Source organism: Rhea pennata, chromosome 1 (assembly GCF_028389875.1).
Source record: "Rhea pennata isolate bPtePen1 chromosome 1, bPtePen1.pri, whole genome shotgun sequence".
Taxonomy (NCBI): Eukaryota; Metazoa; Chordata; class Aves; order Rheiformes; family Rheidae; genus Rhea; species Rhea pennata.
The window spans coordinates 206584283-206654823 of NC_084663.1; the positions used below are offsets into that span (position 1 = coordinate 206584283).

Genomic DNA, 70541 nt, shown 5'->3' on the forward strand with positions numbered 1-70541 from the left:
AGATGCATAATTTCACAAAATGTCTCACACTTTAAGCTACTTCTAATTTCAAACTACTTTCATATTTTGTAGTGTCATAAACAACCTGAATGCTAATGACTTGGATTTTAGTCATTCCAAACCTCACAAGAAAAAGGAGGAAAAAAATTGCCTGGGAGTGCTGGGGGATGACAAGTTGTCCGTGAGCCAGCAATGAGCCCTTGTGGCCAAGAAGGCCAATGGTCTCCTGGGGTGCGTTGGGAGGAGTGTTGCCAGCAGGTGGAGGGAGGTGATCCTGCCCCTCTCCTCAGCCCTGCGGAGGCCTCATCTTGAGTCCTGTGTCCAGTTCTGGGCTGCCCAGGACAAGACACACATGGAGCTACAGGAGAGAGTCCAGCATAGGGCTACAAAGACGATCAGAGGGCCGGAGCACCTGCCCTCTGAGGAACGGCTGTGAGAGCTGGACCTCTTCAGCCTGGGGAAGAGAAGACTGGGGCGGGGGATGGGGGGAATCTTATCAATGTGTACAAGTACCTGAAGGGAGGGTGTCAAGGGGATGGGGACAAACTCTTTTCAAATGTCCTGTGTGACAGGACAAGAAGCAATGGGCAGAAACTGAACCACAGGAAGTTCCACCTGAGCATGAGGGGGAATTTCTTCCCTGTGAGAGTGACGGAGCACTGGACCAGGCTGCCCAGAGAGGTTGTGGAGTCTCCTTCTCTGGAGATCTTCAAGGCCTGCCTGGATGCAGCCCTGTCTAACATGACCCTGCTGAGCAGGGGGGGTGGACTAGATGACCTCCAGAGGTCCCTTCCAACCTTACTGATTCTATGATTCTATGATTCTTCTTGGTACAAACTAGAAAAGGGTAGCCCACAGGCTTTACATAGTTTTGATTGTTCCCTTTATTTCACCTCTTTGAGAAGATAATTTCATCTCTGATTGATCCACAAATACCGTCAGTCCCATGGAATTACTCATATGTTAATAATTTATAGTAGTCAACATGTTTATTATTTATGCAAGAAAAACAGTCAGGATCTCTACTGAGAATAAGCATCTTAAATCCATGCAAAGAAATTGCATTTAGTCTTAGTCCTTTTTATACAGAGTAAATTCAATTTCTTTTCAGAATAGAAACAAAAGGCCTGCCTGCATCTTGACTTCATCTGGTTCCCAAATCACATTTTCTTGCTTTTATATGAACTATAAAGATTCTTTAGCTGAAGAAATAGGAGAAAATTTACCCAAGCAAAATTCATGCTCTGCATTATGCTCTACATTATTAATATTTCACTACTACATATGTAAATAAAAATTGTAGAAACAAATTATCATTTCCCACTTTTTTACTGTTTCACTGGGGGCATTCCACATCTTTGACTCAGAGTAAAATAAATGTACATGCCTCCTCTGCAAATAGCTTCACTTGAGCTGGTCACCCTCGGCTCCCTTTGTAATTGCAGAGAGACAGTGTCACTGCTTGGGCAATTCAATGCAGCTAAGGTAGATGTCTGCAATAGATCAGATGAATCATCCCCTAAAAAACTCGTTTCTCCTTGTTGATGACATGGAAAGTTGGGAAGACTGATTCAGACACAGGTATCTACTGTGTAAAGTTAGGCCAGTCAAATCTAAGTCTAGAAACCTACTCAAAATGCTGCCAACATGAAACAGAGAAACTTGATTCTGGTGTATTCATCTTATGGTTAATACACTGGTTGAACTAAAGATACTTGGATTCCTGTCCTACATTTGGAAGAGTTTTCTAGTGTCAATGTGGGAAAAAATACTTTAGCTCAAAACCTTGCTAGTAGATAATCCTATTATTTGTTTTGTCTATTTAAATTATATTCTCTTTCAGTCAGTCTTGGTTGGGGCCAGTGCATTCTACCATATTATAAATATAGACAAGGGAACAGTGTATCGGTTTACATAATTAAACTTGGAGTATAAAATCAAGCACCTTAAGCTGTATTCAGCACTTCATGCTGCACTGACATAGTTTTTAGAACCCACAGATACATGCTATTCTTGCTCCTCAGTTTCATTTTAGAAGGCTTCCATAGCACACAAAGATACATTCTTGTACTCATTTATAGTTCCATTTAGTTATGTTGAAGTGTCAACCAACCACACTAGAAAATCCTTTTTCTTCTATTGACTCGTTAATTTAGATCCTTCTATTTTTTGTTGGTTTTTTACTTTTGTTTTTTTTTTTTTTTTTCCTGAATACTATTTCAAGTAATGATAATTCAACCCTGCTGAATAATCCGGATTTATGATGAAATTCTAACTTACACTTCACAAATAAAACCCTACCATGTAATCATTCCTGGTTTGGGTAACAGCAAAATTATTATGTCAGTGGAGATATTTGCTCATAAATTATTGGAATAAAAAATATTACAGCTTTCTGTTTATACATTATAAAAAAAATTATTTCTGTATCCAGAAGTATGTGTATATATTTTTTTCGTCTTTCTGTCAGGCTGGTAATCCCCTAGACATCGAGTCAGCAAGAAAATCATTTCAGTGATGTCCATAAATTTTCAGAAAGTTTTCTGAATTAAATTGATAATAACAGCATGTTATAGGTGGAATAAATTTTCTGTAAAGATATTTGCCTTTTAATCCGAGATTCAGAATGAAAATTGTTGGCTTTTTTTCCCCCTAGTTATCAGATTCCACATCATCACAAAGTTGTAGAAGGCTTATAGTTATAAATGTTCTTCTCTAAAGTATATGAAATTTAAGTCTTCACAAGTCTGTCCTGTCTTATGATTATGAACTAATTTCTGCAGCTCAGACAATATTACTGTGTGTTAAATAGACTTCCTGCCTAAGTTGCCTACCAGCCTTCACTTACAGTTTGCTGCCATATCTACAAAAAGCAGAGTTTTGTGCAGGGTAATAATACTCCATATTAAAATAACTGATGTAGCTGGAAAAAAGGCAAGTCTGTGGCAAGAAAACTGTTCTTCAAGGCTCAGTGTTCCTGAAAGCCTTTTTGTTTGTTTTTCCAACTTTATTAGTTGGCCCAATAAAATTATTTTCTCTTTTTGCAGACAATGCCTTGCTCATATCTCTTGAATACCAGAGCTGTGACCACATGGACTCTCTAGGTGCCAGGAGATACCTGAGCCAAGAGAGGCCACAGCTCAGCAGAACAATCTGCATCCTCACAAGGCTGGTCCTGGAGCACAGACGTTCACCCTGGCGAGTCCACTCGTAGGTGTCTCAATTGCTCACTGGCATGTCCAGCTGCACCCTGGATGCATATATTTGTGCGTGTGTGTGTGTGTGCACGTACACACCATATCTGGGTCCACAGAGAGCAGGATTGGTCCTGGAAGGAGCTGAGCGCATTCAATTTCCTCTGAAGCTGAACGGAGCTGAGGGTCTAGCTCTGCCCGTGGACTGAGATGTGAGCAATAAATTCCAGGTTCACAGGGTTTCTATCACCTTTTTCTATTAGCACTCCAATTATTCCCATAAGGAACAGTAACAGCAAATAAAAATGCCTTGCACTGGGTTTCCTTCCCAAGTGTAGAAGGGTTTGTTCTGTAAACCAGGTAAGGTTGCTGCGCAAATGAAGCATATATTTAAAGTCCTATTAATTGCACCAAAGTCCCATATCAAATGTTTTTTTGAACTGAGATCCTCCTCTGGATGACTAGATATTAATGACAAAGGAAACAAAGTAGCAAAAGTCAAAGTAGCTTCCAGACAGCTGAGCTTTAGACAAAGTATATCCCAGCTGAGCCCTCCTTCTTGTACTAGTGAGATGACAATAATTTCTTTCCATAAATTCATCGTCATGCATTTGCAAGCATACAGGGCTTCTTTAATTGCCACAGAAACCTTCTGTCTCCTTTAATTCATTTTGTTCTATTGTACTGTTTTTAATAATTTCAGTAATGGAGAATGTAGATGTGGCTCAAACCCAAAATCGACATGCAAACATGATCAATAGCAAACTGCCCATGATGCCTCTGGCTTAACTACCTGCACTGTTAGCCATCCACTTCACCGAGAGTTAGAGGGTCCTGTCTTGTTCAAATTGCTGTATTGAACAAGCAGAAAAAACCCTCTCTCACCTCAAAGAAACAAAAGATGGAAGCAGAGAAAGAAGGAAGGAGGGAAGGGAAAGAAAATGAAAAGAAAGAAAGAAAGAATTCTACTGTTAAAAACGCATTGTGTGAATGAGTGTCTTTTTAGATGTATCATTCTCAGAGAGTGTTACAGAAATACACTCCCACATCAGGATACTTTGTCCAATGATTCAGTGGAAATTATCTTTTATTATCGATTAATTATCTCTTCTGTCCACATTTTGTCCTTTGCACAGATAGCTATTAAAAAAATGTATTTTATGTATCTGGCTGTATTTAGATATTTAGATCAAGAAATTTTTCACAAATACACTTTCTAATTTTTAGAAAGGTGATAATATTTAGTGGAGGTTTTTTTGCAATTTCTTATTTATATATAAGAATGATGTTCATACTGTGTCTCTCAGTTCTGTGATTTTACTTCCCCATAAAAATTTTCAAGGAGCATAAAACTCCTAACTTTCATTGCATACCCTCAGGACACTTTTAAAGAGTTCTATGTACAATCGCTCATGTCTAGACATTACTTAGTTATGTCAAGTTTAATTCTTTATAAAGTGTTAGTGAGATCTGCCAGATCTTCCTCATAGCTCCAGAGCAAATATTGGAAGAGGAAGCATGACTTTCTCCATGTTTTTTTAAGACATGATCTTAATACAAACAACATAGGATACAAGGAAACACCTCCCTGTCCACAGTCAGTGTTAGCTCAGGCAGACTTCTGCGGTACCATGGCTTCTTCAGCTCCGGGTCAGACCTGGTTCCTACCTCCAAGCACAGAGAAAGCTCACAGATTTATCTGTATCCATCCATGTAGATGTGACATTAATTGTTAGCTTGTTAATGTGAGAGATACGTTGCAATAGCTGTTCCTAGTGTTGATTACTGGTACCTGTTTATATCTACATACTACATACAATGTGTTATCAAAATAAAAAGCCTCTCTTTGTGGGCTGGACCAACTAGGGTCAAAGGGATTGATCTCAATCCCTTGAGCCATCTAGACATCACAAATGCAATTCTGGTGCCTGCTCACTTCTCCACTGCTCTGGTTACCTCATCTGTTCTGGACTGTCATGTGGTCACATTTTAGTGCAATAAGTGTCTGCCATCTCTGCTAAATTTTTGGCATACCATGAGAGAAACTGGGTTCAAACTGCAGTGCTTAATGGGGCTGAGAAACCTAACTTCTCAGTACTTGGCAGCAGCAAAAGGGAGACATTGTTTCACAACCCTTTGAGATAAATATAAATATAGACCTCCTATTTAAACACTAATTAGTTCATCAGAGACCTGCTGGAATGAAAGAAATAAGAGTAAAATATATTTTTTGCGTGTCTACAAATATCATAGGAAGACAGAGATCATTTTATTATTGAGAAACCTTCTGAGGTTTTGAGCTTTGTACTTTCAAACTGTATTTAAATATATTCCTCTGTTATTTGCAAGGTTTTCTATGTCTTTTCTGTTTCTTGTCTAATAGAATCAAAGTCTCTTGTCAGATTTCTGATTCACTGAAAGGCCTTTCACACACTGCTGTATCATTAAGAACCTTCATTGTGCAACTTTGAGAGACGGTATTGTGTTAAGAATGTTCTGCTTATTAGATGGTCTTGTAGAAGTTTGGAGCTAATCATCTGGATGACTTGTTGACACTATAAATTTGTGATGAAATTTGAGGTTTATTGTGGCCAGTTGCTTTACCATGCCAACAGCACAGGCTGCCTTTCTTTACCTTGCTTGCCTTAAATTTGGGTATCCCAACAAAGCTAGAGGATCTGAACTATGTGTATTATTTAAAATGGAAATCAACACTGTTGTTGGTTTCAAAGCATGATCAAGAGGTAATTCATACAAGCATTTTTATATTGCTTATTTAATCATCCGTGCTTTCACTCTCTGGGTTCTGTACTGCAAATCTCCAGTATAACTCTCTAGGAATTTAACTAGCAGTCAGAGCAAAAGAAAGGGATTTAACTCTGAAGTTTCCCTCCAGACTTTTCTCACTAGCTTGCTGTTTAAGTTTGGAATAATTGCATAATTTTCAGTCCTAATAGCTGTCTTACTGTCTTTGGGACTACTTCTTTTAGTTTTCACTGTAAAACATTTTTAACTTGACTCCAGGAAGCATTAGTGCTTCCTACATCACTAAGAATTTTTTGCACTTCTTTAAAATATCATTTCCCCATTTCAGTTTCAATATTAGGAAAAATATATTTCATTAAGTACACATGACTCCTGTTTTGTTGAACTTCAAATAAATAAAATATATGAATTCATTTAATCATTACGATACTTTTTAAATTCAAACTCTTGTTCTAGATATTTCTGGTCTTATATACAATGCAGCATAATTCAAACACTTTTTTCACACTACCTTGAAGCTACAAACAGCAACAATGTGTGAGTCAAAGAAAATGAAGCAAATTTCAACTTTTTAATGATAGGTAAATCTCTCTTCTCATGTGTTTCACCCTTGAGAAGACAGAGGAAGCTACTTCTATTAGTGCATCTAGACTAATTTAATGCTCAGAGTCAATTTATCATTTTTTTTGCTCATAAACAAATAAAGGAATAATAAAGAATGAAGATTGATGAATTTAAATCTGTTAAGAGATTAAACTTAAACAGACTCTAATTCCAAAAAATGTTGCATGTCTTGTAGGTAGAACAGAAGCTTTCACTTCATTTTATTTCAAGGAGAGCTGAGACACAACAAACAATTTGCTTATCTTCTCCTTAGGGTAAGATTCGAACTAGCGAGGACTGTGCTTCTTAAAGAAGTTGTTTAGAAATGCTTGACTTCTCACTGGTAAGAAAAATGAAGGTAAAACTAATGAGGGAAAAATTAGATTTTCAACTAGCTAAAACATTTTTATAAGAAGAGTGTCTAATTTGTGTTGCAAGTGGTTTTGACTGTAAGATGTTGTTGTGATTCCTCCAGGGACAGATCCCCAATAACTTGACTTTTTATCTCATGGAAGGAGACCATCTAACCAATAAGCATATGCTCCAAAGAGAAGGTACCATTCTACCTAAAACACTTCCATCCTTTAAAATGGCAATATCCAGAGAAAAGTCTAAAGAATTCAGAAAGATCTGTGCAGTGTTACATCACCAAGTTATTTTTCTGTTAAAAGAGTTTATATAGATAATACTATAAACTTCAGCATGAAGACCTTTTGTGCTATAATGACACTTCCAACCCCCCATCTGTCCTTCACCGTTTATATGATACTGACTAAACACTGTATGGCTGCATGTCTTTTCTGAAATATCTCTTGTCTGTATCAAAATCACAGAATCATAGAATCACAGAATCGGTAAGGTTGGAAGGGACTTCTGGAGATCATCTAGTCCAACCTCCCCGCTCAGCAGGGTCACCTAGAGCATGGTAGACAGGGTTGCATGCAGGCAGGCCTTGAAGATCTCCAGAGAAGGAGACTCCACAACCTCTCTGGGCAGCCTGGTCCAGTGCTCCGTCACTCTCAGTGCTTCCCCTTTCCCTTCGTCACAGGGAAGAAATTCCCCATCACAGTCAGGCGGAACTTCCTGGGCTTCAATTTCTGCCTGTTGCCTCTTGTTCTGTCTCACGGGACAACTGAAAAGAGTTTGTCCCCGTCCCCTTGACACCCTCCCTTCAGGTACTTGTACACATTGATAAGATTCCCCCCACCCCCCACCCTTGGTCTTCTCTTCCCCAGGCTGAACAGGCCCAGCTCTCGCAGCCATTCCTCATAGGGCAGGTGCTCCAGCCCTCCGATCATCTTCGTAGCCCTGTGCTGGACTCTCTCCAGTAGCTCCATGTGTGTCTTGTCCTGGGGAGCCCAGAACTGGACACAGGACTCGAGATGAGGCCTCCGCAGGGCTGAGGAGAGGGGCAGGATCACCTCCCTCCACCTGCTGGCAACACTCTTCCCAATGCACCCCAGGAGACCATTGGCCTTCTTGGCCACAAGTACACATTGCTGGCTCATGGTCAACTTGTCATCCCCCAGCACTCCCAGGTCCTGCTCTGCAGAGCTGCTCTCCACAAGGTCAGCCCCCAGCCTGCACTGGTGCCTAGGGTTATTTCTCCCTAGCTGCAGGACTCTGCACTTGCCCTGAGGTTCCTCTCTGCCCAGCTCTCCAGCCTGTCCAGGTCTCTCAGAATGGCAGCACAGCCCACTGGTGTGTCAGCCACTCCTCCCAATGTGGGATCACCCGCAAACTTGCTGAGGAGTCACTCCATCCCCTCATCCAGGTCATTGATGAAGAAGTTGAACAGGATGGGACCCAGGACTAAGCCCTGTGGGATGCCACTAGCCACAGGCCTCCAACTAGACTCCACGCCACTGATGATGACCCTGTGAGCTCTGCCTTTCAGCCAGTTCTCAAGCCACCTCACTGTCCACTCGTCTAACCCACACTTCCTGAGCTTCTCTAGGAGCATGTTATGGAAGACAGTGTCAAACGTCCACTGCTCTCCCCTCATCTACCCAGCCAGTCATTCCATCAGAGAAGGCTATCAGATTGGTTAAGTAGGATTTCCCCTTGGTAGTAGCCATGCTGGCTACTCTTGATCACATTCTTCTCCTCCATATGTCTGGAGATGACATCCAGAATGAGCTGTTCCATCACCTTTCCAGGGATGGAGATGGGGCTGACCGGCCTAGAATTGACTGGGTGCTCCTCTTTGCCCTTTTTGAAGACTGGAGTGGCATTGGCTTTCTTCCAGTCCTCAGACACCTCTCTAGGACCTCTCAGTTCTCTAGGACCTGTCAAAGATGATGGAGCGTGACCTGGCAACAACATCCTCCAGGTCCCTCAGTACCCGTGGGTGCATCCCGTCCGGGCCCACGGATTTGTGAACATCAAGCTTGCCCAGAAGATTTCTAATCCTATCCTCTTCAACTAAAGGAAAGTCTTCCTTTCTCCAGATTTTCTCTGTTGTCTCCACACTCTGGGATTCTTTAAGGACAATCTTAACAGTAAAGACTGAAGCAAAGAAGGTATTCAGTAACTGTGCCTTCTCTGGATCCTTTGTCAGTAGGGCCCCTGCCCCATTCAATGCACATTCCATGTGGGCCATTGTGGGCTCACATTTTCCCGAGTCTTCCTCTTGCTACTGATGTATTTGAAGAAGCCCTTCCTGTTGTCTTGACATCCCTTGCCAGACTAAATTTCAAACGGGCCTCAGCCTTTCTCTAGCATCTCTAGCTACTCTGACAGCGTTCTTACAATCCTCCCAAGTAGCCTGTCCCGTCTTCCAACTTTTATGTATTTTCTTCTTCTGTTGGAGGTATCTCACAGAATTTCCTATTAGTTCTAACAATTGTGTTATTCACAAATATATTTGTTTGAAAATATGCATGATTTTTTTTTTCCTTGTAACAGAGCAATAATCACATTGCTTGCATGGCAAACATAATCTAACAAGTTCAAAACATAGTCGCCTCATATCTTATAATCTTTTATGATAAATATGCTCTAAGGATTTGGTAGGAGAACAAAGTTATTTTCCAGGATCCTCATTTGTGACATATTTTTTCAGCAACTCTTTTGTTTCTCTGTATATGAGATATGAAGCTCCCTATTCAGATTTCCATATCAATGAGTTTCACAGAAGTTTGCTGGGGTGTGTTCTGCATTACTGTGCATCTGCATTTTAGTATTTCATTGGACCTCCCAACTGATGTCATGGAAACTGCTAAAAGGCTTTGTGATATAACAACCACACACTTCTAAGACTTTTCTGATCACATTTTTATACAATAGGATTAACTGATCCAGAAATTACTGGATAAATTTTCACAGGAACTCAAGGCAAGATTCACTCTTAAGTTAGGTGGCCAAAGAGAAATAAAGCTGCTCCTGAAGGTAGCTAATTGCTTTTTATTGTATTGCCACTCTCCAGGCCAAATAGCCAATTCCCATCTATAGCCACTGCAATACTTTGGGATGATAGGCGTTCATCCTGAATGATGTATCTGGCTTTTAGCCTGACCTGTGCAGACGGCTGTTGCAGGCCAGAAAAACATTTTTGTGTCTGCTAATGTTTTTCTATCTCCCTTTTCTCTGCTACTCTGCAGTTACTCACTCATTTACCAAAATGTCATAAATTCTTTTTCTGAAGAGGCCTAGGATGTGGAAGCACTCTTTCTTATTTCAACACCCAAACTGGGAGCCATGTACTTATTAGGCCCATGAAACATTAGGGATAGTGCACCAAAATGAGAAGGAGTTGTCGATACCAAGCTTTACTGAAAACAGGAATGACTTACTGTGTTCTCCAGCGCTACCATAAGCAATTGTGCCAACAGTCAAAAGAGATTTGTAATAGTCTGTCACTAGATGACCAAACACTGCCCAAAGTAAATGAGTACAGCATTCTGGCACTATCAGTAGCATAATACAGATATCTCTAGATCCATAGGAGGACCAAGAAATCATGTAGCTAATTAAAATTAGAAGATCATCCACTATATACATATTCATGCAAGGGTTAGTAAAACTGTCCTAGGTATTTTAAGAGATCTTGTCAAATAATTTAACCCCAAAATATTACTTGCTGTAAGTGCAGCAAGTATTGTAAATCAGAACTTTAATTAAATGTTATGGTATGTTCTTAAAAAAGAAAGGAAATCAGTTTTAGTATCTACCTTTGCATACTGTGGAAACTGTGCCTGCAATGAAAACACGGCACTATTACACTAACATGTAAGGACAAAACAGATGAATCATAGAATCGATAAGGTTGGAAGGGACCTCTGGAGATCATCTAGTCTGGTCCCCCAAACTAAAAGGATAAGCTTCCATGTTGCCCAGAAAATGTGGCTGGAGATCTCAAAAATGGAGGTGGCATCAAGACAAGCTCTAGGTTTAACTAGACCCAAAAATGGTCATAGAGAAAGTGGATGGTCTCACAACTAGGTGGTAGTAATAAAGTCTTACATTCACTCTACATAAATGAATGCACTCATCTCTACATATGAAGCAACTAGAGTGTGTGAGAGGATTTTTAAGTCCTATGGACCTCTCAGCTTTCTTTCAGAATCCTTCAGCTGACTTTACTGAAGACAAGCATGGTGATTTGCTTTCTGAACACGTTTTCTCCATCTACTCATCTGCTGCACTACCCACTCCTTCATGTAGATGCCGACCTAATGAACTCAAATTTCCATTTAAGTTCTTTCCATCTAATCAAGGTGCCCCTACGATGGTCCCTCTCTTTCTTTGCAACAACCTTTTATGGTTTGCCACAGCCAGCATGTTCCTGTCAAATCTGCCCTTATATATATACTAAACTCTTTTTAAAAGGATCTAGTGGGGGAAAAACAAACAAACAAACAAACAAAAAAATCAAATAACCTCCCCCCACTTCTACTCTCTCACTCTCTCTTCTGTTTCTTTGCTTTTCAGTAGCTGTTAACTTTAAAATCAAGATGAGCTGGAGGAGGCCAGTCCTGCATGTCACAAAGTGAGTCTATCATTTTGAGATAATCCAATATTGCCTATTTATGGAGTCTGAGATTCAGCTTGAATTGAAAGTTGTCTAGTATTCAGAGAGTTTCAGGATTTTGACAGTTGCCCTAGGAGAGATTAATCACAATAGGAGTTTGTGAGGGCTAGATATCTAATTTAGAGATGGCTGGGAACGTTCTGCAGATGAACAAAAAAAAGACAGTTTAAACAACTAATGTCTTTCACATGCCTAAATCTAGATGAACAGCAGATGCTGATGTTGACTAAGGGCTGAGGATCAGTAAGATGGAGGGATTGATACTTAATCACTTATAAACTCCAGATGGCTAATTTACGGAAGATGAAATCAGGCTTTAGAGGGTAATCACACCACCTTACTTTAGATACATAATTTAGGAGTCAAAATTAGAAAGCTGGTCTTTCTATATTCCCTCTGTAGCCAACAGGGAGACACAGGTCTTTTAGAAGAGGAATCGAAGTTAGACTTCTGCTCTGCATGCTAGAGAAGTATGCTCCTGTCTGTTGACTTTAGAAGGTATGGATGATGATTGTTCTTCTAACTAAAGTGATTGGATGCCTAAATATAAACTGTACAAAATTAATCTTCCCCAAGTTACAAAGGCTTGCATATACATGGGCATAGCCTCAGAACCAAAATCCAGAAGACCATAAACAAAGCACTTTCTTGAGAGGCTGCCTGAACATGCAAGATTGCATTGTGTAATCCAACAGAAATCAGTATTCATTAACTCTAGGATGTTGTAAACACACAGAAATGTTTGTTTGGTGAGATCTGAAGAGGTTCCAAAGTCCATAAGAGGAATTAGATAATAAAAATCAAGGAAAATGCACCAGTTCATTTGTAAAATGCAAGGTTTTTTTGTTTGTTTGTTTTTGTTGTTTGTTTGTTTTTTCCTGTCAGGTGCACAGGCAAAAGCTAGCTTTAGGTAGTTTTAATTGACATGCACAGTATTCATGAAATAGATAATCCATACAAATGTTGACCTTAACAGTATGAAACAGTGCAATATTAACATAAGGATGTCCTTTATTCATTTTTTTATTATTTATATCAGAGGAATTGCTGATGAACAAATATCTTTTCTGCCCATGTTCCTATTTAATATATAGTTATTATAGGCCATGAAAGGAATATAAAAATCCTTAGAGTTTTAGTGTGTTAGAGTATCAAGGGAGTACAGGATTGTGTTACATAAAGCACAAGTCTTTAAGTAGTATTGTCACTTATACTGCCAAAAATATAAATGGTAATAATTATCGATTCACACCTTTGGTTTAAGCTTTTGAGAAATGAAACTGATTTCCTTCATCCTGTCCTGAAGAAGTCTGGTGTGTGACCCTTCTCCCCAAAGTGACTCCAGCAGCATAAAAATGCAAAGCAGATGCTAAAAGAAACACTTTGAATGTTTCTGAAATCAACATCAGGATGTTCATACTGGACCACTGCCTGTCCTCTGTCAAAGATTGAACTAGATATTATATAATTACTGCCATTGTGGTAGGTACATTTTGATAAGTAGTATATGTATTTTCAGGTGACATTAGAAGAAAGAAGAGGTAGAGCCCAGTTCTATAACTTCTGAGCACTCATTAAACTGAAGTGGAGCTTTAGATTGTGAGATTTTTTAATTTATTTGCTTAATCTGACTTTAGTTGTGTCCAAATCTTCTTGAAAATACAGCATAAGAGTAAGAAATCAGATATTGGAAGGGTGAATGAATGAAGGGTGAACTACTTCCTTGGTTAATTAACCAAATTTAATTTTTGTATGAAGGCACAGTGTGAACCTCATGTGAAATTATCACTTCATTTTATGACCATATACTTCAGGAGATGGTACAGCATGTGTGAAGCTGATCTGAAAACTTCACACGGTCAATGTGATAATGTTGTGAAGACACAGTTTTATAATTATCTGAGTGAACAAATATAGTCTTTCTGCATCATTCACAATGACAAGAACACAGTTCATCATAACAAGAATAATAGCAACAACAGTTCTGACATCTAATGCAGCTAATGGTTTATATTGCCATTTTTGATGTTAGATACAGCAACATGATTAGTTATATTACCAAGATAAATACTGTAGTCATTCTTTTATTGGATTTAGGTCCCAAAGCAAGGACACACATCTGTAAAACTCATTTTGGGGGAAGAAGACTAGTAGAAGAGGTGCAGTGATAAATGATGGTTCATTGCCATATGATGTTGAGTGATGCTACAAAGAATACGTGTATTTCTTAAGAAGAAAAAGTGTATAATAAGTGTTTATTTTGGGATGAAAGTAGCTTGTCATAGAAAAGACCACAAATCTTGAGGTCATTTCTCTCTCTCAAAAAAAAAATCCATAAGAAAATAATTAATTTGGAATACCAAGCCACGTTTTAGGCATCGATCTTTAAGCATTCACCTTCAAGTCACCATAATTCTGCAAGGATTGAAGTCACAATTCATTTTTCAACCTTCTGAGGTGCACTCATCAGAATTGTTGCAGTATGTATAATTGTTTTATTATAGCTGCCATCTCCATTGTGCCTTCTTCTAGCATCCAACACAGCTGGCAGCAGTCAGACCCTGACCCTTTGTTTTGTATACTATTTCAGATTCTAATTCCTCCTACTCTTTTTTTACATCTCACTAGATTTCACCACTTCTTCCCTGTGTGATATCACTTGCTCAGTCCTAACCACACGGCAAGAGTCATGTGTGTGCATCTCTCCTTTGACTCTGTTTTTTTTCTCGACCTTTACTTTGCAAGGGCTTTTGTCAAGCTACAGCATACATATCTTTACGTTCATACATGAGCTCGGTTATCTTCATCATTAAGAAGACTTGCATTACTGTTTAATATTCTATGAATAAATAATATGTTTTTATAGGCTGAAATGAGAAAGATCCAGGAATATTATTATATAGGCCTTATTTCCATATAACTAGTGTGTGACAGATAATGTATGGAATCCTCTCTCACCTTCCTTATTAAAGATACAAGAGTGTTTCCACTTTCTGCTTACTTTGTAAATCTTTCAGTATCAACAATTTCTTCTATTCTGAAACATCTTAATAAATAAAAAGAAAAAAAAAATCTTCTGTGAAAGAGATGATTATTTTAACACTCAGAAGGAGTAGTCCCCTAGGAACCATGAGTTCTCATCTTGAATCTGGGGAAAAATGCATACCACTAAGTTCTTCCGCACAGTTTCCTCAGCCACAGGTATCCACAAATGGTTATTTACACCTGTTTCTAGTGATTAAGCATCTATCTTCTTAGTGCTTTTTTTTTTTTTTTTTTTTTTTTTTTTTTAGATCTCCCTTCTGATTCTGAAACATCAAAACCTCAAAACCGGGGTCTATCACGTTTCATTTATGTGACCAATAAAGATGCTGAATGTGGGAGAGCAGTTGCCCTATGCTCTCTATGTAGTCAGCTGAGCTGAGCACTACCTGTGCAGTCAAAAAACAATTCCTAATACCTCAAGTAGGCATGATGAATCTAAGCCTTGGCTGAATCTAAATAGTCCTATAAACAGTATATACAGTATATACTGTTTTTAGTTTTATATATCCTTTATTGGATCTGATCCATTGCTGATTACAGAAATCATAATCTCATGAAAAGTCCCATTCAGGATGGTTGTCATACATTATTGTTGTAGCCGGACAGAAAGTGAACGGTGAGCAGAGCAGAACTGAATGAAAGTGATGGTATTATAGTAGAAAGCAAACTGATCTTTTTTCAAGTATTTGGGTAGGAGCTGTGGAATCGGATAGAGAGAAAAGCCTTCCAAAATAGACAAGTCTTCCTAAATAGTTTATCCAAATCTAGCAATACAAATCTAAGTGGAAACTTTTAGACCCTTCTAATAACATGGATACATTAGCATAGTAACACATACTGATGGCTGATATACTCCAAAAGCACCTGCTAACTGAACATCTTCTATGGAATCTCCCTCTCACATGGCACTTTGTTTTTTTAACTATTATGTCTTTTTCAATCTGTATATAAAATGGTCTAAGCTACAGAAGATGAGCTAAAATTATGATTTTTAAAATGTTTTTTTACAGCTGGAAATTGCTGTTATATTTTCATGGTCTTTTTCTGAAGAGAAGATAATGCATTCCCATCTCTTGCTATATGTTAGATATTTCTTTTTATTTTTGTTTTTAAGCAGAGAATATACTACAATCAAAAGAACTAAAATCATTTTCTGACCAAGAGATATACATTGGAGAGATCTTTTACAAAATCAAATCAGGTTTACGAAGTACTATTCAGATTATAGACTTGTACTCCTCTAGGAGAAAAAAATAGAAATTATTTTTCTTTACAATATTTATTTTTCTAAATAACAATTCTAAAGCAAAACGGTAATTTATGTGCAGAACTAAATAGTTCTTTTTCCCTCAAGTAGAAAAATTTTGTCAGACTCTGCTGTTAACATGCATGTCATGCTGTTAAATATTAGCTGATGAAATGTATGACATAACTAGACTAGGTCTTATTCTGAGTGGATTTTTTCCCTTGAAAAAATAAATTTTCTGGCTTTGGAGTGGGTTTAAACTGTCAAGAACAACAATAACCTGGCAGTGAGGCATCCTGTGAGGCAATCTGAGAGTTCTCGAAAGAGATTATCAAAGATCTAGGTATCAGAGAATCACAGAATGGTTGAGGTTGGAAGGGACCTCTGGAGATCATCTAGTCCAACCTCCCTGCTCAGCAGGGTCACCTAGAGCATGGTAGACAGGGTTGCATCCAGGCGCACCTTGAAGATCTCCAGAGAAGGAGACTCCACAACCTCTCTGGGCAACCTACTCCAGTGCTCTGTCACTCTCACAGCAAAGAAATTCCTTCTCATATTCACGAGGAACTTCCTGTGCTTCAGTTTCTGCCCATTGCCTCTTGTCCTGTCACACGGGGCAACTGAAAAGAGTTTGGCCTTGTTCCCTTGACACCCTCCCTCCAGGTACTTATACACATTGATAAGATCCCCCCTCAGTCTTCTCTTCCCCAGGCTAAACAGGCCCAGCTCTCACAGCCGTTCCTCATAGGGCAGGTGCTCCAGCCCTCTAAACGTCTTTCTAACCCTATATTAGACTCTCTGCAGTAGCTCCATGTGTGTCTTGTCCTGGGGAGCCCAGAACTGGACACAGGACTCAAGACGAGGCCTCCGCAGGGCTGAGGAGAGGGGCAGGATCACCTCCCTCCACCTGCTGGCAACACTCCTCCCAACGCACCCCAGGAGACCATTGGCCTTCTTGTCCACAAGGGCACATTGCTGGCTCATGGTCAACTTGTCATCCCCCAGCACTCCCAGGTCCTTCTCTGCAGAGCTGCTCTCCAGGAGGCCAGCCCCCAGCTTGTCCTGGTGCCTAGGGTTATTTCTTCCTAGCTGCAGAACCCTGCACTTGCCCTTGTTGAATCTCCTGAGGTTCCTCTCTGCCCAGCTCTCCAGCCTGTCCAGGTCTCTCTGAATGGCAGCACAGCCCTCTGGTGTGTCAGCCACTTGTCAGCAGACTTCCTGCAGATGCCCTCTGTCCCTTCATCCAGGTCACTGATGAAGAAGCTGAAAAAGACTGGACCCAGTACTGAGCCCTGGGGGACTCCATCAGTCACAGACCTCCAACTAGACTGAACTGTTCATCATGACCCTCTGAGCTCTGCCATTCAGCCAGTTCTGAATCCACCTCACTGGCCACTCGTCTAATCCACACTTCCCGAGCTTATCTAGAAGGATGTTATGGGAGACGGTGTCAAAAGCCTTGCTGAAGTCAAGGGACATGGCGTCCACTGCTCTCCCCTCATCTACCCAGACAGTCATTCCAGCACAGAAGGCTATCAGATGGTTAAGCAGGACTTCCCTTTGGTGAATCCATGCTGATTACTCCTGATCACCTTCTTTTCCTCCATATGTCTGGAGATGACATCCAGAATGAGCTGTTCAATCACCTTTCCAGGCATGGAGGTGAGGCTGACTGGCCAGTAGTTGCCTGGGTGTTCCTTCTTGCCCTTTTTTGAAGACTGGAGTGACATTAGCTTTCTTCCAGTCCTCAGGTACCTCTCCAGTTCTCCATGATCTTTCAAAGATGATGGAGAGGAGCCTAGAGATATCATCCACCAGCTCCCTCAGCACTCGTGTGCACATCCTACCAGGGCCCATGGATCTGTGGATGTTAAATTTGCCTAAATGATCTCAAACATTGATCCTCCTCAACTAAGGGATAGTCTTCCTTTCTCCAGATTTTCTCTCCCATCTTCAGACTCTGGCATTCTTGAGGGCCAATCCTAACAGTAAAGACTGAAGCAAAGAAGACATTCAGTAACTCTGCCTTCTCTGGATCCTGCGTCATCAGGGCACCCACTCCATTCAGCAGTAAGCCCCACTCCATTCAGCAGTAAGCCCACATTTTCCTTAGTCTTCCTTTTGCTACTGATATAGCTGAAGAAATCCTTCTTGTTGTCCTTGACATCCTTTGCCAGATTTAATTCCAAATGGGCCTTAGCCTCTCCTTGTTGACTTCTCTACTGCCTTTGCCAAAAAGTTATCACCAATGCTCTGCAAGAGCCTCCTGGATTGTTTGTGCCTAGCTGTGTTGTCCTTCCAGCAGATATCAGGATGGTTGAAGTCTCCCAGGAAAACCAGGGCCTGTGATCATGAGGCTACTTCCAGCTGTCTGTAGAAGGCTTCATTGACTTCCTCTTTCTGATCAGGTGGCCTGAAGTAGACACCCACAACAGTATAACCCATGTCATCCTGCCCTTTAATCCTTACCTGTAAGTTCTTGACTTGCTCTTCATCTACCCTTAGGCAGAGCTCAATACATTCTATTTGCTCTTTCACCTCGTTTTCCCGGTCTGACTTTCCTATAAAGCACATAGTCGTTCCTGACAACATTCCAGTCATGAGAGCTATCCCACCATGCCTCTATAATTGCAATGAGATCATGGCCCTGTGACTGCACACAGATCTCCTGTTCCTCCTGTTTATTCCCCAAGCTGTGTGCATTGACATACAGGCATTTCAGAGAGATAGTTGTGCATACAAGTTTCCCCAGAGCAGGGCAAGGGAAAATGTCATGTCTCATATGCATTTCCCCAGCTGCAGGCACCCACTGGAGGCATCCTGATGTGAGCCATGTTTTGCTGACTACCTTGTCTTTACAATTCTTCCCTGTCCCCATCCTTCCTAGCTTAAATCTCTTTACCAGGTTGACCAACCTGTTGTATCACTGTCTTGATAGCATCTTAATTCTTCCCATCAGGTTTGGGATATGGACATCTATATTAAGGGCCACTGAAACGTGTCAGGAGAGAGGGAGAAACTATAATTTACTGCCCAGACACAAAACTGCTCATTTCCAAAGTTTTTTTTCTGAAATGATGTGTATGTAGCATCACAGAACCAGCTCTAGAACATGAAGTAGAAATGCCTTATCATATTAAGCACTATACACAAACAGACAGCTGCAAACATACACACACACACATGCACTCACAGACTTACCATGGCTAAATGATAGCATCTGCAATGCTAACACATGAAAGCAATTGGAAACATCATTTCCATTGTTATTATAAGAGTAACAACTTCCTTGAGCACAGGGAAGGATGGCATAGATCCACTATTACCCCATGTAGCTTAGTTAAGTAGCAGAGACTAGGAGATCAACAAGGAATAGTCTCAATTCAGAGCCAGCAAAAAATCTTGTAATTTCTCAGCATTGCATGCAACTGGAATCATGAGCATTGATATTTTTAAGACCTTCACTTTCATGCTCTGGGGCAAGGTTAAGAACACCATGATCCTTTATCTGTCCCAAGTGCCTACAGTAATAACTCCTAAATTCCAGAGATGACCATTGATGAACATGATGTCACTAACACAGGTCACACAGCCATCTTGTTCAACAGAAGCAATGACTAGGGGCCTTGTCAAAGAAAGCTGATTCTAGACACAAATTTACCATAGATACTCCCTGTTGCACCCACATAATTCTGGGCACCTGTCTTCGGTCTATGTATGCTTGCAACTGCAATGTAGGACTTGGATACTCTACCAAAGGAATTCACTCAACTATAGTATGGGATCTGAAGGGAATGGCAAGGGGAGCTACTTTGATTTCACAGGTTTAAGGGATGGTACGGTCCCTGTCAGAAAGTAAAAAGATTTTTACTCTGAGTTGAAATCAGTCTCAATATTAATGAGGTAATGCTAGTTGTTTGCCTCACTAGTTATGACTCTGAAGACAAAGGATGGGTGGTAGCCTTGTAGGACAAATGTTTGTTTAGAAAAATGCCCCACCAAATTCCCAACCACAGCAAGAGAGAAGTGTTTGATTAAGGAAGGCAATAATAAAGATCAAGATCAGAGCAGCACCCCCATGACAGTCAGGTAAGAACATCTGTCTGAAACTGTCTTTTACAGGAGAATTTATGAAACATTGCTTAATACAGATGTTTCAGCAGAATAGCAGAGTAACTGTTTCAGGAAGAAATAGAGTCTAGTAATCCATTGGAAGAAGCTGAAGATTTGGGCAAAGCTGTCTTAAATTTAAGTTGGTACTAAACTCTGATGCATATCTAATAAAATAGATTCCAGGATGACCTATTCTTGTCTTTATGCAGCAAAAACTGAGTGAATTGTTTGAGTGAACAAACTGATGCCAAACTAAATCAGATGACCATAGGTCAGTTTGTATAAATGCTTGGACAGATGAGGAAAAAGCTGTGAAGCAGATCTGTCCTTCCCCTTTCTTTCCCTATCTGAAGGATTTTCTCCTGATTTGAGGGCTGTTGTTGTGGGAGCATAAAACTAGTGTGTGCATGGAGACACAAGGTGTGTGAACCACAGAACTTTTCCCAGCACTTGCTGAGGTGTTCTAGCACAATGATGAAAGGCCTCTAGTGTGTTGAAATTTATATAGCTACAGAAAATGCAAGACTTTACTAACAAGCCTTCATGTAAGTAATTCTAAAACTACTTGTAGTTTGCAAGTCAATATGATTGTAGGCTCATACTTAGACTATATAAAGAATTATAGTATACACCCCATTAAAAATATTTTTTACTGAAAAACTGTGTAATTAACTGCAATCACTTTTTCCGTGTATAACTCCTATGACTATGCCATCAAAGCTTTAATCTTCCTTCTTTTCCTCTCTTCTCTCTCATTTCTTTTCTTTTATGGATGGAGTAGCAGTTAAGTAACATTTAAATTCTATAGACATCATTATATTAATATTGAATTCACATTACTATAGAAAAAGAGCAAGACTCAAGTGTGATTCTTTTAGGAAGAAATGCAACATTTTTCTCTCCTTAGCCAAAATCTATCAGCCTTGTTGCAATCTCTAGAGACTCTCAGCAACAGATGTGATATGACTGATGGCGGGCAAAAATCTATGAAAGACAGAGTCCAAACTGTGGCTGGAGAATGAGAACAGATAAATCAGGGCACAGGTCTAGACAGGGCATGAGCTTGTCCTACGAGGCCCTATAAGTCTCAAGAGACTCTGGAAACAAGCGTGTAAACACCTGTTTCAAGCATCATTTAAGGAGATACTTGTCTATAAATGGGAAATCAATGTAATTGTATGAGAAGATCACCCTTATGCAGATTTGCTTTCAGGGAGATTAAAATAAGCAAATCTCATATTTCAACAGAAATGTACATGCCTGAACTGTCAAATGCTACTTAATAAGAGAATTATACTGGATTTTATTTTACTTAGGTTCTATTTTACAAAGAACAGTCTCTCCCTCTTCTTTTAAGGCAAACCACTTGCTTTGGGGATATCAGTTTGGATTCAGCATTAGTTCTAATTGACATAGTTTTAATTATTTCACTTGAGTCTTATCATAAGACCTCCACATATGATATAATTGGTTATATGTGGTAGACTCCATACATGCTATAATCCTTGTGCTGACATGGCAGACAAGGGAATAAAGAGAGAAGCTTGCTTTTTGACCTTAGACACATGACATATGTCAGCTGAATGGAAAGGTTATGCAGCAACACACTTACATGATTGAGGTGTCCTATTTGTTTTCTGTTTAATTCTCTTTCTATTAATTTTCAAAATTTGTCAATATTTTATCCACAAAAGAGACACTCGGAAAATCAGTCAGTTGCAAGAAGGTATGTGAGCTTAAGAAAAAAAAAGAAAAACAGAAGGAAAGAAGATTAAAAGCGTGAACATAGTAATGCAAAAAGAATGGAAAACAGTTGGGGGAAAAAATGACTTTGGTCATATAATTCATTTCATGAGGTGTGCCGTACATTATGGGGAGGAGCACAAATCCTCAGTTTGGAACACCAGTTGTGAGAGGACAACTTCACACTATGTTTATCACTAGGAATTGCATACTATCTCACCGCAGATATCACATCTGCAAAATAGGCAAAAAGAGAGACTTTGAACCTCTGCAAAATGGGCAGAAAGAGGAACTCTGAACTTCCACAAAATAGGCAGAGGAAGGAATTATGCAATGTCATCGAAACTGGGCTAAGTGCAGAGACTCGTACAGTTTGGCCAACTGACTAGACCTGCTCTTGTGCAATTCCCTGGTCAATTACCAGCTAAGCATTTTGACTCTGAGTACAAACACCAACACAAATGTAAAAAATAGGAGCCTGAGAGACAAACTCCTTGGAACTCTACTGCAAGGCAGCAGGCTACGTGACAGGATCTCCCCTTAGGGTGGGACGCCACTTAAGGTTACGCCTTACACTCAGTGAATAGACATAAATGTGATTTTTAATCTATACTAAGAGCTAGCTAGCTAATGATGCAGTAAGTACTTGTGTGAATACCTTGCTATCAATAAATTCTATAATAGTAACCATCCTGTGTGGTGAGTGTAATTCCACCTGTGATAGCTGTTATATCAATTAGTTGCAGAATCTGATTAGTGGCAGCAAGATCAATGGCTTATTGGCACCAAAGAAATGTGGGGAAAGCAGTATTGGGAATGTATATGGCAGTTATTACAAGAACGAGATGTTTGGGTGTTTCACGTGGATGCCCACACTACAGAGTCCACAGAAACAGCAAAATGGAGTGCACATGTAGACCAATTGGCTCACATCCATCGCCTCGCCATCACAGCCCCAGAGGAAGAGGCGTTAGCAAAGCGGGCTCATGCTAAAGCTGGCCACGCTGGGCGAAATGCTGCCATTGCAGGGGGAAAAGCATGGGGTCTGCTATTGAGCTAAGCATTAGTGCAGCAAGTCATTGATCAGTGCTCCGTTTGTCAGATGCTGAAGGAACGGAAAGTGTTATCTCAACCATTGGGGCAGATCAAGCGAGGAACCACGGTGGGGGGAAGTCTGACAACTTGATTATATGGGTCCATTGAAGGAACATCGACGACAGCGATATGCTTGTGTAGCAGTAGACACCTGTTCTGGGCTGGCTGTCATCATTCCTAGCCGCCATAGTAATGCTTTTACAACTATTCGGTGCTTGAACGCCATTGAGTTGTACTATGGCACCCCTATTGAAATACAATCGGATAATGGTTCACATTTCAAAAATAAAGCAATGCAGCAGTGGGCAGAAGAGCGGGGAATTACATGGATGTGGCACCTCCCTTATCATCCCCAGGGAGCTGGCCTGGTAGAACGGATAAACGGACTGCTACAGGAACAGCTCCAGAGATTGGGAGGAGGCTCCTTTCAGGGCTGGGTAGACCACCTTCCAGAGGCTGTTCGTATCTTAAACAACAGGCTTGTTGCCGGCAGCACCATGCCACTGTTATTGATGAAACAAGGCCAGATACGGGCTGTACGCACAGCAACAAATGTAGCATCTGTGAAGCAGGGCGCACAGTTCCGAGCCACCAGTGGGCAAGGTGGGTATATTGTCCACAACACATAGGACTGGAGTATCGGTAGTGGGGAGGTAACATGGTTACGCACCGACGTTCATCTGTATGTGAACAATACTCAACCAGCATGCCTGTGGGTGTTGCAACTAAGTTCAGCATTACTTAGTAAGAGTATCGTACTGTTGAATCTCATACAAACAAACCTGAAATCGCCTCTGTTGTTAGGTCTCAAAAATACTACATCGCGCCCAATCTTGGTACCACCTGCTCCATGGGTTAATGTGTATTATGTCCACAGCATAACACCAAGTCCGCCACCATCAACTTGGTTTGCAGGAGCTCGTGTCTGGTACTAACCCCCTTTAGAGCCGGTACCACTTCTGGTGGAAAAACTTGCAGCTGGTGATTCGCATGCGGTAATCATTGTCATTCAGGGTGAGCAACAGTGGAAGCGAGTATCAACTGAGCACCTTAGGTGAAGAGAGTAGTCAGGGACAGAAGAATGTTGTCTTCCCCTCCCCCTCTTATTTTCCCAGGTATGCCTGGACCGTACCTCAGCCACAACAATGTCTGGGTGACTCTAGCCAACGTCACAGGACAAGATCACCTGTGCTAAGTACTGTTACTCCACAGAACCTGTTCTCTACCTGCTTGGTTGGCGCACCATTGACGGCAGAAGAATTGGTAGTCCTATGTAACACCACGCTCAGCAGCGGCCAGTCTCTTTGTACGCGGTGGAACGGCTCCTGGGATAGCTGGCTATAGCGAGTAGGCGTATCACCTGCGTTACTACCGCAAGAACTGCAGTTGCTAGGATCTTTGTCTGCTACTTACTGCACTATGTTTAACTATACTGGGAAAAATCAGTCCGAAGTCTGGTGGGTGAATAGTACCAAGGCCATCTGCCAAAATGCCACTGCTTGGTGTAACATCACCAAGTGGACAATGTCCTTTAATTCCCATTTACAATTGTCCAGAGGCCTCTTCCTCCTTTGTGGGGACAGAGCTTGGGCTGGAATCCCCGAGGCCATAACAGGGGGGCCTTGTATGTTGGGTTGGTTAACCTTATTAAACTCCAATATTACAGTGTTGCATCAGAGATCATTAAACAGCATAACTGGGAGTGCCATGACATACATCAGTTTACATCCGGTTATAATTCGGATGTCACATTTTGGAATGCTGGACGGCGAATTGCTTCATCTTTGCTAGTACCAGGAGTTGCAAGTGCTCGAGCATTAGCTACGCTAAATAAACTTGGCTGCTGGTTAAGTAAATTTAGTAACGCCACCAGTAGTGCTTTAGCGGGCTTGCTGACTGATATGGACTCCATAAGACAAGCTACATTGCAGAATCGTGCTGCCATTGATTTTCTATTGGTAGTCCATGGTCATGGCTGTCAAGATGTTAAAGGCATGTGTTGTATGAATTTAAGTGATCATTCGCAATCCATTCATGCAAAGATTCAAGAACTACAACATTTAACAAAGCAACTGCAAGTTAGTGATGAGTGGAATCCTTTTGGGATGTGGACGTGGGGATGGCCTTGGCTACAGAAATTATTGCTTTTTTGCTGCTTACTATTTGTAATTTTCCTTTCTATTTCCTGATATATCCCTTGTATGCTATCGTTATTATGTTCTATTACGGACTCCCTTTTACAACACCATGTTGTTCGTGTGATGGAATATAGACGTGTTCCAACAACGGATCATGTGGTGGCATGCATCCGTACTGTGTGATACTTCATGGGAATGGTCCATGTTGCAACTTTTGTATCTGTACTACCTGATACTTGGTCAGAATAGTCTAGTGTTGTAACTTTTTAGTGCCTAGAACAATACCGCTGTGTTAAGCGGGATACAAATAAGTAACTAACAAGGTCTTGGAAATCTGTGAGAAAGAACAGCGGTTGGTCACATAGATTCTGTGGCTTCCAGCCACAGAATTACCATGAGAAGCAGTCAACATGAAGGTCAGAAGCTGAAGGGTAGTGAAATAGCGACCCTCAAAGTCAAATGTGGCCCCCGAAATAAGTCTGCACGCGTGCGCAGTGTCATAGCCCAGTTATGCAACCGGGGAGGAGTTGGGCTAGACTCCCTGCACTTCTTGGCCCCATGTGCCAGGGCTCCCGCCTCCCGCAAGTAATCATAAATGCCGGAGTTTTCTGAAGGAGAGAGAGGCTGCTACACAACAGAGGACCACGTTGCCTCCTCGGGGACGCCCAAAAAGATTGTGCCTGCCGACTCTCTCCCTCACCATGCAGACGATCGGGACAAGCATTGAGGTGGTCCTTCTCGAGATTACCATCGGGTCGGTCTGTTTGTAAGTATCTACTAATAAACTGCTTGCTACTGAAGAGTGTTTGTGTGTGTGTGTGTTTGTGCTGGCTTGCCAAACCGGATGTTTGGCCCCCGGGAATCTAACTAGAACATGATCTCAGGAAAAAATCAACATAGTGGAGTTTTTCTCAGGGTGTTTTAAGAGAAGACAACCATGAAGCTGTAATAAATTCATTTGCTTCTGGATCAATTAAATTTAAAGCTGTTGATGGATAGTAGTAGGTACAGAAGGAGAAGCAGTTAGAGAGTGAAATCGTCAAATAATGAAGTTGAATGGATTTGAAGTAAGAATTAATTCACTCATGGGAAAGTGCTTCTTAATTCTGATGAGAAAGCACCTAGAGATAAAGATTCTGGTCTTTACCACTTCTTTCCTTTGACCCCTACTGCCAGTACCTAGGCTTATTTTCCATTTTATAGGGTTAGAGATAATGCAAAATCTGAGCTTTAAGAGTTTTTATTCTCAAAGAAAAGAAGAAAGAATCTGCCTGCAAAATCTGTTTGCTTACCAAACAAGTCTGATGTACTTGCTCAACTAACCATGGAAGTAGTTAATGCTTATTTCCTAATAGCAGCTAAATAAAGCCAAGGACAACACTCAGCTGAACAGCAGTTGTAAGAAAGTTAACCAGAACAAAGAATTAAATCCAGATTAATTTTGGTTAATTCTATAGCACTTTGCTTGCCTTTTTCTTGCCTGAACTTCAAAGATTTCCAAGCAGTATTATAACACACGAATCTCTGTTACTCAGCAATTTCATCTCCCATACATGTTTTTGAAAATCCTTATTTTGGTTCCAAAGGGATAGATTTGATGCAAACAAAGAAAGTAACTCTTCAGGAGATGCCAGATATGTTCATCTAAACCATTGGGAGCTGCACAGAAACAGAAGGGAAAAACCTCTGAGTCCCTTGCTCCCAGGAGCATTACTCCATTTTATCTGAGTTAAGGAAGATCATGTTTAATGCTTGAAGGGCCAATGGCCCTTTCTGCTAGATTCCTTCTAGTAGAGAGCAGAGGTGGACAAACTGCAGTACTTTATACAAGCCTTCAGGCAGGAGGCTATGTGAGAGGTGGAAAAGAGCCATATGGCTGTGCTAGGTGCACTGGAGCCTGGTTGGAGTAACAAGAACAAGGCAGAGGTGAGGCAAGGCAAGCGGATATATTATTATATCTTTTTCTCTGACATATAAAGAATTCAGCTTAAATCTGTATCTCACTCCTAATTTTACTCAGGGTGTGAGCTGACCTGAGTGCACTGCAGATGATCAGAAAGTTAGGGGTGAAGAATGAGGTCCATTTACAAGCTAACTTGACATCAAAAAAAATTACAGCCTTTAGAAGAAATAGCATTTTTCTATTCAGATAGAGTCTATGTAACTCATACTAAAAAAAAGGTCAGTCTTTTTCATACTTATGTGATTGATTTTGATAATGCATGATTTCAGTGTTGAGACTCAAGCCTCAGTGAATAGTTTGAAATCTGAGAGCATCACTGGCATAAAGGATGCTGAAAAAATATTGAGTAAGCCCTTGTTCATAGCTGTGAAAGTCCAAGGCCCATTGCCTACAAGTAAACTGGTTTACGATGCATGAATGCCTGTCTACATGCAACGAGATACTTCCCAAATAAATGACAGGACTTGGGACATAGGGTGTAAAATAAGAAAAACAAGGCACTGAGGGATTACTGACATTTTGCTGTTACTTACTGTTATGCAAAGAAATTTGTTTACAGGAAAAGAGGAAAAATTAATTTACATAAAACTCAGAAATTTTTGGTACTATAAAACAAACTTTAAGTGTAGAGAAAGAATTATTACTAGTCCAGAACTAATTATTAGAGAAAGAAAAACAGATGATATGTAAATGGAAAAAATATTTTAATATATTAACAATATTACAAATAAAAAAAAACAATGATATATTTAAATATGATAAAACAAAATTCTTAGTTTCTACTTTTCCTGAAGAATAGAACACAGAAGGCCCGATGCACAGAGCTGCCAGCAAGCAGCCCCAGCGGGCTGGGGCAGCGCGGGCTCTTCAGCGCCGGCTGTACGGCTGTTTGGAGCGGCGCTGTAGCCGCCCGCGGCCCGGCCTTCGCTCTGGCCCCGTCTGGCCTGAGCGCCTGCTGCTCGCGGGAGCCTGGGAGCTGGCCGACGATGCTGCCTGTCTGCTGGTGCTGGCGCTGGCCGTCCCCGACTGCGTGCTGGAGGCTGCAGGAGAGGCAGGAAGGTCAGCAGCACGGCCCCTTGCGCCCAGGCCAGGAGAGGCCAGAGCGCGGGCTGCCCGGCGAGGAGAGAGCCTCTGCCAAGCGCAGCCTGAGCAGCCGCAGGCGGGCCTTGTCTGGCTCCTGCCTCTGGCCTGGGGGCGCCTGCATGCACCCGGGGTCTCCTCTTACCGGTGCCCAGCCCCGCACAGTCGTCACACTCCCAGGTGGCTGTGGAGGGCCTCAAGGCGGAGCAGCGGCGGTGCGTGCCCTTGGCAGCACAGGAGGAGCAGAGCAGCAGCTGCCACGGCCTGGGAAAGCAAAGGGGTGGGTGGCCAGAGGGGCAGCCAGGGCTGGCAGGGACACCAGGGAGGCAGCCAAGGGCAGAGGGAGGTGAGCAGGAGGCTACCCGGCAGAGCTCCCCCAGCTGGCACCACCTGAGCAACAAGAGGCCTTGCTCCCGCAGCCCTGCAGGGTGGCAAGAGCCTGGGCACAGCCCCAGGCCAACCCTCCGCTCCTTGGTGTGCCACTAGCCCAGAGCTAGCAGGAGATGATGCCTCCTGGCCTGGGAGCTCGGCACTGCCGTGGCAAAGCCCTCTCCCTCTCTCTCTCCTTCCTGCCCTGCAGGCCGTCCATCCCCCTTCCAAAGACCTTCCGAGATGGTGCCAGGCTGCCACAAAGGCACCTGCTGCCACGTGGGCAGGGGGGAAACTGCTGCTTGGCTGACTTACCCCTCTTCCGCTGCCTCCTCTCGGCCGCGCGCACAAAGACACCGGCTGGCATCGCATCGCCCGTGCCTCTCGTAGAGCTCCTCAAAAGCTCCCTCTGCCTCCCACGTGGGTTGTCTGCCGGGCAGAAGCCAAGCAAGGGCATGAGCCTCCCCGGCCCCTTCGGCCCGTGCCCTTCTTCTCTCTCGTGGCCACAGGGCAAGGGCAGAAGAGAACCAACCTGAGGGGCACTCGGATGCCCACGGAAGACATTTCCCACAGGAAAGCCTCCCTGTCTTGGCACTGCGGGCACTGGAAGCAGAAGAAGCCTGCCCCAAGAGCCTGTCGCTGCAAGAGAGCCCCAGGCAGCGTGAGTGGGCCACTGCCTGCTGCTGGCCACCTGCCGTGCCCAAGGGGCGCGGGAAGGGCCTCCTACCTGGACGCAGCCACGGTGGAACCACGCGTGCTTACACGCGGGGCACACCAGCGTGTGGTGGGAGAGCTTTCCCTCCACGGGCTCCAGACAGATGAGGCAGGAGGTCTCCCCATCCTGGTGCGCCTGCACTTGTTGCTCCGGGCGATGTGCCCGGCAGAAGGACCTGGGCGCAACACGGAAGCGCTGGGCAAGGTCGGGACGTGCGGAGTCGCCCCGCCTTTCTCGACAAGACTACCCCAAAGGCAGCAGAGGCTGGTTGCTCCCCGGGCAACACGCGCGAGTCTCTCTTCCCATCCCTTTCCCACTTCCCCTGCATCTGCCACTCGAGGGGCGCGGCAGGTTCTGCCAGAGGCCTGCACATCCTGCCTCTCACGGGGGCTCCGGCGCCCTCTCGCCCAGCTGGGCACCTTGCCTGTGCGGAGGAGGCCTGACCAAGACGCCGGCTTGGCAGCCCGCAGCCCGGCAGGCATCCCCAGCTCCCAGGGCACCCACAGCAAGGCACTGCCAGCGCATGGCTGGTGGCAGACCCTCCTGCTCTGCTCCGGCACCCAGGGCAGGGGAAACGGTGGCAGAAAGGAGCCCTCCACGCCCCGGCGCTGGCTCTGGCAGGGCTCTGGCAGGGGCACCTCCGGGCAGAGCACGCAGCTGCTTTGTCCGCTTGGCCGGCGCCGGCAGGAGGCCGACTGAGGCCAAGGCAGCCCAGCACGAGGCTCCCCAGCTCTTACCTGTACTGCCCAAAGAACTGCGAGACGCAGCCGTCTTCGCAGCCGCACGGGAAGTGGAAGCTGCGCTTGCAGCCCTTCTGATGGCAGCAAATGGTGGCCCCGCGCTCACCACAGACGTAGCACAGCTGGAAAGAGAACAGCAGACCCTCATCAGCCCCACGTGCTCGCGGCCCCCCAAGGCCTGCCCCACACCTTTGCCAAGGCTGCGGGCGTCGGGGCACCGCGGCCTCACGACCTGCACAGCCGCCTCCAGCACTGGGCTTCTGCCTTCTGCCGGAGCCTCTCTGGAGCTCCTGCGACTCACACAACTGCCCGCGATTTCCTTCCCGGGGTCCAGGCTGAGCTTGCACAAACCCCCACCCCTACGAGCTCCTCACCTTCCGACTTGCCCGCTTCACCACCCGCCTGATCTCTGCCGGAAGAAACTCGTCGGCTCCCGTCTCAGACGCGCGTCTCACGGGGAGCCCGCCGGCAAGATACTGAAAAACAGAAAGCTCCCAGCGCTCATTCAGTCCTGCAGGCATGGCGCATTGCTAGCGGATGGTGCTGAGACACCGGCGAGAGGTCCAGGGCAGGCCACGCTCCGGTGCCTGGGGCTGGGTGACCTGCAGTGCTGCTGGGCCTCGGAGCTGCTGCACAACAAGCAGCGCAAAGGCCTGGAGAACTGGGCTGTGCTGTGGGCAGGGAAGGCCCTGGCGGCGAGCGCCCGGGCGAGGGGCTGGGGAGCACTCCCGCAGGCAGCGCTGGGCTGCTGGGCCTTCCTGAGCTGAGCCCCTGCCATGCTGGGGCAGACCTGGAGAGCCCGAGCAGCACGCAGCAAAGGGTCCCCAGCAAGCGCAGGAGTTGTTGAGGAGGAGGTGACTCCCCCCAGAGCTCTTGGGATGGGATTTCCCACAGCCACAAACCCCGCCCCCTCCCCACGCCCCACGCTGCCCACGTGGCCATGGAGATTACAAGGTGCTGGGCAGGGGCACCAGGCGGGAGCTGGAGGCATCTCCCGGGAGACTCACCAGGCAATTCTCATGGGCACAGAGTCCACCATTCCGGCGTTTCTCGCCGTACTTATCCGCGTCGGAATCGGCCCGGCGACACAGCACGCAGGCTGCAGGGGCAGAGCAAAGGCCGCAAGCACTGAGCATCTCTCTGGGGCCTGCACAAGTGTCCTGGAGGGCTTCCCCTGGCAGGGCCCGCTCTTTCCCGGCTCTCCAAATGCCCTCCTGGTGCTGCCTGCATCCCCCACGGCTCCGCGACAGCCCCACGCTGACCCAGAGGAGGCTCCTGCACTGGCCCCAGGGGTTCCCACGCACGACCTGCCCCCTCGCCTTCCCCTTGCCTCTCCCGGCCCCTCTCGCCCCTTCCCAGCACAGACCGTTCCTCCCTGCATGCCTCTGCAGCCTAGCACGTCCCTCCCCGCGCCCCCGGCCTCGTGCGCAGCACAGGAGCTCGGGGTCCCTCTGCTCTCACCCTCCTCCCTGGCGTCGGGCGCCTTGCGCTTCATGGCGCACACGAGACGGCTCGACAGCGAGTGCTCCGGAAAAGATCTGTCCCGGCGGCGCCGGGGTCTCCACTCCAGGCACTCCTTCGCCGACCCTGGGGGAGCAGCGGGGCCAGGGTGACTCTGCAGCCCAGCCCAGTCCAGCCCAGCCCCAGCGGCCATGACGTGGGGCCCCGCTCCTGCCGCTGCGGCAGCCCCACGCGAGCCCCTTCCTGCCCGGTCCTGCAGAGCTCCCCCACCCGGGCCCCGGCGCTGCCTCTCGCCGCCTGCCGCAGGGGCCACGCCGGGGCAGGCCCCAGGGCAGCGGGGCCACGGCCCGGGAGCTCCACAGGGCTGGAGCAGCACCCTGGGCCTGGCCGTGCGCGCGGCGGCGCCACCTCCCCTGCCCGCACCTGTCCCCTGCTCAGAGGCGCCGCCTCCAGCCTGGGGCTGCCCGCGCCCCGCAGCCCTTTTTGTACCGCCGGGGCCACCCACGTCACCCACCGCTACTGTGACAGGGCACCACCACCGGCGTGACACTGACCCCCACTGTGACATGCTGCTGCCACTCCCAGGCGGGACAAAAGGCTGGAACCAAAAGCCTTGGCCAGCCCCCCAGGCGGGAGGTACCTGCCACTTCTGCCCTTGCCTCAGCCCTCTCCTCACACTGCTGAAATCCAGGTTGGACAAAGAAGCCGTTAGGGGCCTCTTCCTGAAAATCCAGCCACAACTAGTTCCTCCCGTGACCGGCCTCATGCCCACGTTTGGCCACTCAGGGAGTTCCTGGGGAGAAGCAGGCACACAAAACTGCCTGTTTCCCACAAGTTCTCGTTCTGCCCTGAGCGGCAACCCTTCAATGAGGAGGCGGCAAAGGAAACACCTCTGCCCAAACGACTCCACCGGTTTGGCCTGCACAGCTCTGATTCTGGCTTTCTCTTCAGGTGCATGTTTCCCAAAAAGGTCGTGCCTCGCTCTCTCACACGTTCCCTCTGCCCGTTGTTCTGGGTGCGCCGATTGCCTCTTGCAAATCCTCTCCGCGGTTACTTGGGTTTGCTCTTGTTGCCCTGGACATTTCAAGCTGAGGCTGGAACATTTGCTAGGAGGAAGACAAGCGGGACCAGCTCAAGGGGGCTCTCCCCACAACGCACGAGGAAGCTCTTCTGTAGCCCAGCATTGGTCCATCTAGGCCAAAGCGTCAAGAATGAGAGTAAAAGAAGAGGACGACAGTTCAACACGGGTTTCCACACAGGGCTCACTTTCGAACCCCTCTCTACCTCCTCCTTCCCCTGCTGCTCTGGCTCTGAAGGCTGCGAGGTTCAGTCTGGAGGTGGTGAAGTGGAGGGCATTACCGCGTCCTGGAGGCAGCACCTGGAGTCCTTGGACAGCATGCACTTCGATGTCCATGCTGATAGATTTCTTCCTCACGCGAGGACCCCTTGGCCTCCTCTTTCTATGTTTGCCAACACCCTCTTGCCCCTTGTGCACTCTTCCACATTGACTACGTGCGGTGCATTTTACGCATGCGAGATACTGCTTTGTTCTCTTGGTTCTCCCTGGAAATGTTCTCTTTTCTTTCTCTTTCTCTCTCTCTTTTTTTTTTTTTTTTTTTTCTTCCCCAGATTCAGGCCTCTGTATTTCTTTTGCTGCCGCCTGGGCATCTTCTGTATAGCAGTGGTGCCTCCCATAACAGCCCATGCCCCATCCCTTGTCACCCCATGCCTGCACTCCGCTGCAGCATCTGCTGTCTCCACCTCACAAGTAGTCTGCTATTGTACCAGGCCTAGACTAGGCCCAAGGGCTAGAGGGGTGAATGGGGCTGCACCCCTTAAAAATAGACAGAAAAAAGAAAAAAGAAAAAAGTCAGCCAAAGCCACAGGAAACCCAAACTAGAGGTAGTCCTGAGGAGGATCAGGAGGTTAGCTGGTAAGCCAGAGGACCTGGCAAGGCACCATCCCTACTTGTCATGGCACCAAGCCTGTGGCCTTTGGGAAGAACGTCCTAAAGGCTGCAGGAGTACTGCCGCACATCCCCAGTGGCAGTGGAGGGGAGTGGCGAGACAAAGAAGCTGGAACATGCCTGAGGGCTAAGGGCTCGGCACCCGACCGAGGAGGCCACCAAGTAGCCCCTGCGCAAAGGCTGCCACACGGGAAGAGGAGAGCCATCCTGTGAGCCCGGCAGTCCGGCCCCCGCATCTGAGCCCAGAATGATCCAAGAGGCCGTTTCGGCAATGGCCAGGGCCTCCACCCAAGGTGTTAATCAACACACCCAAGCACCCAGCTTGTGCCCAGGCTGAATGCAGGCACAGCAGGAGGTGCCAGGGGAATCTTCAGGAACGGAGAGTGGTTGTGACCATGAGTCCGATGCTTTCATAGAATCATAGAATCAATAATGTTGGAAGGGACCTCTGGAGATCATCTAGTAGAACCTAGTTCAGCAGGGGCTCAGCAGGGTCACCTAGAGCATGTTAGACAGGGTTGCGTCCAGGCGGGCCTTGAAGATCTCCAGAGAAGGAGACTCCACAACCTCTCTGGGCAGCCTGGTCCAGTGCTCTGCCACTCTCACAGTGAAGAAATTCCCCCTCACGGTCAGGCGGAACTTCCTGTGCTTCAGTTTCTGCCCATTGCCTCTTGTCCTGTCTCACGGGGCAACTGAAAAGAGTTTGTCCCCATCTCCTTGACACCCTCCCTCCAGGTACTTATACACATTGATAAGATTCCCCCCACCCCCCGCCCTTGGTCTTCTCTTCCCCAGGCTGAAGAGGACCAGCTCGTGCAGCCGTTCCTCATAGGGCAGGTGCTCCAGCCCTCTGATCATCTTCGTAGCCCTGTGCTGGACTCTCTGCAGTAGCTCCATGTGTGTCTTGTCCTGGGGAGCCCAGAACTGGACACAGGACTCGAGATGAGGCCTCCGCAGGGCTGAGGAGAGGGGCAGGATCACCTCCCTCCACCTGCTGGCAACACTCCTCCCAGCGCACCCCAGGAGACTCTCCATTGGCCTTCTTGGCCACAAGGGCACATTGCTGGCTCATGGTCAACTTGTCATCCCCCAGCACTCCCAGGTCCTTCTCTGCAGAGCTGCTCTCCAGGAGGTCAGCCCCCAGCTTGTCCTGGTGCCTAGGGTTATTTTTCCCTAAGTGCAGGACCCTGGGCTTGCCCTTGTTGAACCTCCTGAGATTCCTCTATACCCAACTCTCCAGCCTGTCCAGGTCTCTCTGAATGGCAGCACAGCCCACTGGTGTGTCAGCCACTCCTCCCAGCTTGGCATCATCTGCAAACTTGCTGAGGAGTCACTCCGTCCCCTCATCCAGGTTATTGATGAAAAAGTTGAACAGGATGGGACCCAGGACTGAGCCCTGGGGGACGCCACTAGCCACAGGCCTCCAACTAGACTCCACGCCACCGATGACGACCCTGTGAGCTCTGCCTTTCAGCCAGTTCTCAAGCCACCTCACTGTCCACTCGTCTAACCCACCCTTCCCGAGCTTCTCTGGGAGGACGTTATGGGAGACAGTGTCAAAAGCCTTGCTGAAGTCAAGGTTTATGCCAGCGATGAGGAGTTCCTAAAATCACAGAACACTTGGGCTTGGATGGCACGTCTGCAGGCCATGTGGTCCCAAGCAGCCTGCTCAGGCAGGCTCTGCTAGAGCAGCTTGCCTGGCACCAGGGCCAGTCGGCTTGTCAAGGTCTCCAAGGATGGAGACTCCACCACCTCTCGAGGAAGCCTGTTCCAACGTTCCAGCACCCTCACAAGCAGGAAGTGTTTTTCAAGCTTCAGTTGGAATTTCCTGCCTGCCACTTTGAGCCCTTTGCCTCTCGCCTGCTCACAGAGCACCTTGAGAGGAGGGCCTCCGTCTTCTTTACACCCTCCTATCAGATACTTTCAACATTGAGGGCAACTCCCCCTCCCCCCAGAGCCAGAGCAGGAGCCGGAGCCGGAGCCGGAGCCAGAGTCTTCCCTTCTCCAAGCAAAACAATCCCACCTCTCTCACAGGCTCTGCAGTCAGGGACCTGGTCTGCAGTTGGTGCACTGCCACCGGTCAGTCCAATTGTCTCATCAATGCAGAGACCAGTGGTGAGTTCTTGGGCCACCCCGGCAACTACGGAGCTCTGCGCCCTGGGCACCCACAGTGTGTACCGCAGCTCTAGGGCAATTTTCTCTCTCCCAAAGGGGGTTTTCATTCGTCGATCTCGCCTGCAGCTTCACAAATGCCACCGCTCTTGCCACAGGACTAGAACTCAATTCTCTTTATTGACAGGCAGGCAGGGGGTGGTTGGTTCCCACTGGCAGGAAGGCAGCATCCCCCTGCCCAGTGCATCCGGAGGGATGACCCAGGCTGGGCGCTCGCAGCAGGCCTCACGGGGCTCCCTCTGGCAGGGGCTGGGCAGCGCTGGCATCCCTTGGGCCCGATGCACAGAGCTGCCAGCAAGCAGCCCCAGCGGGCTGGGGCAGCGCGGGCTCTTCAGCGCCTGATACTTGATACCTGATACTTGGTCAGAATAGTCTAGTGTTGTAACTTTTTAGTGCCTAGAACAATACCGCTGTGTTAAGCGGGATACAAATAAGTAACTAACAAGGTCTTGGAAATCTGTGAGAAAGAACAGCGGTTGGTCACATAGATTCTGTGGCTTCCAGCCACAGAATTACCATGAGAAGCAGTCAACATGAAGGTCAGAAGCTGAAGGGTAGTGAAATAGCGACCCTCAAAGTCAAATGTGGCCCCCGAAATAAGTCTGCATGCGTGCGCAGTGTCATAGCCCAGTTATGCAACCGGGGAGGAGTTGGGCTAGACTCCCTGCACTTCTTGGCCCCATGTGCCAGGGCTCCCGCCTCCCGCAAGTAATCATAAATGCCGGAGTTTTCTGAAGGAGAGGGAGGCTGCTACACAACAGAGGACCACGTTGCCTCCTCGGGGACGCCCAAAAAGATTGTGCCTGCCGACTCTCTCCCTCACCATGCAGACGATCGGGACAAGCATTGAGGTGGTCCTTCTCGAGATTACCATCGGGTCGGTCTGTTTGTAAGTATCTACTAATAAACTGCTTGCTACTGAAGAGTGTTTGTGTGTGTGTGTGTTTGTGCTGGCTTGCCAAACCGGATGTTTGGCCCCCGGGAATCTAACTAGAACATGATCTCAGGAAAAAATCAACATAGTGGAGTTTTTCTCAGGGTGTTTTAAGAGAAGACAACCATGAAGCTGTAATAAATTCATTTGCTTCTGGATCAATTAAATTTAAAGCTGTTGATGGATAGTAGTAGGTACAGAAGGAGAAGCAGTTAGAGAGTGAAATCGTCAAATAATGAAGTTGAATGGATTTGAAGTAAGAATTAATTCACTCATGGGAAAGTGCTTCTTAATTCTGATGAGAAAGCACCTAGAGATAAAGATTCTGGTCTTTACCACTTCTTTCCTTTGACCCCTACTGCCAGTACCTAGGCTTATTTTCCATTTTATAGGGTTAGAGATAATGCAAAATCTGAGCTTTAAGAGTTTTTATTCTCAAAGAAAAGAAGAAAGAATCTGCCTGCAAAATCTGTTTGCTTACCAAACAAGTCTGATGTACTTGCTCAACTAACCATGGAAGTAGTTAATGCTTATTTCCTAATAGCAGCTAAATAAAGCCAAGGACAACACCCAGCTGAACAGCAGTTGTAAGAAAGTTAACCAGAACAAAGAATTAAATCCAGATTAATTTTGGTTAATTCTATAGCACTTTGCTTGCCTTTTTCTTGCCTGAACTTCAAAGATTTCCAAGCAGTATTATAACACACGCATCTCTGTTACTCAGCAATTTTATCTCCCATACATGTTTTTGAAAATCCTTATTTTGGTTCCAAAGGGATAGATTTGATGCAAACAAAGAAAGTAACTCTTCAGGAGATGCCAGATATGTTCATCTAAACCATTGGGAGCTGCACAGAAACAGAAGGGAAAAACCTCTGAGTCCCTTGCTCCCAGGAGCATTACTCCGTTTTATCTGAGTTAAGGAAGATCATGTTTAATGCTTGAAGGGCCAATGGCCCTTTCTGCTAGATTCCTTCTAGTAGAGAGCAGAGGTGGACAAACTGCAGTACCTTATACAAGCCTTCAGGCAGGAGGCTATGTGAGAGGTGGAAAAGAGCCATATGGCTGTGCTAGGTGCACTGGAGCCTGGTTGGAGTAACAAGAACAAGGCAGAGGTGAGGCAAGGCAAGCGGATATATTATTATATCTTTTTCTCTGACATATAAAGAATTCAGCTTAAATCTGTATCTCACTCCTAATTTTACTCAGGGTGTGAGCTGACCTGAGTGCACTGCAGATGATCAGAAAGTTAGGGGTGAAGAATGAGGTCCATTTACAAGCTAACTTGACATCAAAAAAAATTACAGCCTTTAGAAGAAATAGCATTTTTCTATTCAGATAGAGTCTATGTAACTCATACTAAAAAAAAGGTCAGTCTTTTTCATACTTATGTGATTGATTTTGATAATGCATGATTTCAGTGTTGAGACTCAAGCCTCAGTGAATAGTTTGAAATCTGAGAGCATCACTGGCATAAAGGATGCTGAAAAAATATTGAGTAAGCCCTTGTTCATAGCTGTGAAAGTCCAAGGCCCATTGCCTACAAGTAAACTGGTTTACGATGCATGAATGCCTGTCTACATGCAACGAGATACTTCCCAAATAAATGACAGGACTTGGGACATAGGGTGTAAAATAAGAAAAACAAGGCACTGAGGGATTACTGACATTTTGCTGTTACTGACTGTTATACAAAGAAATTTGTTTACAGGAAAAGAGGAAAAATTAATTTACATAAAACTCAGAAATCTTTGGTACTATAAAACAAACTTTAAGTGTAGAGAAAGAATTATTACTAGTCCAGAACTAATTATTAGAGAAAGAAAAACAGATGATATGTAAATGGAAAAAATATTTTAATATATTAACAATATTACAAATAAAAAAAAACAATGATATATTTAAATATGATAAAACAAAATTCTTAGTTTCTACTTTTCCTGAAGAATAGAACACAGAAGGCCCGATGCACAGAGCTGCCAGCAAGCAGCCCCAGCGGGCTGGGGCAGCGCGGGCTCTTCAGCGCCGGCTGTACGGCTGTTTGGAGCGGCGCTGTAGCCGCCCGCGGCCCGGCCTTCGCTCTGGCCCCGTCTGGCCTGAGCGCCTGCTGCTCGCGGGAGCCTGGGAGCTGGCCGACGATGCTGCCTGTCTGCTGGTGCTGGCGCTGGCCGTCCCCGACTGCGTGCTGGAGGCTGCAGGAGAGGCAGGAAGGTCAGCAGCACGGCCCCTTGCGCCCAGGCCAGGAGAGGCCAGAGCGCGGGCTGCCCGGCGAGGAGAGAGCCTCTGCCAAGCGCAGCCTGAGCATCCGCAGGCGGGCCTTGTCTGGCTCCTGCCTCTGGCCTGGGGGCGCCTGCATGCACCCGGGGTCTCCTCTTACTGGTGCCCAGCCCCGCACAGTCGTCACACTCCCAGGTGGCTGTGGAGGGCCTCAAGGCGGAGCAGCGGCGGTGCGTGCCCTTGGCAGCACAGGAGGAGCAGAGCAGCAGCTGCCACGGCCTGGGAAAGCAAAGGGGTGGGTGGCCAGAGGGGCAGCCAGGGCTGGCAGGGACACCAGGGAGGCAGCCAAGGGCAGAGGGAGGTGAGCAGGAGGCTACCCGGCAGAGCTCCCCCAGCTGGCACCACCTGAGCAACAAGAGGCCTTGCTCCCGCAGCCCTGCAGGGTGGCAAGAGCCTGGGCACAGCCCCAGGCCAACCCTCCGCTCCTTGGTGTGCCACTAGCCCAGAGCTAGCAGGAGATGATGCCTCCTGGCCTGGGAGCTCGGCACTGCCGTGGCAAAGCCCTCTCCCTCTCTCTCTCCTTCCTGCCCTGCAGGCCGTCCATCCCCCTTCCAAAGACCTTCCGAGATGGTGCCAGGCTGCCACAAAGGCACCTGCTGCCACGTGGGCAGGGGGGAAACTGCTGCTTGGCTGACTTACCCCTCTTCCGCTGCCTCCTCTCGGCCGCGCGCACAAAGACACCGGCTGGCATCGCATCGCCCGTGCCTCTCGTAGAGCTCCTCAAAAGCTCCCTCTGCCTCCCACGTGGGTTGTCTGCCGGGCAGAAGCCAAGCAAGGGCATGAGCCTCCCCGGCCCCTTCGGCCTGTGCCCTTCTTCTCTCTCGTGGCCACAGGGCAAGGGCAGAAGAGAACCAACCTGAGGGGCACTCGGATGCCCACGGAAGACATTTCCCACAGGAAAGCCTCCCTGTCTTGGCACTGCGGGCACTGGAAGCAGAAGAAGCCTGCCCCAAGAGCCTGTCGCTGCAAGAGAGCCCCAGGCAGCGTGAGTGGGCCACTGCCCGCTGCTGGCCACCTGCTGTGCCCAAGGGGCGCGGGAAGGGCCTCCTACCTGGACGCAGCCACGGTGGAACCACGCGTGCTTACATGCGGGGCACACCAGCGTGTGGTGGGAGAGCTTTCCCTCCACGGGCTCCAGACAGATGAGGCAGGAGGTCTCCCCATCCTGGTGCGCCTGCACTTGTTGCTCCGGGCGATGTGCCCGGCAGAAGGACCTGGGCGCAACACGGAAGCGCTGGGCAAGGTCGGGACGTGCGGAGTCGCCCCGCCTTTCTCGACAAGACTACCCCAAAGGCGGCAGAGGCTGGTTGCTCCCCGGGCAACACGCGCGAGTCTCTCTTCCCATCCCTTTCCCACTTCCCCTGCATCTGCCACTCGAGGGGCGCGGCAGGTTCTGCCAGAGGCCTGCACATCCTGCCTCTCACGGGGGCTCCGGCGCCCTCTCGCCCAGCTGGGCACCTTGCCTGTGCGGAGGAGGCCTGACCAAGACGCCGGCTTGGCAGCCCGCAGCCCGGCAGGCATCCCCAGCTCCCAGGGCACCCACAGCAAGGCACTGCCAGCGCATGGCTGGTGGCAGACCCTCCCGCTCTGCTCCGGCACCCAGGGCAGGGGAAACGGTGGCAGAAAGGAGCCCTCCACGCCCCGGCGCTGGCTCTGGCAGGGCTCTGGCAGGGGCACCGCCGGGCAGAGCACGCAGCTGCTTTGTCCGCTTGGCCGGCGCCGGCAGGAGGCCGACTGAGGCCAAGGCAGCCCAGCACGAGGCTCCCCAGCTCTTACCTGTACTGCCCAAAGAACTGCGAGACGCAGCCGTCTTCGCAGCCGCACGGGAAGTGGAAGCTGCGCTTGCAGCCCTTCTGATGGCAGCAAATGGTGGCCCCGCGCTCACCACAGACGTAGCACAGCTGGAAAGAGAACAGCAGACCCTCATCAGCCCCACGTGCTCGCGGCCCCCCAAGGCCTGCCCCACACCTTTGCCAAGGCTGCGGGCGTGGGGGCACCGCGGCCTCACGACCTGCACAGCCGCCTCCAGCACTGGGCTTCTGCCTTCTGCCGGAGCCTCTCTGGAGCTCCTGCGACTCACACAACTGCCCGCGATTTCCTTCCCGGGGTCCAGGCTGAGCTTGCACAAACCCCCACCCCTACGAGCTCCTCACCTTCCGACTTGCCCGCTTCACCACCCGCCTGATCTCTGCCGGAAGAAACTCGTCGGCTCCCGTCTCAGACGCGCGTCTCACGGGGAGCCCGCCGGCAAGATACTGAAAAACAGAAAGCTCCCAGCGCTCATTCAGTCCTGCAGGCATGGCGCATTGCTAGCGGATGGTGCTGAGACACCGGCGAGAGGTCCAGGGCAGGCCACGCTCCGGTGCCTGGGGCTGGGTGACCTGCAGTGCTGCTGGGCCTCGGAGCTGCTGCACAACAAGCAGCGCAAAGGCCTGGAGAACTGGGCTGTGCTGTGGGCAGGGAAGGCCCTGGCGGCGAGCGCCCGGGCGAGGGGCTGGGGAGCACTCCCGCAGGCAGCGCTGGGCTGCTGGGCCTTCCTGAGCTGAGCCCCTGCCATGCTGGGGCAGACCTGGAGAGCCCGAGCAGCACGCAGCAAAGGGTCCCCAGCAAGCGCAGGAGTTGTTGAGGAGGAGGTGACACCCCCCAGAGCTCTTGGGATGGGATTTCCCACAGCCACAAACCCCGCCCCCTCCCCACGCCCCACGCTGCCCACGTGGCCATGGAGATTACAAGGTGCTGGGCAGGGGCACCAGGCGGGAGCTGGAGGCGTCTCCCGGGAGACTCACCAGGCAATTCTCATGGGCACAGAGTCCACCATTCCGGCGTTTCTCGCCGTACTTATCCGCGTCGGAATCGGCCCGGCGACACAGCACGCAGGCTGCAGGGGCAGAGCAAAGGCCGCAAGCACTGAGCATCTCTCTGGGGCCTGCACAAGTGTCCTGGAGGGCTTCCCCTGGCAGGGCCCGCTCTTTCCCGGCTCTCCAAATGCCCTCCTGGTGCTGCCTGCATCCCCCACGGCTCCGCGACAGCCCCACGCTGACCCAGAGGAGGCTCCTGCACTGGCCCCAGGGGTTCCCACGCACGACCTGCCCCCTCGCCTTCCCCTTGCCTCTCCCGGCCCCTCTCGCCCCTTCCCAGCACAGACCGTTCCTCCCTGCATGCCTCTGCAGCCTAGCACGTCCCTCCCCGCGCCCCCGGCCTCGTGCGCAGCACAGGAGCTCGGGGTCCCTCTGCTCTCACCCTCCTCCCTGGCGTCGGGCGCCTTGCGCTTCATGGCGCACACGAGGCGGCTCGACAGCGAGTGCTCCGGAAAAGATCTGTCCCGGCGGCGCCGGGGTCTCCACTCCAGGCACTCCTTCGCCGACCCTGGGGGAGCAGCGGGGCCAGGGTGACTCTGCAGCCCAGCCCAGTCCAGCCCAGCCCCAGCGGCCGCGACGTGGGGCCCCGCTCCTGCCGCTGCGGCAGCCCCGCGCGAGCCCCTTCCTGCCTGGCTCCTGCAGAGCTCCCCCACCCGGGCCCCGGCGCTGCCTCTCACCGCCTGCCGCAGGGGCCGCGCCGGGGCAGGCCCCAGGGCAGCGGGGCCACGGCCCGGGAGCTCCACAGGGCTGGAGCAGCACCCTGGGCCTGGCCGTGCGCGGGGCGGCGCCACCTCCCCTGCCCGCACCTGTCCCGTGCTCAGAGGCGCCGCCTCCAGCCTGGGGCTGCCCGCGCCCCGCAGCCCTTTTTGTATTGCCGGACCGGCCCGTGTCACCCACCGCTACTGTGACAGGGCACCACCACCGGCGTGACACTGACCCCCACTGTGACATGCTGCTGCCACTCCCAGGCGGGACAAAAGGCTGGAACCAAAAGCCTTGGCCAGCCCCCCAGGCGGGAGGTACCTGCCACTTCTGCCCTTGCCTCAGCCCTCTCCTCACACTGCTGAAATCCAGGTTGGACAAAGAAGCCGTTAGGGGCCTCTTCCTGAAAATCCAGCCACAACTAGTTCCTCCCGTGACCGGCCTCATGCCCACGTTTGGCCACTCAGGGAGTTCCTGGGGAGAAGCAGGCACACAAAACTGCCTGTTTCCCACAAGTTCTCGTTCTGCCCTGAGCGGCAACCCTTCAATGAGGAGGCGGCAAAGGAAACACCTCTGCCCAAACGACTCCACCGGTTTGGCCTGCACAGCTCTGATTCTGGCTTTCTCTTCAGGTGCATGTTTCCCAAAAAGGTCGTGCCTCGCTCTCTCACACGTTCCCTCTGCCCGTTGTTCTGGGTGCGCCGATCGCCTCTTGCAAATCCTCTCCGCGGTTACTTAGGTTTGCTCTTGTTGCCCTGGACATTTCAAGCTGAGGCTGGAACATTTGCTAGGAGGAAGACAAGCGGGACCAGCTCAAGGGGGCTCTCCCCACAACGCACGAGGAAGCTCTTCTGTAGCCCAGCATTGGTCCATCTAGGCCAAAGCGTCAAGAATGAGAGTAAAAGAAGAGGACGACAGTTCAACACGGGTTTCCACACAGGGCTCACTTTCGAACCCCTCTCTACCTCCTCCTTCCCCTGCTGCTCTGGCTCTGAAGGCTGCGAGGTTCAGTCTGGAGGTGGTGAAGTGGAGGGCATTACCGCGTCCTGGAGGCAGCACCTGGAGTCCTTGGACAGCATGCACTTCGATGTCCATGCTGATAGATTTCTTCCTCACGCGAGGACCCCTTGGCCTCCTCTTTCTATGTTTGCCAACACCCTCTTGCCCCTTGTGCACTCTTCCACATTGACTACGTGCGGTGCATTTTACGCATGCGAGATACTGCTTTGTTCTCTTGGTTCTCCCTGGAAATGTTCTCTTTTCTTTCTCTTTTTCTTTCTCTTTCTCTCTCTCTCTCTTTTTTTTTTTTTTTTTTTTTTTTTTTTTCTTCCCCAGATTCAGGCCTCTGTATTTCTTTTGCTGCCGCCTGGGCATCTTCTGTATAGCAGTGGTGCCTCCCATAACAGCCCATGCCCCATCCCTTGTCACCCCATGCCTGCACTCCGCTGCAGCATCTGCTGTCTCCACCTCACAAGTAGTCTGCTATTGTACCAGGCCTAGACTAGGCCCAAGGGCTAGAGGGGTGAATGGGGCTGCACCCCTTAAAAATAGACAGAAAAAGGAAAAAAGAAAAAAGTAAGCCAAAGACACAGGAAACCCAAACTAGAGGTAGTCCTGAGGAGGATCAGGAGGTTAGCTGGTAAGCCAGAGGACCTGGCAAGGCACCATCCCTACTTGTCATGGCACCAAGCCTGTGGCCTTTGGGAAGAACGTCCTAAAGGCTGCAGGAGTACTGCCGCACATCCCCAGTGGCAGTGGAGGGGAGTGGCGAGACAAAGAAGCTGGAACATGCCTGAGGGCTAAGGGCTCGGCACCCGACCGAGGAGGCCACCAAGTAGCCCCTGCGCAAAGGCTGCCACACGGGAAGAGGAGAGCCATCCTGTGAGCCCGGCAGTCCGGCCCCCGCATCTGAGCCCAGAATGATCCAAGAGGCCGTTTCGGCAATGGCCAGGGCCTCCACCCAAGGTGTTAATCAACACACCCAAGCACCCAGCTTGTGCCCAGGCTGAATGCAGGCACAGCAGGAGGTGCCAGGGGAATCTTCAGGAACGGAGAGTGGTTGTGACCATGAGTCCGATGCTTTCATAGAATCATAGAATCAGTAAGGTTGGAAGGGACCTCTGGAGATCATCTAGTAGAACCTAGTTCAGCAGGGGCTCAGCAGGGTCACCTAGAGCATGTTAGACAGGGTTGCGTCCAGGCGGGCCTTGAAGATCTCCAGAGAAGGAGACTCCACAACCTCTCTGGGCAGCCTGGTCCAGTGCTCTGCCACTCTCACAGTGAAGAAATTCCCCCTCACGGTCAGGCGGAACTTCCTGTGGTTCAGTTTCTGCCCATTGCCTCTTGTCCTGTCTCACGGGGCAACTGAAAAGAGTTTGTCCCCATCTCCTTGACATCCTCCCTCCAGGTACTTATACACATTGATAAGATTCCCCCCACCCCCCGCCCTTGGTCTTCTCTTCCCCAGGCTGAAGAGGACCAGCTCGCGCAGCCGTTCCTCATAGGGCAGGTGCTCCAGCCCTCTGATCATCTTCGTAGCCCTGTGCTGGACTCTCTGCAGTAGCTCCATGTGTGTCTTGTCCTGGGGAGCCCAGAACTGGACACAGGACTCGAGATGAGGCCTCCGCAGGGCTGAGGAGAGGGGCAGGATCACCTCCCTCCACCTGCTGGCAACACTCCTCCCAGCGCACCCCAGGAGACTCTCCATTGGCCTTCTTGGCCACAAGGGCACATTGCTGGCTCATGGTCAACTTGTCATCCCCCAGCACTCCCAGGTCCTTCTCTGCAGAGCTGCTCTCCAGGAGGTCAGCCCCCAGCTTGTCCTGGTGCCTAGGGTTATTTTTCCCTAAGTGCAGGACCCTGGGCTTGCCCTTGTTGAACCTCCTGAGATTCCTCTCCGCCCAACTCTCCAGCCTGTCCAGGTCTCTCTGAATGGCAGCACAGCCCACTGGTGTGTCAGCCACTCCTCCCAGCTTGGCATCATCTGCAAACTTGCTGAGGAGGCACTCCGTCCCCTCATCCAGGTTATTGATGAAGAAATTGAACAGGATGGGACCCAGGACTGAGCCCTGGGGGACGCCACTAGCCACAGGCCTCCAACTAGACTCCACGCCACCGATGACGACCCTGTGAGCTCTGCCTTTCAGCCAGTTCTCAAGCCACCTCACTGTCCACTCGTCTAACCCACCCTTCCCGAGCTTCTCTGGGAGGACGTTATGGGAGACAGTGTCAAAAGCCTTGCTGAAGTCAAGGTTTGTGCCAGCGATGAGGAGTTCCTAAAATCACAGAACACTTGGGCTTGGATGGCACGTCTGCAGGCCATGTGGTCCCAAGCAGCCTGCTCAGGCAGGCTCTGCTAGAGCAGCTTGCCTGGCACCAGGGCCAGTCGGCTTGTCAAGGTCTCCAAGGATGGAGACTCCACCACCTCTCGAGGAAGCCTGTTCCAACGTTCCAGCACCCTCACAAGCAGGAAGTGTTTTCCAAGCTTCAGTTGGAATTTCCTGCCTGCCACTTTGAGCCCTTTGCCTCTCGCCTGCTCACAGCACCTTGAGAGGAGGGCCTCCGTCTTCTTTACACCCTCCCATCAGATACTTTCAACATTGAGGGCAACTCCCCCTCCCCCCGGAGCCAGAGCAGGAGCCGGAGCCGGAGCCGGAGCCAGAGTCTTCCCTTCTCCAAGCAAAACAATCCCACCTCTCTCACAGGCTCTGCAGTCAGGGACCTGGTCTGCAGTTGGTGCACTGCCACCGGTCAGTCCAATTGTCTCATCAATGCAGAGACCAGTGGTGAGTTCTTGGGCCACCCCGGCAACTACGGAGCTCTGCGCCCTGGGCACCCACAGTGTGTACCGCAGCTCTAGGGCAATTTTCTCTCTCCCAAAGGGGGTTTTCATCCATCGATCTCGCCTGCAACTTCACAAATGCCACCGCTCTTGCCACAGGACTAGAACTCAATTCTCTTTATTGACAGGCAGGCAGGGGGTGGTTGGTTCCCACTGGCAGGAAGGCAGCATCCCCCTGCCCAGTGCATCCGGAGGGATGACCCAGGCTGGGCGCTCGCAGCAGGCCTCACGGGGCTCCCTCTGGCAGGGGCTGGGCAGCGCTGGCATCCCTTGGGCCCGATGCACAGAGCTGCCAGCAAGCAGCCCCAGCGGGCTGGGGCAGCGCGGGCTCTTCAGCGCCGGCTGTACGGCTGTTTGGAGCGGCGCTGTAGCCGCCCGCGGCCCGGCCTTCGCTCTGGCCCCGTCTGGCCTGAGCGCCTGCTGCTCGCGGGAGCCTGGGAGCTGGCCGACGATGCTGCCTGTCTGCTGGTGCTGGCGCTGGCCGTCCCCGACTGCGTGCTGGAGGCTGCAGGAGAGGCAGGAAGGTCAGCAGCACGGCCCCTTGCGCCCAGGCCAGGAGAGGCCAGAGCGCGGGCTGCCCGGCGAGGAGAGAGCCTCTGCCAAGCGCAGCCTGAGCATCCGCAGGCGGGCCTTGTCTGGCTCCTGCCTCTGGCCTGGGGGCGCCTGCATGCACCCGGGGTCTCCTCTTACTGGTGCCCAGCCCCGCACAGTCGTCACACTCCCAGGTGGCTGTGGAGGGCCTCAAGGCGGAGCAGCGGCGGTGCGTGCCCTTGGCAGCACAGGAGGAGCAGAGCAGCAGCTGCCACGGCCTGGGAAAGCAAAGGGGTGGGTGGCCAGAGGGGCAGCCAGGGCTGGCAGGGACACCAGGGAGGCAGCCAAGGGCAGAGGGAGGTGAGCAGGAGGCTACCCGGCAGAGCTCCCCCAGCTGGCACCACCTGAGCAACAAGAGGCCTTGCTCCCGCAGCCCTGCAGGGTGGCAAGAGCCTGGGCACAGCCCCAGGCCAACCCTCCGCTCCTTGGTGTGCCACTAGCCCAGAGCTAGCAGGAGATGATGCCTCCTGGCCTGGGAGCTCGGCACTGCCGTGGCAAAGCCCTCTCCCTCTCTCTCTCCTTCCTGCCCTGCAGGCCGTCCATCCCCCTTCCAAAGACCTTCCGAGATGGTGCCAGGCTGCTACAAAGGCACCTGCTGCCACGTGGGCAGGGGGGAAACTGCTGCTTGGCTGACTTACCCCTCTTCCGCTGCCTCCTCTTGGCCGCGCGCACAAAGACACCGGCTGGCATCGCATCGCCCGTGCCTCTCGTAGAGCTCCTCAAAAGCTCCCTCTGCCTCCCACGTGGGTTGTCTGCCGGGCAGAAGCCAAGCAAGGGCATGAGTCTCCCTGGCCCCTTCGGCCCGTGCCCTTCTTCTCTCTCGTGGCCACAGGGCAAGGGCAGAAGAGAACCAACCTGAGGGGCACTCGGATGCCCACGGAAGACATTTCCCACAGGAAAGCCTCCCTGTCTTGGCACTGCGGGCACTGGAAGCAGAAGAAGCCTGCCCCAAGAGCCTGTCGCTGCAAGAGAGCCCCAGGCAGCGTGAGTGGGCCACTGCCCGCTGCTGGCCACCTGCCGTGCCCAAGGGGCGCGGGAAGGGCCTCCTACCTGGACGCAGCCACGGTGGAACCACGCGTGCTTACACGCGGGGCACACCAGCGTGTGGTGGGAGAGCTTTCCCTCCACGGGCTCCAGACAGATGAGGCAGGAGGTCTCCCCATCCTGGTGCGCCTGCACTTGTTGCTCCGGGCGATGTGCCCGGCAGAAGGACCTGGGCGCAACACGGAAGCGCTGGGCAAGGTCGGGACGTGCGGAGTCGCCCCGCCTTTCTCGACAAGACTACCCCAAAGGCGGCAGAGGCTGGTTGCTCCCCGGGCAACACGCGCGAGTCTCTCTTCCCATCCCTTTCCCACTTCCCCTGCATCTGCCACTCGAGGGGCGCGGCAGGTTCTGCCAGAGGCCTGCACATCCTGCCTCTCACGGGGGCTCCGGCGCCCTCTCGCCCAGCTGGGCACCTTGCCTGTGCGGAGGAGACCTGACCAAGACGCCGGCTTGGCAGCCCGCAGCCCGGCAGGCATCCCCAGCTCCCAGGGCACCCACAGCAAGACACTGCCAGTGCATGGCTGGTGGCAGACCCTCCCGCTCTGCTCCGGCACCCAGGGCAGGGGAAACGGTGGCAGAAAGGAGCCCTCCACGACCCAGCGCTGGCTCTGGCAGGGCTCTGGCAGGGGCACCGCCGGGCAGAGCACGCAGCTGCTTTGTCCGCTTGGCCGGCGCCGGCAGGAGGCCGACTGAGACCAAGGCAGCCCAGCACGAGGCTCCCCAGCTCTTACCTGTACTGCCCAAAGAACTGCGAGACGCAGCCGTCTTCGCAGCCGCACGGGAAGTGGAAGCTGCGCTTGCAGCCCTTCTGATGGCAGCAAATGGTGGCCCCGCGCTCACCACAGACGTAGCACAGCTGGAAAGAGAACAGCAGACCCTCATCAGCCCCACGTGCTCACGGTCCCCCAAGGCCTGCCCCACACCTTTGCCAAGGCTGCGGGCGTGGGGGCACCGCGGCCTCACGACCTGCACAGCCGCCTCCAGCACTGGGCTTCTGCCTTCTGCCGGAGCCTCTCTGGAGCTCCTGCGACTCACACAACTGCCCGCGATTTCCTTCCCGGGGTCCAGGCTGAGCTTGCACAAACCCCCACCCCTACGAGCTCCTCACCTTCCGACTTGCCCGCTTCACCACCCGCCTGATCTCTGCCGGAAGAAACTCGTCGGCTCCCGTCTCAGACGCGCGTCTCACGGGGAGCCCGCCGGCAAGATACTGAAAAACAGAAAGCTCCCAGCGCTCATTCAGTCCTGCAGGCATGGCGCATTGCTAGCGGATGGTGCTGAGACACCGGCGAGAGGTCCAGGGCAGGCCACGCTCCGGTGCCTGGGGCTGGGTGACCTGCAGTGCTGCTGGGCCTCGGAGCTGCTGCACAACAAGCAGCGCAAAGGCCTGGAGAACTGGGCTGTGCTGTGGGCAGGGAAGGCCCTGGCGGCGAGCGCCCGGGCGAGGGGCTGGGGAGCACTCCAGCAGGCAGCGCTGGGCTGCTGGGCCTTCCTGAGCTGAGCCCCTGCCATGCTGGGGCAGACCTGGAGAGCCCGAGCAGCACGCAGCAAAGGGTCCCCAGCAAGCGCAGGAGTTGTTGAGGAGGAGGTGACTCCCCCCAGAGCTCTTGGGATGGGATTTCCCACAGCCACAAACCCCGCCCCCTCCCCACGCCCCACGCTGCCCACGTGGCCATGGAGATTACAAGGTGCTGGGCAGGGGCACCAGGCGGGAGCTGGAGGCGTCTCCCGGGAGACTCACCAGGCAATTCTCATGGGCACAGAGTCCACCATTCCGGCGTTTCTCGCCGTACTTATCCGCGTCGGAATCGGCCCGGCGACACAGCACGCAGGCTGCAGGGGCAGAGCAAAGGCCGCAAGCACTGAGCATCTCTCTGGGGCCTGCACAAGTGTCCTGGAGGGCTTCCCCTGGCAGGGCCCGCTCTTTCCCGGCTCTCCAAATGCCCTCCTGGTGCTGCCTGCATCCCCCACGGCTCCGCGACAGCCCCACGCTGACCCAGAGGAGGCTCCTGCACTGGCCCCAGGGGTTCCCACGCACGACCTGCCCCCTCGCCTTCCCCTTGCCTCTCCCGGCCCCTCTCGCCCCTTCCCAGCACAGACCGTTCCTCCCTGCATGCCTCTGCAGCCTAGCACGTCCCTCCCCGCGCCCCCGGCCTCGTGCGCAGCACAGGAGCTCGGGGTCCCTCTGCTCTCACCCTCCTCCCTGGCGTCGGGCGCCTTGCGCTTCATGGCGCACACGAGACGGCTCGACAGCGAGTGCTCCGGAAAAGATCTGTCCCGGCGGCGCCGGGGTCTCCACTCCAGGCACTCCTTCGCCGACCCTGGGGGAGCAGCGGGGCCAGGGTGACTCTGCAGCCCAGCCCAGTCCAGCCCAGCCCCAGCGGCCGCGACGTGGGGCCCCGCTCCTGCCGCTGCGGCAGCCCCACGCGAGCCCCTTCCTGCCCGGTCCTGCAGAGCTCCCCCACCCAGGCCCCGGCGCTGCCTCTCACCGCCTGCCGCAGGGGCCGCGCCGGGGCAGGCCCCAGGGCAGCGGGGCCACGGCCCGGGAGCTCCACAGGGCTGGAGCAGCACCCTGGGCCTGGCCGTGCGCGCAGCGGCGCCACCTCCCCTGCCCGCACCTGTCCCCTGCTCAGAGGCGCCGCCTCCAGCCTGGGGCTGCCCGCGCCCCGCAGCCCTTTTTGTACCGCCGGGGCCACCCACGTCACCCACCGCTACTGTGACAGGGCACCACCACCGGCGTGACACTGACCCCCACTGTGACATGCTGCTGCCACTCCCAGGCGGGACAAAAGGCTGGAACCAAAAGCCTTGGCCAGCCCCCCAGGCGGGAGGTACCTGCCACTTCTGCCCTTGCCTCAGCCCTCTCCTCACACTGCTGAAATCCAGGTTGGACAAAGAAGCCGTTAGGGGCCTCTTCCTGAAAATCCAGCCACAACTAGTTCCTCCCGTGACCGGCCTCATGCCCACGTTTGGCCACTCAGGGAGTTCCTGGGGAGAAGCAGGCACACAAAACTGCCTGTTTCCCACAAGTTCTCGTTCTGCCCTGAGCGGCAACCCTTCAATGAGGAGGCGGCAAAGGAAACACCTCTGCCCAAACGACTCCACCGGTTTGGCCTGCACAGCTCTGATTCTGGCTTTCTCTTCAGGTGCATGTTTCCCAAAAAGGTCGTGCCTCGCTCTCTCACACGTTCCCTCTGCCCGTTGTTCTGGGTGCGCCGATCGCCTCTTGCAAATCCTCTCCGCGGTTACTTAGGTTTGCTCTTGTTGCCCTGGACATTTCAAGCTGAGGCTGGAACATTTGCTAGGAGGAAGACAAGCGGGACCAGCTCAAGGGGGCTCTCCCCACAACGCACGAGGAAGCTCTTCTGTAGCCCAGCATTGGTCCATCTAGGCCAAAGCGTCAAGAATGAGAGTAAAAGAAGAGGACGACAGTTCAACACGGGTTTCCACACAGGGCTCACTTTCGAACCCCTCTCTACCTCCTCCTTCCCCTGCTGCTCTGGCTCTGAAGGCTGCGAGGTTCAGTCTGGAGGTGGTGAAGTGGAGGGCATTACCGCGTCCTGGAGGCAGCACCTGGAGTCCTTGGACAGCATGCACTTCGATGTCCATGCTGATAGATTTCTTCCTCACGCGAGGACCCCTTGGCCTCCTCTTTCTATGTTTGCCAACACCCTCTTGCCCCTTGTGCACTCTTCCACATTGACTACGTGCGGTGCATTTTACGCATGCGAGATACTGCTTTGTTCTCTTGGTTCTCCCTGGAAATGTTCTCTTTTCTTTCTCTTTCTCTCTCTCTTTTTTTTTTTTTTTTTATTTTTTCTTCCCCAGATTCAGGCCTCTGTATTTCTTTTGCTGCCGCCTGGGCATCTTCTGTATAGCAGTGGTGCCTCCCATAACAGCCCATGCCCCATCCCTTGTCACCCCATGCCTGCACTCCGCTGCAGCATCTGCTGTCTCCACCTCACAAGTAGTCTGCTATTGTACCAGGCCTAGACTAGGCCCAAGGGCTAGAGGGGTGAATGGGGCTGCACCCCTTAAAAATAGACAGAAAAAGGAAAAAAGAAAAAAGTCAGCCAAAGCCACAGGAAACCCAAACTAGAGGTAGTCCTGAGGAGGATCAGGAGGTTAGCTGGTAAGCCAGAGGACCTGGCAAGGCACCATCCCTACTTGTCATGGCACCAAGCCTGTGGCCTTTGGGAAGAACGTCCTAAAGGCTGCAGGAGTACTGCCGCACATCCCCAGTGGCAGTGGAGGGGAGTGGCGAGACAAAGAAGCTGGAACATGCCTGAGGGCTAAGGGCTCGGCACCCGACCGAGGAGGCCACCAAGTAGCCCCTGCGCAAAGGCTGCCACACGGGAAGAGGAGAGCCATCCTGTGAGCCCGGCAGTCCGGCCCCCGCATCTGAGCCCAGAATGATCCAAGAGGCCGTTTCGGCAATGGCCAGGGCCTCCACCCAAGGTGTTAATCAACACACCCAAGCACCCAGCTTGTGCCCAGGCTGAATGCAGGCACAGCAGGAGGTGCCAGGGGAATCTTCAGGAACGGAGAGTGGTTGTGACCATGAGTCCGATGCTTTCATAGAATCATAGAATCAATAATGTTGGAAGGGACCTCTGGAGATCATCTAGTAGAACCTAGTTCAGCAGGGGCTCAGCAGGGTCACCTAGAGCATGTTAGACAGGGTTGCGTCCAGGCGGGCCTTGAAGATCTCCAGAGAAGGAGACTCCACAACCTCTCTGGGCAGCCTGGTCCAGTGCTCTGCCACTCTCACAGTGAAGAAATTCCCCCTCACGGTCAGGCGGAACTTCCTGTGCTTCAGTTTCTGCCCATTGCCTCTTGTCCTGTCTCACGGGGCAACTGAAAAGAGTTTGTCCCCATCTCCTTGACACCCTCCCTCCAGGTACTTATACACATTGATAAGATTCCCCCCACCCCCCGCCCTTGGTCTTCTCTTCCCCAGGCTGAAGAGGACCAGCTCGCGCAGCCGTTCCTCATAGGGCAGGTGCTCCAGCCCTCTGATCATCTTCGTAGCCCTGTGCTGGACTCTCTGCAGTAGCTCCATGTGTGTCTTGTCCTGGGGAGCCCAGAACTGGACACAGGACTCGAGATGAGGCCTCCGCAGGGCTGAGGAGAGGGGCAGGATCACCTCCCTCCACCTGCTGGCAACACTCCTCCCAGCGCACCTCAGGAGACTCTCCATTGGCCTTCTTGGCCACAAGGGCACATTGCTGGCTCATGGTCAACTTGTCATCCCCCAGCACTCCCAGGTCCTTCTCTGCAGAGCTGCTCTCCAGGAGGTCAGCCCCCAGCTTGTCCTGGTGCCTAGGGTTATTTTTCCCTAAGTGCAGGACCCTGGGCTTGCCCTTGTTGAACCTCCTGAGATTCCTCTCCGCCCAACTCTCCAGCCTGTCCAGGTCTCTCTGAATGGCAGCACAGCCCACTGGTGTGTCAGCCACTCCTCCCAGCTTGGCATCATCTGCAAACTTGCTGAGGAGTCACTCCGTCCCCTCATCCAGGTTATTGATGAAAAAGTTGAACAGGATGGGACCCAGGACTGAGCCCTGGGGGACGCCACTAGCCACAGGCCTCCAACTAGACTCCACGCCACCGATGACGACCCTGTGAGCTCTGCCTTTCAGCCAGTTCTCAAGCCACCTCACTGTCCACTCGTCTAACCCACCCTTCCCGAGCTTCTCTGGGAGGACGTTATGGGAGACAGTGTCAAAAGCCTTGCTGAAGTCAAGGTTTGTGCCAGCGATGAGGAGTTCCTAAAATCACAGAACACTTGGGCTTGGATGGCACGTCTGCAGGCCATGTGGTCCCAAGCAGCCTGCTCAGGCAGGCTCTGCTAGAGCAGCTTGCCTGGCACCAGGGCCAGTCGGCTTGTCAAGGTCTCCAAGGATGGAGACTCCACCACCTCTCGAGGAAGCCTGTTCCAACATTCCAGCACCCTCACAAGCAGGAAGTGTTTTTCAAGCTTCAGTTGGAATTTCCTGCCTGCCACTTTGAGCCCTTTGCCTCTCACCTGCTCACAGAGCACCTTGAGAGGAGGGCCTCCGTCTTCTTTACACCCTCCTATCAGATACTTTCAACATTGAGGGCAATTCCCCCTCCCCCCAGAGCCAGAGCAGGAGCCGGAGCCGGAGCCGGAGCCAGAGTCTTCCCTTCTCCAAGCAAAACAATCCCACCTCTCTCACAGGCTCTGCAGTCAGGGACCTGGTCTGCAGTTGGTGCACTGCCACCGGTCAGTCCAATTGTCTCATCAATGCAGAGACCAGTGGTGAGTTCTTGGGCCACCCCGGCAACTACGGAGCTCTGCGCCCTGGGCACCCACAGTGTGTACCGCAGCTCTAGGGCAATTTTCTCTCTCCCAAAGGGGGTTTTCATCCGTCGATCTCGCCTGCAACTTCACAAATGCCACCGCTCTTGCCACAGGACTAGAACTCAATTCTCTTTATTGACAGGCAGGCAGGGGGTGGTTGGTTCCCACTGGCAGGAAGGCAGCATCCCCCTGCCCAGTGCATCCGGAGGGATGACCCAGGCTGGGCGCTCGCAGCAGGCCTCACGGGGCTCCCTCTGGCAGGGGCTGGGCAGCGCTGGCATCCCTTGGGCCCGATGCACAGAGCTGCCAGCAAGCAGCCCCAGCGGGCTGGGGCAGCGCGGGCTCTTCAGCGCCGGCTGTACGGCTGTTTGGAGCGGCGCTGTAGCCGCCCGCAGCCCGGCCTTCGCTCTGGCCCCATCTGGCCTGAGCGCCTGCTGCTCGCGGGAGCCTGGGAGCTGGCCGACGATGCTGCCTGTCTGCTGGTGCTGGCGCTGGCCGTCCCCGACTGCGTGCTGGAGGCTGCAGGAGAGGCAGGAAGGTCAGCAGCACGGCCCCTTGCGCCCAGGCCAGGAGAGGCCAGAGCGCGGGCTGCCCGGCGAGGAGAGAGCCTCTGCCAAGCGCAGCCTGAGCAGCCGCAGGCGGGCCTTGTCTGGCTCCTGCCTCTGGCCTAGGGGCGCCTGCATGCACCCGGGGTCTCCTCTTACTGGTGCCCAGCCCCGCACAGTCGTCACATTCCCAGGTGGCTGTGGAGGGCCTCAAGGCGGAGCAGCGGCGGTGCGTGCCCTTGGCAGCACAGGAGGAGCAGAGCAGCAGCTGCCACGGCCTGGGAAAGCAAAGGGGTATTTTTTTCCTGAAATTCTCCCCACGACCCTCCACTTCCTGGTCTGCATTTATTTCACTACCCTCTGGAGTTCTTCTTTATAGTTGTGGTGTCTCCCGTGTGCCCTACCCCTATTCTTCATCCTCTGGAAGCTGTCCATCTACCTTCCTGTCTCCTTTTACATCTTGTGTCGCAGTCTTTATCATCTTATACATGTGTCCTCTGTGTTCATTTTTTCCCCACCTTTTTAAATTTTTTTTATCATGTCTGCCCTGTATTTGCCTACACTCTGTATCATTATTTTAGAATTTTTATTATATCTTTGCAGATAGAATAACTGTGGTACTATTATCTATATAAAAGCTGTGTATTGCTACACCAGACAAAGATAACAAAAGTAAAATAAAGTAGACATAAACCCCTCATCAACTGCAGAAATTGCTGTAATATCTATACTGAGGAAAACAATACTGTAGGCAGAGAAACAAAAGTTCGAAGAGAACAGGCCTGACAATCCTCAGCTATGAGGCCCTGTAAACTCAGTACTAATTTTTCGGCTTTGTTATAGCCTGTTAACAATTTGTAGCAATACCATATTACAGGGCTACATGTTTACATTCAGGACATGGTTTTCTCTGTGTAAATCCTTAATACATATTCTCACAACGAGATTTTGGAGTACACAGAACCAAAGCAGGTAACCCCATTCATGCCAGTTTTTGTCAGTCTCAAGATTTGCCTCTGGAATCATGTATAGTCTCCCTTTCTATAATTCTGTTCCCAGCTCAGTTGAGTGTCTCGTTCTATGTAATGAAGTGTGCCTATCACCCCCTCTCTGGAAAGCTGCACAACTATTCAGCAGGCTCTAACAGAGGCTAAGTGACCAGGCTGAACAACAGGCAACATCATCCTGTATAGATTACAGGTCATAGCTATTAATAAGTGGAAGTATAGGATAGCAAATTTTAAGGCAATATAATATGGTACATATAGATATTGACCTGTGTAACTTTCAGTTTTAGTATATGCTAGTATTTGACAATATGCATAGTGACTTAATGGTACTTTTTATTACAAGCAGCATTGTCTAATGAATGAATATTTAATGAGCTTCCATTAAGCTTAGAAATGCCCTGTTTTAAACCATTAGATTATTACTTTAATAAGGTATTTTCTATTGCAGAGGAATTAAAGCAAACACAGTGTTTCTTTGAAGTCTGAAGACTGCTTAAGGCACAATGAAAAGAAAGCAGAATTATTAATTCAAAGAAATGTGAAACCTAGTCTAGGTAAGAAACTTACAGAGAAAAAGCTTTGAGATATATGTATGTATGTATGTATGTATATGTGTATATATATGAGTGTGTGTATGTTTTCTTTTTTTTCCTAGTAGTATTTGCTCTATTTGGAAACAAGCAATTTATATTGCCAAGATAAGAGCTTTGACTTTTACTAATGAATGTGAAGTAGATGGTCAACCGTTACCTGCACTGTTAGGTTAATCTCTTTGCTCTGGCATTTGGAATGGATGGGAATTAGTGAAAAATCATAGAATATGGGAGTAGTAGTGAAAAATTTCTCTACAATTTGCTTATACTGCTTAGTCTTTTATTCTAGGATACTTAATGGCTCAGTTTGGGGAGAGGAAAAAAAAAACAAGACCAAACTGCCCCCAAAAAACTGCTACAATACTTAAGGCATTAGAAGCTGAGAGCTTGTGAAATCTGGCTTTGTAGCTGCCAAATAATGTGTGATAGGAGGGAGAGTTATTGTAGGAATTATTTAAGAGAAAGATTTAGATGCCTAAAGAGATGAGTAATCATCTCATGGGATCTTTAAAGGCACTTGAATCATGGAAATTCAAACATAAGTCTGTGTATTCACTGTGTATATGCTTCCCTACATTCTTATCCAATTAGAGAAATGACTCTCCAATAAGAAGAATCAAAAGAATTAGAAACAAAATTATGACCATGGGTACTTTTATTGAACAACTTCTGATTTATCTACAGACCAATAATTATAGGTCTAATTCAGAGGTCATAGAACTTGGTGAAATACTTTCTACTGACTTAATAGACTTTATATCAGGTTTTCATAATTATAGTAAGTCATTCTGAATGAAGAATTCATCTTAGAGAATTATAATGTTTTTATGGATAATTTACTAATAGAAAATTGGCACAAATTATAAATTGTTTACTATAAGTTATTCACCCAATTATATTGCATCTATACTGAGAAACAGAGGACTTATACATTTAATAATTAGGTATTCCATATAATCATTAGCAATATGATGAAACAGGTTTATCATGAAGACTATCAGTAGAAGGATTCACTGTGAAGTATTTCAGAGAGTCCTATTTGATTTCAAGTCACTGAGCAATAAATAAAGAATGGCTGAAGGCTGGCACTTTTCTAAAATCAAGATCAGTAAAGGAAATGCTGTATTACAGAAGGGATATTTTTAATACATTCCTCTTCTCTTAGCTTATGTTGCAGAAGCTATGTCAGTGTGATTATTCTTTTAAGAACTATGGAATGAGAAGAGAGAAATGCAGAAAATTTAGGTGTAGGACCTACCTCTGAGATATTCTATTCTCATAATTTCCCAGAGGGAGGAAAATTCTAAACCTAATGATGTCAGGGCTTAAATTTTTGTTGAAATTAAAGAGGTTAAGATTTCATCCCTTTAGCAGTCCCTGTATTTTCAGTGTGAGCCTAATATACTTGCATTTCTCTACATCTGGCTTGATCTCAGTTAAAACAAAACACAAAACCCCTTGGTTAGGATCAGTTATGCCCAATACACAGAAATAATCCACACTGGAATGAAGAGAGCAGGCAATTCCTTCTAAGTCTAGGAATGATCATTTCCCTTCTTTTATTTTTGCTGTGTGTGCAGTTCTCTACGTGTGCATGCCTGTGTAAGTGTAGGTTTCTCTGTGGACTGCTCAGTGTGCACTGCTGTTTTTGTGTGCATCTGTGTGATGTGTGTGTGCATAGCTTCATGCGTTCATGGCTCTGTGCGAGTTCCTGGTTCCTGGTGTGTGCATGCGTGCACATGTGTACTCATGGCTCTCCCTGTGCTCTGGGCAAAGGAGGCAGGAGGCATCTTCATTGGTTAAAGTTTGTGCAAAATGCAAACTTTCTGTTTGTTAGTTTCCAAACTGAACACAATGTAACTGTTTCATTGTGGCTTATCCCACCTTAGTGATCTGAAGAGTTGTGTGTAAATGAGCATGAGGTAATTCAGTCTTAATGCTGCATTAGTCCTGGGCAGAAATGCAAGGAAGTTTCTGTTATAGAATTTAATACTGTGGTAAGGAGGTTATTGGAATACACTGCATGGATTGTTTTATTGCAGTTATTTCACATACTTCAAATCAGCACCCCCAGGATTGTATCGTTATCATTTTCAGTCTTGGAAAAATACCATTCCTATGCGTGTAAATGCTTATATGTGGAAATAAAATAGTTAAAATGGAAATTAAGAAATTTGGTGTTGATATGTGAAATGTGAGGGGAAAAAGTTCTTATACAATGCTATCCGACTCCATTTTTCTGCATGTGGAATTGTGTATGTGTATGAGTGCATGGACATATGTATTCATAGTCATGTCAGAAACAAGGCTAGTGAGCTATGAAGAAAAGGCATAAATCTCATGACAGACCTTGAGGATGTAAGTAACAGGCATGCCTCTCAGTGTTAGTGTTGTCTGCTATTCATCAGATCATTGTTCATCATGAACAAACTTGTAGGTCTCAGTCTTGCAGAGATATATGAACCAAATTAATCTAACATGCAGTAACATCCTGCACACTTAAAATAAATTCATTGTATGCCTAGCATGACATAGTACCTAAATCTTTGCAATATTCATTTGTAAACTTCTCACTCCCTGAAGGGGAAAGCTATGACTTAGCATGATTTTGCACTGCATCTGTGATAACACAGTCACAATTCTGGATGGGGTTTTCAGATGCTCAGAATACCAAGGAGGAAAACAGAAAGGGAAGAACGTAAACCTAATGCTCCAAGAAAAGTCCTAACTAGCTCTCATAGTTGTGCAGTTTACTGCCTCTCTGTGTACTTGGGTCTGACAAAGACTACCCCATTAAGAGATGGAGTCAATTCTGTCCAGTCCTCTGCACTTACCTGCGCTGTCATCACTTGCCTGTGTAGCAAAGGAGAACACCATTTAGCTAACAGTTGCTCTCTTCTCTCTGAGGGATCTGGCAGTGTGGGCAGCTCAAGCAGGAGACTAATGAGACTTCTCATGCACCATTACTCCTGAGCGGGCATGTGGAAGGACTCACAGCTGAGCCTGTAATTAATAAAGTAGCAGACTGAAGCAGACCTGTGAGAGATAAGGAATCATTCCTGAGAAGGAAGCAGAAGGCCTACAGTGGGATCCACCACAGTGATGGAGAGACGTTACCGTTGCTCACTAATGGGTAACAATTACAGCTGGAAGAATTGCTGGGAACAGCACTCCCCAGCTGCTGCCACACATCTGTTATGTTGAGTGGCCTCTAACCTTTTCCCTGAGGATCTTGCAGCTGCCAAGAAAAAGCCAAGCTCTGTCTCTCAAAAGCTATGAGGCAAGATGCACACACACTTGTTAAATTTACATTATTTAGTAAGGAACTGAAGAGGAAGAAGAGATATGGGAGCTCTGAAAGCCGTGATTAGAAAAGAAACACATGGAAATGAGAAAAGAAAAAGGTAACCTCAGGTAATCAGTGCTCACCATTGCAGTTGTACTGTCAGTGAAAAGTGAATTTCAGATTGCTCTCACCAGCAGACCTCTAAACTACACAGATTGCTTTCTTGTAAGGACATGACCTTGAGCAAGCTTAGCGCAAGCTCTGCAATCACCTTGAAAACCTGAGTGTGTTCAGTTTCCTAAAACAGGCCTAAGCTCCTTTTCCAACCTTCTTGTCGTCAGGATGAGTCATGCCTGGTTCAAAAGAAACACATGGCAGTGACTTCGCAAACTCAGCAGCAGAAGATAATACACTGAAGCTAAGCTGAATAGCAAGGACAGAAGGAAGCTGCTCAAAGATCCCAGTGAGCTTGAGGTCCTATGCTGTTATTCATCTTTCACTGAAGAGAAGACACGAAAGTCATCTTAATATTGAGCCTTTTGGTTGGCTATTTTAAGTTGACCAGATCTGGAAAACAGCCTATAACGCTAGGGAGTAATTGCTTCGTATTTACTCAAACAGAAGCAGACTCTTTAAGGCATTGCAGAAGAGCAGCTCCCTCAATACCCTGATGATTTTAATGATTTTCCGGAAAACATAGATGTAGAAGACTCGTGTGCAAAGTGAACTCAAGAATTATTTCTTTTACATTATTACTTACTGGCTCTACAAAAAGGTGAAGGCCAAGTTATGTTGGTCTTTGCAAAAGCATCCCACTTATCTACAAAAAAGTATGACCACAGGGAAAACAGCTGAGCTTCAGTTCATTACAAATGTGTTCAGAGTTCAGTGACTCACAAAATGGCTGAGATAAATGTGAGCCTGGAACCATCATGGAGTCTTCTTTACTCTTTTGATGATTCCAGATTAAATCACCACTGTCAAAAAGAAAAAGAATTTGCAGATAAACATAAAAAAATTAGTCTCTGAAAATCAGCCTGGATTCCTTCTGGTCCTGATACTACAAGATTTTGGTTTTGAATTGTTCAAGACTTGATTAGGAGCACAATTCATGTATCCTCACCTGTATGTACCCTCTCACAAGGGTAGAAAGAAATATAGTTCTAAATATAACATAAAATCAAATGCTGTTTTTACATTATTTTTTTTTCTTTTTTTGGGACAATTTAAATTTCCACTTCCTGCAGTGGAATGCAAGGATAAATGGGAAACTCCAGCACTGCAACAAATGAGAAGATTAATAAGCATGTATATTAACTATTTTCATTGTAAATAATGTACTCTGCATGTTGATGCATTCTACTGGTGACTTTTACTTTAATCAGTACCTGCACAACCACAGAAGTTCTTTGTACAATTTCAAGCATGTGACAAATGATTAAACAGACAGGAAATTTCACCATTTCTCTTACTATTTCTTAGAGCCTTCTTTTGATTAAAAATCATTATATTGTCCAAGAAGAATTCAGCTGCACCCAAAAAACTGCTGTGAAGTAAATGAGTTTATGTGGACCAGAGTTCACTTTGTGAGGGTGCAGATAACATGAAAAAACTCTTATAGGGCAGGAAATGCAGTTCTTGGCTTTTAGGACTAGCTGTATGAATCAGTGTTGCTAGGCAGACTGACATCAGACTTGGATCGGAGCGGGGTAGGAACCGCAGTTCTCATGAGAATTGTTAGTTTAAAAGAAAAAATAATAAAAGGTCAACACAAAAGCCAGACAGAAGCTCCTAGTAGAACTTTATTGATTTACAAACCAAGCATACTGGCTACTGTGCATTCGTTTCCTAAGAATCTGTTGATTATGGTTCATAGTCACCAGGTTCAGTTCAGTTACATAATGTTTGCCCTCTTGTACAGTGGCTACTGATTTTTTCATTTCCTCCAAACACAACAGTTTTGAGTTACTTAGTATTACAGAGGAGTTTCCACTGCTCCACACTCACAAGAAATATTTTATTAGATTGTAAATGAAGTTATCTTATTCTCTGAGGTTATTTTCTACAGCAGTTTCATTTCTCCCTTCTTCTGTCTTCTTTTTTATTTTGTTTTTATTGGCTGCTAAAGGGTAAAATGTAAAACAGACTGTCAGTGAAAGGAACTAAAAACAAATATACCTTTAATGTACTGGGAGAGAAGAATTAAATTGTGCTTCCACCTCCTTTATCTAATAACTCATACAATGTGAAATGAAACAGAGTAAGCTCTTTTATTATTTAAGCTCCTAGCAATGTAGTTATAGTTAAAGGTGTTTCACATTTCCCATTATAAATACTCATTTTCACAGCTTTACAGAATGTCATAAAAATTCACTCTTGATTGAAACTTACTCAATAAGGTCATAACCAAAGAACAACTTCAGAGATAACACTGGGCAAAATCTAGCTGCTGAAGAGTGAAGTAATCTGCTCAAGAAAGCCGAATTATCTGGAAATCTGACTCCCAGAATTGTATTAATAATCAAAATACTGATGTGTTAAAACAGAATCTGTTGTGACACATTTACTGGGCTCTTCTGTGCTTAGTTGCACAGATCAGCAATGCATTGTCAATAGATCACATATGTCAAATGCATAAGTTTTTTTAGGACATGGAAGGAAAGTTTGAAATATATGCAGAAATAGGGAGGGAGGAAGAAGAGTGAGAACTATGAATGTGACTGCATCAGTGACATGGAGATGCACAACCCCTACTAAAGCCTCTTGAATCCCAGCTTCCCTTCTATTTAGCTATCCAGGTAAGTCCCCAACCAGGCAATGCCCTTTCTCTCGTACTATTTTCAATGTCATTTTTGAAAGCATCACCTGTAAGTGATCTTTCTCTAGTGAAAGTTTCACACTTTAAAGGAAATAAATTATCTCATTGCCTTCAAAAGCCATATTCAGATACTGAAATTTAGGCAAATTCTGCACTTAATGATTTACTTTTAGGTGATTCATCTGGGAAACTAACATACAGCCTTGCACTCTGTTGTGCCTTGTGCTGTACACACACATAACAAAAATACAATCCCTTCTCCAAGGAGCTTGTTTGTTGTTCTCAGGTAGCTTGTCTCCCCAGATCTCATTCTCCTTCAGGTCCAAGCCTGTCTAAACACTTTTTCTTGATATCACTATTTTTTTCCTAGAGCATTTTTTTTAGTGAATAGGGTCAATTTCATGGGAAAAACTGATTTAAGGATCTTCCCCTGCTTCTGCTTCAAGCAAATAGTGCTGTAAAGCAAAATTATGTCTCTTTCTCTATATATAATGTATCTACATACTTATGTAGTGGGAATCTGTCCATTTTGTTAAAGTCTTCCTTTTTATAAAGTGTGCTAAAGTGTGGGATGTAATTCCTACTCAAATCCAGAATTAAAGAATTGTTGAAGTTCCACCTCTTCGGTCTATCCTCACATAATATCACTGCTATGGTGACAGTTAATGTCACTGCAACAGTGATGCAGGATGTGAGTAACCTATGATCTACCCCTTGCTCTCATTCAGAGTGTCTCTATATATCAAGTGTGTGCCTAACTACTGGATTCTGTCATCCGTTCTCTCTCTGCCTCAAGAAATACTTAATTCCTTATACATTGTGGAACAGGTGAAAAGAAGAAATTGAGGATATATAATCCAGAATAATCTGGTTAAGGAACTAGATTAGGGCATAGCAGGTTCAGATTCAATTCTTTCCAACACAAAAAGATGATAAAGTTGAGAGACTATATTTCTTAAGGAACAGCTGTAGTTTCTGTGTTTCTTTGTTTTTGCACTGAGTTTGTGGATTTACTTGGATACAATAACTTTCTTTCTTGCTGGGGTTTGATGAACTTCTAGGCTGAAATCAGGTGTCACCTGCAGAACTAGAACAGGTTTTCTCTTTTAAACCTTTTTCCAAAAGTCAATGTCAGAGTACAGTGGACAATTATCATACTTGCATGAGAGCTTGTGTTTTCAAAAATGTTTAACTTGGGTATATGGATTTCACTTTCAAAAAGGCTTTTAACATGTAGAAACTGAAGAAGATTTTTCAGGGCTTAAGTAACAGGTACCTACATTCTATCACTTTTCTTTGGGATTTTGATGTCTACCTATGCCAGTTAAATTGTCATCTATCATTATTCTGATGTAATGTATTATCACCTAAGCCCTGACAACTGTCAATGCACAGCTCCCTGATAAATCCAAGGTGAAATGAACTCCAGCTAATTCCCATTCTTTGCCACTAAGACTAGCATCCAGGGCAACCCTCACAGCTTGGGTGACTTATAGCAACTCAAATAGCAACTGAGACCAAAGCTGAGGAAAAGTTGCAAAATAAAGGTTTGTTTTTTTTTTACTAATCTAATTTCACATGTCTTTAGGAAGAATGAAGTCCACATTGTTGGCTTTGGTTTTGGTTTCCTTGCCCCCCCCTTTTTTTTCCCCCTATCTAGTTGATAGAACATCAAGATGAAGTATTGCCATGGGGTATGTGGCAAAAAGAAGGAATACTCAGTGATTCATGCCTTCTTTTAAGGTTCAGTGATTTCATTAAAGCCCCCCCCCAAGTCTTATTTTCCAAGCACAGTCATCTTAATTATAGGCATAAACTATAACTTTAAAAATCCTCCTTTCCGATAATATTCACTGACTTCTTACATGAAAACAAAGTGCGCTAGCCTCTAAAGAGCACAGACTGTAAAACAATTGCATTCACTCTTATTAAAATGGCAGTCATTTGCTGCAAAAGTACAATTTGTGGTGGCAGAAGAAAGTAATTTGTTAAATAAGATATTCATCCAACTATTCATAATGCAATTTAATCAGTAGATTGTATGCAGAGTTTAAATATAAAATGTCCAAAATTATCACAGTGAATTATTAACAGCTGATATCTTGGGGAAGGGAGAAGTATAATCCATATTTACAGTGCTAGGAGAAAGTGAAAGGGGAAAAGATAGATTAGATCAACTACAGTGCCACATTTTTCATTCTCTAAAAACTTTCTCATCTTCCTGCTGAGATCAGAGCTTAGTGTCCTAAAAAGCTTTTGAGCAGTGGACAGACTAAACAGTGCAGTCTTCTTGGTACCACTGCAAGCCTGTTTGTCTTGCATATGTGTTCAGATTGGCTTATTTTTTCAAGTTCTTAGCTCCAGCCTGCAACTGATAACCCACTTTTAAGACTTTCCTTGGCACATAATGGTAAGTTCAGGTTAACTGGCAAGGGTTAATCCACAGGCAGCATCTAAACTACACTCAATTAGAGACATAGTCAGCTATTTCAAGTCATGCTAACGGTATAAACGTCTCATGCTTATGTTGCCTGTAGCAACATCTCTTAGCTGAAATAGCTAGATTCCAATTATGTGTTTATTGTTGTGATAAGTAACTATTCCTAATCTGATTATCCAAGGTTTTGTGAAAAAAAATGTGAAATTTCATTTGCGAAAAAAGACGTTTCTGCCAAATGATTCATCTCACTGTAAAGTGTGTACCTATACACTTGATATAGATCAAATAAATCTTGGCCTAATGTCTTTTCTTCTCCTCTGACTTTCAAAAAGTTAAGGGTGTTTATAACTTAAGGTGAGTGGTTGCACTGTAGGTGTGTAAGGTCATCCCAGACAGATCTCAGCATCACTTTCCAAAGGCAATAGTATTTTTAAAAATGCGTAGAGACTCAGATACCATTACTTTAGTGACACGTAGAGTGGTGACCACTCAAGTGACTTCCTGGGAATGCCATCAAAAATGTTGCATCCATTGTGTTTCTATCAGTAATACAAATCAGTCATCAACCCCCTAAGTAGAGGTACCCCAGAAGTTCCAGCAACTGTGGAAGATACATGCAAAGAGGTAGACTGAACATGATCCTGAAGTGCCTAACTCATTTATGAATTGAATTTAAGCACCTAAATGCCATTAGAAATCTGGCAAAAAGGAATCTGGATCACACTACATTGAGTAGAGCAGAGTTCAAATACCTTTGAGTATCGAGGTCTCTTTGTTATTGTTTTGTCTTATGAACGTCCCTAACTGCCCCCTCTCCTTGTCTAGAGATGATATCCGTCTGTTTCATTTCATGAGCACTTTTAGTTGAGTTCTCTGTATCAATATCTGACCCATAGGAACCTCCAATCTGCTCTCATGCTGCCTTGATTTACTCTGATGTGGGAAAGAGGATTGAGCACTGAGCACTGTAAACAAAGAGAGAATAAGAAAGGGTCAAACAGACCTGTGGTACAAGGCATAGCTTTGCTTGAAACACCTTCCTTGCTAGTATAGTTGAACTACCATAACCATATTGAACACTGGAGCTAAATGCTGATCTGAACTTCAAGGATGCTTTCTGTGCCGTGACATAAGTAGAACTACATCCTCAAACAAAGTGTTGCAGACATTAAATAAGGTTGGATTTGATTATGATTTTTTCTTGATCAAATCTTGTCCCCAATGATCATTGTTCTAATTTAATTAGCATATCTGCAGTGGCCCAGAAATTGTTTCTGATACATACCTCCATGAGGCAAAAGGTAATACCCACTGATAATTAACTCTCTAGGATTTGTGAGCTGAAGAACTTCCAGATCTGAGCTGGATCTGAATATTTTGCAGGAAAATTGGTTTCTATATTCTTTCCTCCTTAGTTCTGGCTCCACAAATACCTAGGTGCATATTACACTTTGTATCTGCAGCCTGAAATAGCTTATTTCTATAAAACATCAGCAACCTTCAGCTGAAGGGTTGCCTTCAATACATTGTTAATCAATAAGCATATGGTTAATCAGTGAAAAAGTTTCTCAAAATTTCCCATTAATGAGGTCCTTATGATGGCAAAACTGTCTGACTACATCTCCACTGTTAAATAAAGCTGGGCCAAGGAGTGATCTCAAGAACTGAAATTCTGATTATCAACACTATTCACATATGAGTTTACTCTTTGGCACAACTTTGACCATCTAAACTAGCATCCTCCCAGCTAATATCTAGGCATGGTTTGAGGGACAGCATACATGAACAGTTATTCCTAATAGGCATCAGGTTTAGGATCCTGCATCAGCTATACACAGGCTAAGAGTGCTGCCACCCACTAACCAGGCCAGCCAATGAGGAAATGCTCTGAACCCACTCACTGACAGGTTCTCGAAGAAGATGGGCCAGGAAACACCTAGAGTGAAGATAAATAGCTATTTTGGCTTATCCTAGCTCTTAAAAGTGCAAATATGTTCTGTCACCTAAGAAAGATATAACTTCATCATCAACAACTACAAGGCGTATTAACTCTACACTTGCTGCAAATATGGAAAGCTACAGTTAAGCAAGATTTGGTCAGATCTTATATATACATGTTATTGCAGAGGTATCAAGTGATATTCTCTTAATTGTCAATAATTTCTAAAAGGCTATCCAAATTGAGAACTGGAGAATCCCTAAGCCTGTTTTACTTAGCTACATAGTCTTTGAGGTTTATCAGACACTAAACCAGAAGTAAAATTTTGTTAAAATTATTTCCTTTAGTGTTCAATTCTCAAAATTTCCGCAGTAAGCTAAGACCATAAAACCTATTGACTTTTTATAAAGCATTGTATTTTGGTTCTTTTGAAAATATTATTCAACTACTGTTACTGGTCAACCTACAGCACACACATTTTCTAGTAGCTTGGCGAAGGCTTACCAGATTGTATTGAAAGACATTTTCTGCCCTGTGGTCCCCTCATTTGTTCATATATCTCTTGCTCCACAAAAACATATGCTTTCTTACTCTTTCTTGGACAAAATTTGCTGGAGGCTACTCAGGCAGTCCCAATGGCTTATGAGATGAAAAATTCATGTATGCTGCATTTCCCTGTTTTTCAAAATCTGGCACTTTTTATATGTGTGCAGGAAATTTTCCTGAAGCATATTTAGCAGTTTTGCAGAGTTCTAGTGCTACCTGCATATGTAAGCAATTTTTCTAACATATGGTAGGTGGAAGGAAACCTTTAGAAGTACTTTGTCTTTCACTCCAGCCATTTTTAATAGCCTGTAGAGATTTGCAGATTTTTTTTTTTTGAAATCTGTAACAGACAAAATATAATTTTACAAAACAGAAAGCAATGCCAAACAGCCATAATATGCTCTTCCCATATTTTTGTGTGGCTTCTAGCACATACCAGACTGTAATGCACAGGATTAAAGGCTTATAATATATCTTGCTCACTGAGATTCTCAGTTTATTGTAAAAATTACAATATTAATTCTATGCTTGGTTAAAAGTAGCACAAATAATAAGAACTTACTATATTATGGGAGAAGAAAGTATATCAATTGCATTTACTAATCTATTATGCCTCAGAACTTGTCCTTATGTAAAGAAAACCTTTCACCTACTTCCCTGCTAGTCCCAGGTCTATGGCTCCAATTCTCCATTGTATGACACTCATTTTATTCTAAAGTATCAGGACCAGTAGTGCCTGGTGCCCACCTGCTTGGAGTAGGGGCTGAACATGCCTGCACCCACCTAAAGGCTCCTGCATGCTCTGTATGTCCTTGACAAACTCTGGGGCAAAGTGGCTTCACTGAAGTTTATGCTGATAAACAATAATGGATAGTTATGCCAATAAGCAGTAGCAGATACCAAGGAGGAGTACAGTTACTGAACTTGCTTGTCTCCTGTAACCTCATTGGGAATACAAAGTAAAGGAAAATTCAGCACAGAGTACAATGTACAGCCCTCTGAGCCTTCAGTAGCCAGTGCCACACTTCAAAATCTAATTTTCCGGCACCAGAGAAATCTGTTTATTTATTAATAAAAGAATGTCATGTTTTACCATTATGCAAAAGTGGATTAATTGTGGCAGAGAATAAAAGAGATTCATAGTAAAGCAAAGGCAGTGTAACATGTTTCTGTGGCAGCCCATAGGTGCTATAGATTTCCTGAATAAAAACATCTTTGAGGGAGAATGGAAGTTCAGTGATGCCACTGAATATAGTGATACCTTCTTTACGTGGAAATGTTTTATCTTCCAAAATCAATATTGTATTCAGTTCTCCTAAATCAGATATACAGGTAACATGTTAGCCTCCTAAATAGAGATTATAATTAAGTTTCCTCTGAGCTTTCATGTATTCATAATCACAAGACAGCAATAATTTATTTGGCATAGAAAACAAAATGACAAGATAACCAGAGAGATGCCTAGACAATTGCTTATTTTTTTTTTTATTGCTGGGAACTTAATGCTTGATAAATGAATTAGTAAAATATTCAAAATTGCTCTGTGTGTGATTATAGAGTGGAGCTGTCTGAAGTGACTTATGCTGGTATGTCTGATAGTTCCTAACTGTTATAAAAATATAGCTCATTGGGTTAGATTTACTAACACTTTGCATCAGCCCAGCAGCCAAAAATAGCACTAATAACTTAAGTGCTGGTGTTATACTGGTACAAAATAAATGCACTATTTAAGAAGATAAATCAACTTCATAGATTTTTGAAAGCATTGTGAAAATCTAACAATTGATTTTTTTCCCAATTTGTTAAAGACTTTCTGTACACTGTGCTTCAAAATAATCCCTCCAGTGTGTTCAGGTAATTGCATGTGCTTGTTGGAGGTGCCTACCCTCACAGAAAAACAAAAGGATTACTGATGAACCATTGCATCTGTTACTTGCATCACAGTTTCACCGATGAACCATTGCATTTGCAACTTGCGTCACAGTTTCTGTCTTATTTTGTTAAGATACCTTTAATTCTGGCATTCAAATTTATGCTTACGCAACAGTAATAATCCCTTTCTGAACCACTTCAGGACCCTTCTGTTGATTCTTACTTCAGTTCAAGTATCCATTCTCTAAATTGTGGTGCTCCTTTATCTATTAAAATAGCTACATTTACCTATTTTTGTTCTTCCTTTTTACTAAAATCAGATGTGGAAAATACATAACTATCCCAAGCTTCTTTGCTTAATCCTACTCTAAACCTTTTTTAATGGTTCTCAATGGTCTTAGCTAGACATTATTCTTCTGAGGTATGAGGCTGAAGAGAAGAATTACCCTGGAGAAGAGAAGACTGAGAGGGGATCTTATCAATGTGTATAAGTACCTGAAGGGAGGGTGTCAAGGGGATGGGGACAAACTCTTTTCAGTGATGCCATGTGACAAAACAAGAGGCAACAAACTGAAACACGGGAAGTTCCACCAGAAAATAAGGAAGAACTTCTTCCCTGTGAGAGTGACAGAGCACTGGATGAGGTTGCCCAGGGAGGTTGTGGAGTCTCCTTCCCTGGAGATCTTCAAGGCCCGCCTAGATGTGATGCTGTCTAACATGCTCTAGGTGACCCTGCTTGATTTGGGGGGGGGGGGGGAGAGGGTTGGACTAGATAATCTCCAGAGGTCCCTTCCAACCTCAACCATTCAGTGATTCTGTGATTCTGTGAAGAATGTTCTTTTCATGAACACCTCTATATAGCTGAATATCCCTATCTTAATCAATTAATTAGTCATTTCTTGATCTAATTTATCTTTTCCTCCTCTTAATTTCACTCTCTAAGACCTGGGAAAAAATATGGATGATCAGCTCTGCCTTACAACTGCCAATCATCTTGGAGGTAAAATGTTTCCTGATGAATGACATTTATGAAAAATAGTAGAAAATGGTAGAAATAAAAATGTCAAAGGAGCTGAAATGTTAGGGAAAACTTCAGAAGAAAGCACAGAAAATAGTGATGAAGTTCCAGGTCAGAATAGTAAAATTTCCAGAGTGGAATTTTCAGTGTACTGCAAAGGTTACAAAGATCAGCTAGAAACTAATGCAAAGGAAAAGATGATCTTCACTTTGAAATGTTGTAAGAGTCATCTGAAGTAAAAATTTTTGTGTGTTCTGCTTTCCAGTGGGAAGAAAAAATCACAGAAGGTAGTGATACGTAAGACAAGAAAGTCTTAGATACAAGAGTTAATTCTAGCAAAAAGTTCATGCTTGTAAGCTAAATATTGTATTTTACAATTTAGAAATACAGACAAGGGCAGGCATGTTTCCCCAATGTCCGGCAGTTGATTTCTTCATTTTCAATAGCAGTAAACAAAGTTTGGA

At 47.6% G+C, this 70541-nt stretch overlaps 3 protein-coding genes across 3 annotated transcripts; all 3 read right to left on the minus strand.

Annotated features, from left to right (window-relative positions):
* Window positions 1-27805: 27805 nt before the first annotated feature.
* On the minus strand, window positions 27806-31496 carry LOC134145490 (PHD finger protein 7-like). The gene is made up of 9 exons (XM_062585075.1): window positions 31304-31496; window positions 30850-30941; window positions 30217-30318; window positions 29840-29964; window positions 29115-29277; window positions 28920-29026; window positions 28703-28816; window positions 28164-28282; window positions 27806-27978 (listed from the first exon to the last, which is right to left on the minus strand). Exons 1-9 carry the CDS (start codon window positions 31494-31496, stop codon window positions 27806-27808), a joined length of 1188 nt encoding a protein of 395 aa, XP_062441059.1.
* A 6898-nt stretch (window positions 31497-38394) lies between these two features.
* Window positions 38395-41926, minus strand: LOC134145564 (PHD finger protein 7-like). The gene is made up of 9 exons (XM_062585190.1): window positions 41893-41926; window positions 41439-41530; window positions 40806-40907; window positions 40429-40553; window positions 39704-39866; window positions 39509-39615; window positions 39292-39405; window positions 38753-38871; window positions 38395-38567 (listed from the first exon to the last, which is right to left on the minus strand). Exons 1-9 carry the CDS (start codon window positions 41924-41926, stop codon window positions 38395-38397), a joined length of 1029 nt encoding a protein of 342 aa, XP_062441174.1.
* Window positions 41927-46385: 4459 nt separating this feature from the next.
* LOC134145617 (PHD finger protein 7-like) lies at window positions 46386-49917 on the minus strand. Its single transcript, XM_062585325.1, has 9 exons — window positions 49884-49917; window positions 49430-49521; window positions 48797-48898; window positions 48420-48544; window positions 47695-47857; window positions 47500-47606; window positions 47283-47396; window positions 46744-46862; window positions 46386-46558 (listed from the first exon to the last, which is right to left on the minus strand). The coding sequence occupies exons 1-9, from the start codon at window positions 49915-49917 to the stop codon at window positions 46386-46388; spliced, it is 1029 nt and encodes a 342-aa protein (XP_062441309.1).
* Window positions 49918-70541: the final 20624 nt, after the last annotated feature.

Bases quoted from the DNA above. Each gene is read 5' to 3' on its own strand.
- LOC134145490 (XM_062585075.1), bottom strand. From the start codon at position 31,496: ATGGCCGCTGGGGCTGGGCTGGACTGGGCTGGGCTGCAGAGTCACCCT. The intron at 30,942-31,303 runs GTGAGAGCAGAG...CTGCCCCTGCAG, and splicing joins GCCCGACGCCAGGGAGGAGG to CCTGCGTGCTGTGTCGCCGG. The intron at 28,283-28,702 runs GTAAGTCAGCCA...TTGCTTTCCCAG, and splicing joins GAGGAGGCAGCGGAAGAGGG to GCCGTGGCAGCTGCTGCTCT.
- LOC134145564 (XM_062585190.1), bottom strand. From the start codon at position 41,926: ATGAAGCGCAAGGCGCCCGACGCCAGGGAGGAGG. The intron at 40,908-41,438 runs GTGAGTCTCCCG...TCTGTTTTTCAG, and splicing joins GTGCCCATGAGAATTGCCTG to TATCTTGCCGGCGGGCTCCC. The intron at 40,554-40,805 runs GTGAGGAGCTCG...TTCTCTTTCCAG, and splicing joins TGAAGCGGGCAAGTCGGAAG to CTGTGCTACGTCTGTGGTGA.
- LOC134145617 (XM_062585325.1), bottom strand. From the start codon at position 49,917: ATGAAGCGCAAGGCGCCCGACGCCAGGGAGGAGG. The intron at 48,899-49,429 runs GTGAGTCTCCCG...TCTGTTTTTCAG, and splicing joins GTGCCCATGAGAATTGCCTG to TATCTTGCCGGCGGGCTCCC. The intron at 46,559-46,743 runs GTAAGAGGAGAC...CCTCTCCTGCAG, and splicing joins CTGTGCGGGGCTGGGCACCA to CCTCCAGCACGCAGTCGGGG.